This window comes from Ceratotherium simum, chromosome 3 (genome assembly GCF_057802395.1).
Source record: "Ceratotherium simum simum isolate JZ-2026a chromosome 3, ASM5780239v1, whole genome shotgun sequence".
Taxonomy (NCBI): domain Eukaryota; kingdom Metazoa; phylum Chordata; class Mammalia; order Perissodactyla; family Rhinocerotidae; genus Ceratotherium; species Ceratotherium simum.
Genome location: NC_141902.1, coordinates 18,360,459 through 18,432,547, shown reverse-complemented (window position 1 = coordinate 18,432,547; position 72,089 = coordinate 18,360,459).

Sequence of the window (72,089 nt, the reverse complement as noted above, 5' to 3'; positions counted from 1 at the left end):
TGACAATGATATTGAGAGGAAACTCTTCCTATTTACCAACTAATTGACCTCAGTGGGCAAGAAAATGGGCATCATATTTGTTCAACTCTTTTCGACTGCCAAGATTTACAAAGAATTCTTCAAATCTGGTCAGTGGATATGTTTTTCCATGAATTTCAGGGAGTTTTCTAGATAGCCATAACATTCCTCAAGCTACAGGTGTTAAGCTATAAAACACAGCACTGTTATTCCCTACTGGAACTTCCATCAATTTCAGTGTACGTTTTGATTGCAAGACTAGTTTTTCTCTTGTTCTTTCTTCCTTAAGGTCCTTCTTAGAAAGCCCAGCTGACTTCCCTGCCTATCTCCTCTGATAGTCTTGCCTTCCCACTCAAAATGGGGTCTGCAGACCAACAAATCAGCATTGCCTGGGAGCTTGTTAGAAATGCAGAATTTGGGGCCCAAACCCTGACCTACTGAATCAGAATTTTAATAAATTTGAGAAGCACTGGTCTAGGGAAAGGCCTATTATGAGCCATGGCTCCCTTTCTTGCAAGAAAGGAAAGTTAAAGCAGTGTCCAGTTGTGCAGAATCAAAGACCGAGCAAAATAAATGCATGGTTTTGACTGTTTTACTCACTACCAACATTAACACAAAAGGTTTATCCAAAGGCCACTCCTTCATGTTTAGAAAGGTATACTGGATCCTGTGGAAAGCTGGATCCTTTAGCTATTTGTAACGTGATAATCATACCAAGAGATATTTTAGAGAGCCTGCTTTCTGCCCAGTGCTACACTCAATACAATGGAGGACTCACCAAAAGCACGTTCACCAAACTCTCATCATCAAGGGCCTTAGTCTTCCACGGCTACCACTATACTACAGTTCAGATACCCAATATTCCTAAAAACCTTTCAACTTTTCAAATACTTTTACATCTATGGTATTACCCCCCTAGCATCACATATTCAGGTAGATTTTTTTTTTTTTAACCTATTGGGAAACTGAAACAAATCTGTTTAGTGACTGCCTAAAGTCACCAATTGGCTAATGGCAAAGTTAGCACAGATGAGACCTCCTCCTAAACCTCTGCTTTGTATACCCGTGATACTCACAGTTTACTCACTCAACTGTTAGTGAACATCTCTAAAGCAGTGCTGGCTTATATCCTGACACCAGTGTATTAATGGGATCTACTGCATTGAACACTTCTGTGCATGTCACTTAGCAGTGGAAATACACAAAGAGGGATTCTCAGATTTTACTAGACAATATGATACGATGAAAGAAGCACTGCATGGTGAGCCAGAAAACCTCTGAAATAACTCTTATAGGGAAGTGATTTTCCAATCCTCTAAGAAATGAGAACAATACCCAGAGGGAAAGGATCAGAGCCAAAGCACTTCCTTCGTGTTCTAAACAGCAGAATCTCCGTCATGGATGACATAATTGGGTGTTTGCTCATTATCCTAAGGCTCTGATTTGGGCTGGTTTGGGCTTAAATGGGGAAAGAGAGATGAGAAACTGAAGTAGCCCGCTGTTCCAGGACACACAGCCCAGAGACCTGGCACCATGGAGACATGTGCAGCCTTTCTATGGAAGGAAGACAGCCTAGCATGAAGGTAGGAGCTTTATCTTTGGTAGGAATCGTGCCTGTACTGACAGGGTATTGGAAACCATTCCCCTTGAATAAAGTACTGTATATGTCTCCATAACTGTACTTTCCTCACTTATAGAAGACAGAGAAGCAAGTTATATAAGGATTTAAACCCCACTAGCCCAAGAAACAGTACTAATCTAAATCTAAAAGACTGGAAGCTTGAGTTGTTTTCTGTAGAGTCCATTTCCTTACAAGCAAAGGGGGGAAGTGAGAAAAAGGGACCTGTGTCAGCCAAATTAAATTTTGGCTAAACATTAGTTTCTTTTTCATTAGGATCAGAAATCTATTTTAACTTATTTATGTCTTTAAGGATTTCCCCCTTAATAAAAATTGATTTGGAAAAAAAAGGCTAACCTCTCCTCAGCTAATTTAAAAGAAAATTTTTCCACCTCTTGTCAGAATAAGTTAACTTCCCCTCCGGCCAGCCATGATAGTGGGACAGCATTGGCCACCCCAGATCCCACTCCCAGAAAACTGCCGATTACCTGTGGGAAGGAGCCAGGAGCAAAAGGTTCAAGGATAGCTTAGATTTGGGTAGTAGGATGGAGTTTTCTATGCCTACCCCCTTTATTCCTTCGCTAATGGGAAAGAGGATCTTTGGTAGTTTGAAGAGGCTAAATTGTAAACTTTTTCTCCTGTCCTGAATTCCAAACCACTTAAAAGACAAATGAGGTGTAGGACAGAGATAACTATCAGCATTTTGACCAAAGCTCAGAGTGAAATATGCGGTGCCAAACACTCTCAGGCCTTCCACCACGTGGGAGTCTACCGCTGTCAAACTGAGAGCACAAAGGAGCATATCCCAAAGCGAGCTTCCATACCTCACTCCGGGGAAAAGGGAGAGAGGAAGGGGCAGAGCAGGGATTGCGCATCCCTCTGTCAAATCACCACGCTGGATTCAGTGCACCAGCACCAGGAGGAAGTGAATTAAGAGACGTCAAGAGTATTGCATTAATAGAGGTCCCTCCACATTGAAGGAAACATGAGGAAAGAAGAACAAATGTTCCCCCACTCAACTCTGCTCAGCTTTTCATTCTCTAAACCACTGGGGTAACTGTTAAGCCAGTGATAGACTAGAAATGGACTAACCCCAGGGGAGGAGATCAGTAGCACACTACCAGGACAAGACCAACTTCCATTTTCAAGAGACCACTCCCCAAAAGCAATCATTGCTCCATTTTGGACTTTCTTAGGTCAGCATAGAAGGTCATCTCTGAGGAGCCTCACTTTTCAAGATTCCAAGAGATTACTAAGACATACAAAACTATAACAGCACTGGCCCCATCTTCAATGAAATTTGGAATAGAAAATAATCCCATCCCAAGCAGTTCTTCTAGGCAAAATTATATTCACAGACAAAGGACTTAAGTGTTTCCAAAAGCCAGGGCAGAGACTCAGTGGTATCTGAGGGAGGGCAGATAGATGAAGAAAATCTTGGTTTCTCCTTAGCTAGGATGCCAGTCATCTATGGCAAATTTCATTGTCTGCAACTTTAAAAATCCATGTAATTTTGCGGGGACGGGAGTATGCTAATGGCATCTAAGGCATGCTGGGCAGGGATGCTGTTAAACCACCTACAATGCACAGGACAGCCCCCACAACAGACAATTATTTGGCCCAAGGTGTCAATAGTGACAAGGTTGAGAAACTTTGCATTAGGTTATGAAATCTGTTTCAAAGAGAAGTTTTGCCCCTCATCCTCACACTAGTTTCAGTTGGACAAACACCTCGTCGGAAGATTCTTGAACTGCTGGTGCTGTTAAGGTTTTAAAAACTTAGACCCCTAATATTCTGGGGCGGATCAGTACCCATGTCACAGGCTCCCTGTGATGCTGTCTTTCCTTAGCTTTTGAACGTTCCCAGTTTTGAATAACTTTTCTTTCTTCTTCATCTGCAGTAGTTGCACATGCCTCTTATGTCCCATCGTACAATTCCCTTCGGGAAACTCAGGCGAGTTTCCAATAGTTTAAAACACTTTGATCCTTTCCTTCCTGAATTCATAAAGACTGGAACTGTGTGTTGAAATTAAGAGACAAATTTCCTTTCTTCTATTTTTTTTCTTTGCTTTGTGGCCTAGACCTATTTTTATTCTAACGTGTTACTAAAATTTTGTATTGAGGGATCTTCTATAATGAGAAAAATGAAATCAGTAGGTTCTGAGTTTGTCAAAATTACCCACTGGCCATGCCATCCACCCTTACTTTGAATTTCCAATAACAGTGCACATTTTTCTGGCTTTCTCCTCTCAATTCTGTTCAGATTTTTGTAACATTTAGTATAACTGGCAGGTGTAGTAGTACCCCAATTTCTCTCACTACAGACTCTCTGTGATATCAAGTGAATTTCTTATAGTTTCCTGGAGTTTGGCTCCCTTTGGTAGAGTCTATTTCAGTCTGCTCTCTAAAATCTTGCCAGTCTTCTTCTGTTGGGTATCTCTGGACCTTGTCACCATTTCTGATTTAGTAACAACTAATAGCTACTAAAATATATATCCCTTTTTGATAATGCTCTGCTTAAAGGCAGTTGGACATAGTTGCCTACCTACAGTCAGTACTGGCCTTCAATATCTCATTTTCTTCATCTCTGTCCAGCCAAAGATCTCAATCTTTTCCTTACATAAATGCCTCTCTTCTAGCTTGTTATACTTCTGCTATTCCTATTCTGACAGTAAGGCTGAAGCACAATTGGGAAACCACTGCAGTTTGTCTTTTATGGTCCCTAGAGATTGTGTTCCATGCTAAGCCTCTTTAATTGCCTTTAGGTTCACAACAACTTCAATGAGCTGTTTCTTTGCTTTATCCCAAGAAGATGGCTTTTTATTGTTTCTAAAAATACTCCGATTCTCCTTGTGGTTTATTTTTTTATTAAATTCTACCATGCTACTATGGTCCAATCCACAATTTTGGTCTCTGAATTCTAACACCATGGTCAGACCTTATATCTTTAACCATTCAAAACCAACTTGAGACCTTGTAGTAAGGGATAGTTCCTGAAACTTTGGACAAACCACATGAATTTAAAGTTGTCCCTTCCAGTTTCCTCCCTTTGCTCCAAATACGTCATATAAAAGAATGAGATTAAGGGCAGCTTCTCTATGCTGCCTGAGGCCTGGCACAAAGAAGTCAAAGCTAGAAGTCCACATACTAGTGCACTCTAAAACAAGGAACTTAGTTGCAGTTGAAAGTCCTAGCCCACAGATTTTGCAGAAAAACATAGTAAAATAGGTAAGGCTTGTTCTGCCTCCAAATGTCTAAAAGGCATGTTTACACACTCTTTTTCCTATAATCACATTTTTACCTTAGTTGTACTTGCTTACCATGGTTTCCATGGCCTATCAGCCAAATTAAAAACTCCATTGTTAGGGTATCACACAATCCTAAAGCCTCCTGATCAAGGCCCTAGCAGAAGTTTTAATCTCAAGGCACTATTTTGCTCCCTAAATGCCAGTCTTTGTCAATCTCTCAATGTTTTCAGCCAATGCACCAGGTCCTAATATTTCACTGAATTGATCTTACCTCCCAGAATCACAGGCCTTCCTTTACAACATGGAGATTGAATCAAGAATGGACGCCCTAAGAGAAGGGCAGGAGAAAGAGACTGAGCTAGCATGCCAGTCTGCTCCCAGACACACTAATTAGAATTCATTCTTTTCTCACTGGTGAGAAATGAGTGGGGGCCGGCCCGGTGGTGTAGCAGTTAAGTTCGCTCACTCCACTTTGGAGGCCCAGGGTTTGCCAGTTCGGATCCTGGGCGCGGACCTACACACTGCTCATCAAGCTATGCTGAGGTGGCGTCCCACATAGAAGAACTAGAAGGACGTACAACTAGGACATACAACTATGCACTAGGGCTTTGGATAGAAAAAAGGAAGAAGATTGGCAACAGATGTTAGCTCAGGGCCAATCTTCCTCAAAAAAAAGAAATTCTTTAAAAAAAAAAGAGAAATGAGTGAAGGGACAGAAAGAGGCTAGTATTGTTATGCTAGCCTTTGTATGTGAAGAAAACATCATGAATAGGGATAAGTTTTTCCCCCAAACAGTAAGTACTGTTTCGTGAGACTTTAGTCTCAGTTTGATATTTGTATCTGCATGCACAGTATCACAATGTAAAATATATTTTCCTGCTGTGGCCTGTGGTCAAAAATATCTGAAAAACACTAGCTTACAGGGCCTCTTCCTCTTAATGTCCCTCTGGCTCATCAAATCACGGAAAAATATTTTATTTTCTTACTCCCACAAAACCTCCTCCTGTAATATAAGAAGATAACCATTCACCCATTTCTGGAGAAATGGTGAAGTCTTCTTCGTTTTCTCACAGCATTAATGCCTGCTCCCCTGCAAAACCTTCTATGACTATATCATGTTCCTTTCTAGGGGCTCCTATATGTACATACTTTTTTCTTTAATATGTCTAAAGTTATTAAGTATCCAAGTTATTAAGTATCAGCTAACTTATGTGCACATCCACACCCCCACCCCCGCATCCCCATATCAGAAGCTTCTGGAACAGCAAAGAGTGTTTCTCTTTCATATATGTTTTTCCAAGGCTCAACAGATATTAAATTCTACATAAATATATATTGACTGAATAAATGAATGAACATTTGAAGGACAGTATACAAATCCATAGCCAACTATTACCTAAAATGGTCCCAGGAAATAAAATTTTTTTTCCCAGTAAACCTCCATTTATTCAAAATAATTGAAAATCAGAATACTCAGATAAATTGATTATTTCAGTTAAATAAGTTATTATTGATGTTCCCAAGATTTACCAATCTTAAAAAATTTTTCCTACTTGACTCTATAATTATATTGAATACAAGTTCTTCTTTCTCTGATGGTTAACTAATTAATTCAACTCACCGGTACTGACATTATTATCAGCCGCTGCATGCACGGCACTGTGACAGATGTTATGAAGCAAAGAGAGCTAAACAATATCCTCCTCTGAAGAACCTATTGTCCTACAGCTTAGTGAAATGGCTCTTGTCTGACTTTGTTAAGTAAGATTCCAGTTAAAAATTTTTTCCTTTGTATAGATTCTAGATAATGGGTGTTTGGTGTACATTTTTGCCTCAAGGAGTAAATGGAATCAGCAAGAAACCCTAACTCTCCCAAATGAGGAATATCCTTTATCCCTACAGCCCTGATCTTGAACCTTTGCCCCAGCCATCAGATTCTTGAAGATACAATGCTTAGAAAGGTGAACAACCAAATTCAGTGTACTTGTTTATAACATCAGAATACTCAATATCCATAATGCCACATTACATGTCCCTGTAACTTCCAGACACTTTCTTCATTTCACAATTTCCAAAGCCTGTGATATCACACTCTTGGATTCACCCTGTGGGAAACCCACATCTTCCAATTCTCTCCTTTCTTTCTCTACCTCATTCCATATCTATGGTTAACACCTATTAACAATAAAATTGCTATGTTCATTTCACTTTTACTTTCAAAAACTCATCTGAAAGTTTGAATGAAGTCTATAGAAGAAGTGATGAGAGTCAGAGAGAAATAAGCAGTCATCTGAGAAGTAAAGAGTGGTGAATCCCTGCTATCTGCCTCAACATTTGGGAAAATGTTGGTCTTAGTGGCCCTGCATTGCACTTTACAGTGAATGTTCTGATAAGAGCGTATTTAATAAATAAGACACACACCTCCAGAAGCTGTTATTAACTCTTTTGGGCCTTTAGGGTATGAGTCAGCAAGTTAACATGGTTCCTACACAGCATGACACTCTTGAGAAATAGGAAGAATCATGAAGCTTCCAACAGTGACTAACAAATTTAGAGTCATTTAGAACTCTAACAACTGAACTGAAATACCACCCTAGAATGTGGTGTCAATTTATCTTCCTTTTGAATTCAAATAGTTTAAATCTGATTGATTCCACAGCATTCATACCTAGGGAAAATCTTTTATCCATGCCTCCAGAGAAGAAAGGGTAGATTAAGATCCATTTTCAAGTCCAATCTTCTTAGAGAGAGCTAATGTTAGTCATCAGCTTTGCATAAGAACCTGTTTTTCTCATAATATCACTATCACGTAACTAGGTTTAATGTGCCTTTCTCTCTCCCAAACACACACACACACACACACACATACACACACTGGAGGAAGCCTATAACTAAGGATTTTCCCCCTCCTTTTTCCTGATTGAGAGACAAAGTGGGTTTGTTTAAACAAGGATAAATTCTTGAGATACATATAACATAGTGGTTATACGGAGCCTTTGACGTCACTCTGTCAGTGTTCATATTCCGGTTCTGCAGCATGATAATATGGTGGAATATGTTTTGTAGATACCATTACCCTATAACCTTCTCCTTAGCTTACCGAGTCAGAGGCTTTCGTTGTCCATAGTGGCAAGAATGAAAAATAAAAGTTCAGATTTTGAATTTCTAATTTTTATAAAATTCTTAGCAAAGATGATCCTTTAAACTTCTAATGGTCAGAATCTTTGAAGAACTTTGTTTGAAAATTAATTATTTGAAAATCAAGTCCCAAATTTGATTTTAAGAGCTTTAAGAGCTCTTTAAAGAACTCTTTTAAGAGCACTTTAAGAGCTTGGGTCTAAGCTCTTAAAGGAAAAGTGCTTAAAGATTTTGCCAGAAACAATGCTTGGAAAGAAAATATATAAAGACCTAGACTCTCCTGCAAGACAGAGAGAATTAGAGAGGCCAGGTTGGTCAGGAAATACAGAAATGGAGAGAGTGCTATCTAGGAGGATGTGAGAGGATTTAGGGGGACAGGGCTGTAATGAGGGTCCACAAAAGAGGTACCACATGGAAAGAAGCAGATTCAGTATTGGGAAATTTCCTAGCCTCTGCCTGAAGAGACAGCCCTCCATTGCCCCTGCAGGAAGTTGAGTTCAAGCAAGCCAGTACTTACATACCACTATTTGTTGAGCTTGGGCTTCCCACAGCATGGTGGCTTCAGGGTAGTCAGACTCTTTACGTGGCATTTAAGGGCTTTAAAAGACCAAGATAGAAACCACCAGTATTCTAAAAGGCTAGGCCTGGATCTAGCATATCATCACTACTGACATAGTCTATCAATCAAGTAGTCACAGCCCAGCTCAGATTTAAGGGAAGGAGAAATAGGTTCTTCTTCTTGACAAGAGGAATATCAAAAATTTCAACCATCTTTACTCCACCACACCTCCCTAAGGAGGCGATGCTTGAGCTGAGAGATGAATATTAAGAAGGGAGACTTGGAAATTTTTGAAGGCATATGTTCCTAAAAAATAGCATAATATGTGTAAAAGCCCTTGGATGAGAAAGTATCATTTTCGAGGAACAGGGAGAAAGAATGTGTGGCTGCAGCATAGTGAATAAGAGAGTTATGAGATGAAATCGATAAAAAGGAAATTAATTTAATTTTTATTTTTGAAAAGTATTACTTGCACATACTTTAAAAACCCAAGTTGTAATTTGCCCCAACACTCTTAACTCCTGATTATTTTAACTCTTTTAACTGTTTCTTTACCTTCATTCCAAAATAAGTTTATACTGAAAATTCTTGAAATATCTGTTTTTGACATTTTCCTTTACTCCCTATTATGAAAAATGAAGACAACAGCTTTAAGCCATACACCTACATATATTCCTCATCTTCCCCAAATAATGATATAACAATAATTTAGTTAAATTAGTATTTAGTTTTCACTATTATATAAATACTATTTAAAACTGATTTACATGGTATACTTGCTTTATGTCTGCTTTCTTTACAGATTTTTGTTTTTACTTGAGTTATTAATTGCCTTATTGTTTTATTTGCTTATTTTTCAAAGTATTGATCCTAATTTGTGCCCAAATTTTTTGACAGAAGTATCAAATTCTTCTCATTAAAATAGAATACATTAGGTAATACATCTTTCTTCCTTTTTATGTTTTCAAACTTTTTTGGAGATGTACCTACTGAAGCTCTCTGTCCTTTCACTCCATTCAGACTGGTTGTAACCTAGATGTGCTTCACAGTAGTCAGTATGGAACTTATCTTCACCATTTATTTGAAAGTTTTCTGTACCATACTCTCGTACTGAGTACTTTGTTTCTTCCTTTCTTGTTTCATTGTCACATTGTCATATTCTTAAGTTGTTTTCCGAGAGAGGGTGCATAGAAGGTAAAGAATTTTTTTTTAACTCTTCCACTTAATTAACAATTTGTCCAGGATCAGAATTCAAGAATAGATTTATTTTTTCTTAGAATTTGGAAAATATTACTTACTTTTTTTTGTGCTTTCAATATTGTTGTAGAGAATGTCAGGGTCATTAGAGAAGGTCAATTTGTATGTGACTTTTTCTTTCTCTCTGGAAACTTTTCACATTATTTTTTTATCCTTAGTATTTTGAAATGTTTGATATATTCTGAGTGGACTCTTTCTATCTGGAAATTCAAGACTTTGGGGAAGTTTGGGGGAGTTTTCTTGTATTATTCCTCTGATAATTTCTTCCTCTAAATTCCTTCTGTATTGTCTTTCTGTAATTTCTGTTAAGCAGAAATTCAAATCTTTTTGTTCTGGGAAATTTTGTTATATTATTTTTGTTTATTTTTAAATAATTTCATCTTATCTTTTTTCTGTATTTTCTTTCTAGAATTTCTATTAATTGGATTTGGTTCTCAGACGTCTTGACTTTTTTTCTCTCTTATTTCCCATTTCTTTGTCTTTTTGCTCTACTCACTGGGCTATACTACCATTTAATCTTCAGTCCTTCAATTAGATTGTTTAATTTTTGCTATCTGTGGTAGGCAGAATAATACTCCTCCCCCCAAAAAGATATCCACATTCTAACCCCTGAACCTGTGAATGCGTTATGTTGCATGGCAAGGAATTAAATTTGCAAATGGACTTAAGGTTGTTAATTAGCTGACTTTAAGATAGGGAGATTATCCTGGATTATCTGGGTGAGCTCAATGTAATCAAAGGGGGCCTTTAAACCTGGAAGAGGGAATTAGAGTCAGAGTGATGCAATGTGATAAAGTCCAGCCATCGCTGGACTTGAAGATGGAAGAGAGCCACAAGCCAAGAAGTGCAGTCAGCAGCTAGAAGCTGGAAAAGTCAAGAAAAGAAATTCTCCACTGAAGCCTCCAGAAAGGAATTTTGCCCTGCCGATACCTCGATTTTAGCCCACAGAGACATCAGACTTTCAGAACTGGAAGATCATAAATTTGTGTTGTTTTCAGCCACTAAATTTGTGGTAATTTGTTACAGCAGCAATAGAAAACTAACACACTCTCATATTTTCAACTTTGAAGACCTTTGCCTTATTCCTGAATATTACCTTTTTGTAGTATCCTAGTCTTATTTCATGGAATAATTTATTTTCTCTTTGAGGATATTAGATATGAAGTGTGATGTTTTCTTCTGATACACGTATTATTTCCGTTTTTTCTGAAATTCTTTCTTTTATTCTTTTTTATTCTTGTCTTTGTCTTTTATATTAGAGCCTTTCCTCAAAAGTCCCTGACTATGAATTTATATTTAAGAGTGAGGCACTAAAATGATGATTGGAAACTCTTTTTGCCTGGACAGGCTTCTTGTCCAGTGGGCATTACCATAGTTGAACATCCGGGAACCTGGCCGTTTCATTGGAGGATTCCCAAATGCCGACATCTGCAGTGCTTTATCTTTGGTCAATTACTCGGGAGGTTTGACCCATCTTCTGCTTGAAGTATATTATGCCAGTGGCCAATATTCTGCCAGAAGTGGACAAAGAGGATTACGAATCTTTTTCCTCAAGATGCAAACTGTTTGATATCTAAGGAGTCAATTAACAACACCTTTGTTGCCTTAAAACCCTGTCCAGGCTTTAAAGCATCTGGAAGTCCAAATATCATCTTTCTCGCTCATTTGGTTAGAAGAAGATGACTTAGATGTGAGGCCCAAATGAGCTTGCTCAAATTCCATGCCCTTGTATAGACCATGGTCAGCATACCTGAGGGAACTTTCAGGCTTACAGAGCTGACTGACTTACCCAGGATCACTGCCTCACACTGAGAAAGAAGAAAAAAGATTGATGAATTAGACCCACCCAGTCATGAAACACTGATCAATAGTTATAATTCAATAATCAGGTAATTCTCTCCTCAGATAGGGAAAGATGCCAAGAATGTTACTCTAGGGAAGTCCTTCCACATGTAACCTGAAAAGTAGGAGTCCCCCCAACCCCAGTACAGATTTTCACTTAATCTACCGCATGCATCAACTATACCTTGGATCCAGAATCTCTTTGGTTCAACCTTTCCATAAAAGGTGTCTTCTGCTGGGATGAGGGAACCTGAGGACCTAAGTATTCATTATATACATTTTAAAGCAAGCTTCCCATTTTCAGCCCTACCCTGCCCCAGACTATTGAACATTTTATCTGCCTGTAATCCTGAACCTGGGAGCTCAAAACTGTTAGGCATTTTTTTAATCCTCTTCCTTTTCCCCCATGTATGTAACTAGATTTCTACCTTCTCACTCTTCTAGGTTATTTAGCACCAATCTATCTGTGTCTCATCTTCCAGAATTTTATTGACATCTGTCTGCTGTCATATCTTTTCCCTTTGGTGTGTCCTTGAGGTTTTATGCCTTTTAAAATGTGTTTACTGACATGTTGAGCAATTTATTTTCAAGAAAAAGGGTGTCTTCAATCAATCATGTACAATGGCAATTCCTTTGTGCTCTTCTATGTTTTCCAAGCTTTACACAATTAATATATATTCTTTTGTAATCATAAAAAACATAATGTTATTTTTAAAGAACTCAGAAAATTGTAGTCTATTGAAATTTTTATCTCCACTTATTCTAAATGATTTATTTTATTTATTTACAACCTTCTTTTTCTAAAAATGATTTCAGGCATCTCTCATCTATATAAATGGTCCAATTATTCCCTTTAATAATTTTTTAAAAAGTTGTATTTATTAAAAGGCAAGTACTGTTGCATAGGTGTTAATAAATTATTAGCACTTTATACATAACACATATTGCACAACAACTAGTTTACAAATTTAAAAGATGTAACAACTGAGCAAACTATATAGTGAGAAGACTAATGTATGTTGAGTACAAATATATACACATCATTATCAATGCTTTATAGATGAGAAATTGAGGATAAACATGCTTAGGTAACTTACTCAAGGTTTGTTATTCTAAAACCCATATACTTTCCATTATGCCACTTACTTCTATAAGCCATTTTTTTTCCATAGGTGGTTATCTGGATATTCAACCAGAATTAACTATAGAAAAGTGTTACCACTGTTTCATGTCTAAGTTTTCTATCAGTAAAATGGGAAACTAAAACATCTGTGTTCTTTCTTTTTTTCTTGGCTCTCAGAATCAATATGAGGATGGAGGCACTATTAATAAAACATTAAAAAAATCAAAAGGTGCTCTAGAATAACAATTTAGCATAATTTACCATAATGAATTGTTCCCAGGCTAGGGTGCACCACCGCTTGGGCCCAGTCCAACATCAGGAAGCCAGCAGACCTAGCTTGCTGGTGAAAAAACCCCATCCTGCAGTTTACTGATGTGCTTTAGGATTCAGCAGCTTCACTGTTCTCTCAGCCTCTGTTATTATTAATGCTTAATTTTAATGGATGAAGGGAGGATTTTGGTGTGGGTGGCTTGCTTCTTCTTTTTGTTGTTGTTAAATGTAGCAACAAACAACAAATCAAAGGAAGAAGAACACAAAGAAAATGGGTCGTGAATAAAGAAAAAGGTCAGGACTCTATTATTTAGTGCAATTTCTGGGGAACTATTAACTACCCCATGACTGGCAGATTTAACAGTACCTTCTGCTCTCTTTTGCCAGCAACTATGCAATTATTCCAGGTGTTGTAGTGGAATGACTCTATCGTATTTTATAGGATTAATCAGCACGTAAATGTTGGCAGGCTTCAGACTCAGATCCGGACTTCAGGTGCAGAACCACTTAGAACAGATGGAAAGAAACACTTCTTCGTTTATTTTTAAAAGGGATTTATAAATTGGCCATTCCTTTGCCGTGAGATCGAGTTCATTTCATGACATTTGCCAAGAACAATCTCTTTTTAAAGTGTACAAAAAATCATCAGTGTATTAAGAGGTAAAAATCATCCCAGAATTCATAATACGCATGAATATTACAATTCCGTATTTCTTTTTTGAAATCTGCAGAAATATTTTAAACATTATTTCTGTTGGTTATAACTCCATAGTACACCATAAACAGTAAGTAAAAAAGACAAGTATGGGTTCTATTACTCCATCTGGCAAATATTTCTTTAGCAGTGTCAAAGAGAGTCTCAAGAGGGATTTGGGACACTGTATGAAGCTCATTGTGTGATTTATATAACCATTTGGCATAAACTCTTCTACTCATGAACTTCCAATGGCTCCTAATTGCCTACAGCAGTGGTTTTCAAATATTTGTTCTTGACAAAAGCAATTTAAGCACTCTATCAGAAACAGTGGCTCACTATAGCAGGACCATTCAGTGCACCTTAGCAATAAGGCATTGAAAGGGCAATGGAGTTTTTTGAAGAAGAAGAAGACTGGCCCTGCGCTAACATCTGTTGCCAATCTTCCTCTTTTTCTTTCTTTCTACCCAAAGCCCCAGTGCATAGTTGTAGAGTTGTAGCTCTTCTATGTGGAACACTACCTCAGCATGGCTTGATGGGCGGTGAGTAAGTCCGAGCCCAGGATCCGAACCGGGGAACCCGGGGCCATGGAAGCGGAATGTGCAACCTTAACTGCTGCGCCACTGGGCCGGCCCCCAGGGCAATGGAGTTTTGAGAAGCTCTCCTAGAAGTTTTGCTACCCGCTTTCACCTTCAACCCTAACTGAGAAGCACTGGCCCTGAGTATGGAGTTCAAACTTCTCAGTTTGCTCTTCAAGACTCTTTGATTGGATCTCGAGTCAAGATGGCGGCGTAGGCAGACTCGGAACTCACCTCCTCCCGTGGACACAGCCAATTTACAACTACTCGTGGAAAAATTACCACTGAGACAGAACTGAAAACTGGATGAGAGGAACTCCTGCAACAACGGACAATCCTAACTGAGGTGGAAGAGGCAGAGACTCCCTTCTGGAGAGAAAAACACTGCCTTCACAAGCCGCCAGCTTCACGGCCGCCGGGAGCAGCTCACAGGTACGCAGCCTCCCTGGAGGCGCGGGGCCCTGAGCCGGGGAGCGCCCCCGCTGTGGGCATTTTGTGGACCCAGCACAATCGAGACCAGCGGCATAATATCTGACTGTGCCTGCTACTAAAACATTGGGGAGCACCCCCAGAAAACCCGGTTCACAAAGAAACTAAAACCGTCTCTTAAAGGGCCCACACGCAAACTCACCCATTTCAGAAAGCATCCTAAAATCACCAGAAAGAAAGGTGCACAGTGCTGTGGTGAAAAGAGACTCACCTAATAGGCCCTGAGTGCATCTCGGTGAGGGGTGAGACCTTGCCAGGGCCTGGGACATTGGTGGCGGCCATTGTTGTGGCCTGGTGTGGGCGTGTTGACACAGACGCCATTGGATTTCTCCCTGAGGCCTGCTAGCCCAGGTCTGCCCCACCTGCTAGAGCACCGATTTAATCCAGCTCAGCCAGGGCAAGCAGCCCACCCTAGAGACTGGCCCCACCCAACAACAAGCCCTCAGGCAACTTGTGGGCCTGCATAGATTGGTGACTGGATTCTCTGCAGCCTGGCAACTGAGCCGACTTGAGCGGGGCAGGGCATGCACAAGGAGCGGGTGGAGAGTGTGGGGTGGTGGCGGAGTGTGTGGGGCTCCCGCCGTGGAGAGACTAGGTCCACTTGGGGAGGTCGGGGTGTGCACACGGGTCAGGACTGTGTTGACTGTGTGTGTGGACCTGTGGGCAGGACTGTGTTGACTGTGTGTGTGGACCTGTGGGCGGCAGTGCTTCTCAGCTGCAGAAGACTTGTGCTTCTCAAAGACCCACATAGGGGGTTTGCCCCACCTTCCAAAGCCTGAAACAATTGGGTGCTCCTGTGCCTGAGGCCAGCCCCACCCAGCTGCAATCTTCAGAGAGCTGACAAGAGACCTAATAGGCTAGAGGCTTACAGCAATTGTAAGGCCCTGAGCCTAACAACATGCCATGCTGGGGGTCTACATGCTTAAAAGAAATACTGCAACACAAATGTGGTATTAGAACTTGCAGCCAACTGTGCTGGGGCTCCCCACACCTGATAAAGAGACTGAAGGGCCCACAACAACTACAAGCAGCTGAGCATTACAACAGCTGGCCAGGAGCATAACTCGGCCTCCTTGGGTGCCTACAGGGAGAGCAAACAGGCCACAACAGAAGGACACACGTAGCCCACATAGGGGTCACCCCTGGAACATTGAGAACTGAGGGAAGCACACTGGAAGCCTCCTAAGGCATCACTTACATAAGGTCACCTATCCAAGAGCAGGAGACGTAGCTGACCTACCTAATACGTAGACACAAGCACAGGGAAAGAGGCAAAATGAGGAAGCAAAAGAATACATTCCAAGTAAGGGAACAGAACAAAACCCCAGAAAAGGAACTAAGTGAAACAGAAATGAGCAACCTACCTGACAGAGAGTTCAAACTAAGAGTGTTAAGGATGCTCACTGATCTGGGGAGAAGAATAGATGAACTCAGTGAGAATGTCAACAAAGAAATGGAAGCTATACAACAGAACCAATCAGAATTGAAGACTACAATACTTGAAATGAAAAATTCATTAGAGGGACTCAAAAGCAGAGTAGAGGATACAGAAGAACGGATCTGTGAGCTGGACGAAAGACTAGAAGAATTACCCAAGGTGAACAGGTAAAAGAGAAAAGAATTAAAAAGAGTGAGGACAGTCTAAGGGACCTCTGGGACAACATCAAGCGCACTAACATCCGTGTTATAGGTGTCTCGGAAGGAGTAGAGCGAGACAAGGGGGTAGAGAATCTATTTCAAGAAATAATAGATGAAAACTTCCCTAACCTAAGGAAGGAAACAGACATCCAGGTACAGGAAGCACAGAGAGCCCCAAACAAGATAAACCCAAAGAGGCCCACACCAAGACACATCATAATCAAAATGTCCAGAATTAAAGATAAAGAGAGAATCCTAAAAGCCGCAAGAGAATGTCAAGTTACATACAAAGGAAACCCCATAAGGCTATCAGCTGACTTCTCAGCAGAAACCTTACAGGCTAGAAGAGAATGGCACGATATAATTAAAGTGCTAAAAGGAAAAAACTTACAGCCAAGAATACTCTACCCAGCAAGGTTATCATTCAAAATGGAAGGAGAGATCAAAATTTTCCCACACAAGCAAAAATTAAAGGAGTTTGTCACCAAGAAACCAGTGCTACAAGAAATGTTAAAGGGACTGATTTAAGGGGAAAAGAGAAGACCACAAATAGGAAAAATTATCTATTTCCATGATAAGACCATAATGGATACAAATGCACAAAAAAAGGTTAGATATGATATCAAAAACATAAAAGGAGGGAGGAGGGGAGTTAAAGAGTACAGCTTTCAGACAGAGGTGAAACTAAAGTGACCATCAATTCTGTATAGAAGAAGAAAGGAACAGAGAAGGACTACTAAAACACTGAGAAAAAAAAAAAAGTTAAAAAATGGCAGTAAGTACATACTTATCAATAGCTACTTTAAACGTCAATGGACTAAATGCTCCAATTAAAAGGCATAGGGTGGCTGACTGGATTAAAAAAACAAGACCCATATATATGCTGCATACAAGAGACACACTTCAGACCTAAAGACACTCACAAACTGAAAGTGAAGGGATGGAAAAAGATACTCCACGCAAATGTCAATGAAAAGAAAGCTGGGGTAGCAGTACTCATATCAGACAAAATAGACTTTAAAGATTTTATTTATTTATTTTTCCCCAAAGCCCCAGTAGATAGTTGTATGTCATAGCTGCACATCCTTCTAGTTGCTGCATGTGGGACGCGGCCTCAGCATGGCCGGAGAAGCAGCGCGTCAGTGCGAGCCCGGGATCCGAACCCGGGTCGCCAGCAGTGGAGCGCGCTCACTTAACCACCAAGCCACGGGGCCGGCCCAGACAAAATAGACTTTAAAACAAAAACTGTAAAAAGAGACAAAGAAGGGCATTACATAATGATCAAGGGAACAATCCAACAAGAGGATATAACACTTGTAAATATCTACACACCCAATGTAGGTGCACCTAAATATATAAAGCAATTGTTAACAGACATAAAAACAGAAATAGACAGTAACACAATAATAGTAGGGGACTTTAACACTCCACTTACACCAACGGATAGAGCATCCAAACAGAAGATCAATAAGGAAACATTGACCTTAAACGACACACTAGCACAGATGGACCTAGTAGGTATATACAGAGCATTCCATCCAAAACCGAAGAATACACGTTCTTTTCAAAGGCACATGGAACATTCTCCAGGATTGATCACATATTAGGCCACAAAACAAGTCTCCATAAATTTAAGAAGATTGAAATAATACCAAGCATCTTTTCTGACCACAACAGTATGAAACTAGAAATCAACTATAGGAAGAAAATCAGAAAAGCCACAAACACGTGGAGATTAAACAAAATGCTACTGAACAACGACTGGGTCAACGAACAAATCAAAGAAGAAATCAAAAAATACCTGGAGACAAATGAAAATGAAAATACGACATGCCAGAATTTATGGGATACAGCAAAAGCGGTTCTAAGAGGGAAGTTTATAGCGATACAGGCCTATCTCAACAAACAAGAAAAATCTCAAATAAACAATCTAACAGTGCACCTAAAGGAACTGGAAAAAGAAGAACAAACAAAGCCCAAAATCAGTAGAAGAAGGGAAATCATAAAAATCAGAGCAGAAATAAATGAAATAGAGACCAAAAAAAATAGAAAAAATTAATAAAACCAAGAGCTGGTTCTTTGAAAAGATCAACAAAATTGACAAACCTTTAGCTAGACTCACCAAGAAAAAAAGAGAGAAGGCACAAATAAGTAAAATCAGAAATGAAAGAGGAGAGGTTACAACAGACACCTCAGAAATGTAAAAGATTATAAGAGAATACTATGAAAAGCTATATGCCAACCAATTCGACAATCTGGAAGAAATGGATAAATTCTTAGAATCATACAACCTTCCAAAACTGGATCAAGAAGAAGTAGAGAATTTGAATAGACCAATCACCAGTAAGGAGATCGAAACAGTAATCACAAACCTCCCCAAAAATAAAAGTCCAGGACCAGACGGCTTCCCTGGTGAATTCTACCAAACATTCAAAGAAGACTTAATATCTATCCTTCTCAAACTCTTCCAAAAAATTGAGGAGGGGGGGAAGCTCCCTAACTCATTCTACGAAGCTGACGTTACCCTGATACCAAAACCAGACAAGGACAACACAAAAAAAAGAAAATTACAAGCCAATATCACTGATGAACATCGATGCAAAAATCCTCAACAAAATACTAGCAAATCGCATACAACAATACGTTAAAAAGATTAAACACCATGATCAAGTGGGATTTATTCCAGGTATGCAGGGATGGTTTAACATTCGCAAATCAATCAACGTAATACACCACATTAATAAAATGAAGAATAAAAATCACATGATCATCTCAATAGAAGCAGAGAAAGCATTTGACAAGATACAGCATCCATTTATGATAAAAACTCTGAATAAAATGGGTATAGATGGAAAGTACCTCAACATAATAAAGGCCATATATGACAAACCCACAGCTAATATCATCCTCAATTGTGAAAAACTGAAAGCTATCCCTCTAAGAACAGGAACCAGACAAGGATGCCCACTGTCACCACTCCCATTTAACATAGTACTGGAAGTCCTAGCCAGAGCAATCAGGCAAGAGAAAGAAATAAAAGGGATCCAAATTTGAAAGGAAGAAGTGAAACTGTCACTATTTGCAGATGACATGATTGTATATATAGAAAACCCTAAAGAATCCACCAGAAAACTTTTAGAAGTAATAAACGAATATGGTAAAGTTGCAGGATACAAAATCAACATACAAAAATCAGTTACATTTCTGTACACTAACAACAAAGTAGCGGAAAGAGAAATTAAGAATACCATCCCATTTACAATTGCAACAAAAAGAATAAAATATCTAGGAATAAACTTAACCAAAGAGGTGAAAGATCTGTACACCGAAAACTATAAAACATTTCTGAAAGAAATTGAAGAAGACACAAAGAAATGGAAAGCTATTCCATGCTCTTGGATGGGAAGGATTAACATAGTTAAGATGTCCATACGTCCTAAAGCCATCTATAGATTCAATGCAATCCCTATCAAAGTTCCAACAACATTTTTCACAGAAATAGAACAAGGAATCCTAAAATTTATATGGAACAACAAAAGACCCCGAATAGCTAAAGGAATCCTGAGAAAAAAGAACAAAGCTGGAGGTATCACACTCCCTGATTTCAAAATATACTACAAAGCTATAGTAACCAAAACAGCATGGTACTGGCACAAAAACAGACATACAGATCAATGGAATAGAATCAAAAGCCCAGAAATAAACCCACACATCTCTGGACAGCTAATCTTTGACAAAGGAGCCAAGAACATACAATGGGGAAAGGAAAGTCTCTTCAACAAATGGTGTTGGGAAAACTGGATAGCCATATGCAAAAAAATGAAAGTAGACCCTTACCTTAACACCATACACAAAAATTAACTCCAAATGGATTAAGGCTTGAATGTAAGACCTGAAACTGTGAAACTTCTAGAAGAAAACATAGGCAGTACGCTCTTCGACACCGGTCTTAGCAACATCTTTTCAAACACCATGTCCGACCGGGCAAGAGAAACAATAGAAAAAATAAACAAATGGGACTACATCAAACTAAAAAGCTTCTGCACTGCAAAGGAAACCATCAACAAAATGAAAAGACAACCTAACAATTGGGAGAAGATATTTGCAAACCGTACATCTGATAAGGGCTTAATCTCCAAAATATATAGAGAACTCATGCATCTCAACAACAAAAAAACTACCAACCCAGTTAAAAAATGGGCAAAAGACCTGAACAGACATTTCTCCAAAGAAGATATACAGACGGCCAACAGACACATGAAAAGATGCTCAAAATCACTAACTATCAGGGAAATGCAAATCAAAACTACAATGAGATATCACCTCACGCCCGTCAGAATGGCTATAATTAACAAGACAGGAAACAACATGTGTTGGAGAGGATGTGGAGAGAAGGGAGCTCTCATACACTGCTGGTGGGAGTGCAAACTGGTCCAGCCACTATGGAAAACAGTATGGAGATTCCTCAAAAAATCAAGGATAGAACTACCATATGATCCAGCTATTCCACTGTTGGGTATTTATCCAAAGAACTTGAAAACACCAATTTGTAAAGGTACATGCACCCCTGTGTTCATTGCAGCATTATTCACAATAGCCAAGACTTGGAAGCAACCTAAGTGCCCATCAAGGGAGGAATGGATAAAGAAGCTGTGGTATATATACACAATGGAATACTACTCAGCCATAAGAAATGATGAAATCCAGCCATTTGTGACAACATGGATGGACATTGAGGGTATAATGCAAAGTGAAATAAGTCAGAGGGAGAAGGTCAAATACTGTATGATTTCCTTCATTAAGTAATAGATAATAACAACAATAAACAAACACATAGGGACAGAGATTGGATTGGTGGTTACCAGAGGGGAAGGGGGGAGGGAGGAGGGTGAAAGGGATAATTCGGTACATGTGTGTGGTGATGGGTTGTAATTAGTATTTGGGTGGTGAACATGATGTAATCTATGCAGAAATAGAAGTATAATGATGTACACCTGAAATTTTTACAATGTTATAAACCAATGTTACTGCAATAAACAAAAAATTAAAAAAAAAAAAAAGACTCTTTGATTGTAGTTTAACCTATCTACTCAGTCTTACCTCTGTCCTCTTCTCTAATATGAATTCCAATCAGACAGGCTTCTCATTTATTTATTCCTGCCCCTAGAATTTTTCTGTTTGTTTCCCTTCCAAACCTTATCAATTTTCAAGGGCTGGTTCAATCCCACCTTCTCTAAGATACTTTTCCTAGCTTCTCCCAAACAACCGTGTTCTCTTTATATAGTCCTTGTTTGTATCCCTCATTTGATCACCAAGATGGGCAGATCTAGGACTCACTTAAAATGGACATTGTATGTTCTGTAAATACTGAGCTTACAGTCTGCCCTGACCAATTGATTTAGTTGCTCTATCATATTTATGTGAAATGCCTTTCCCACTGGACTTCACTATCTTGGAAGAAGTTGTTGCTATATATGACATTTTGGTTTAACTCTCCATGAAATTTAGAGATAAGATGCAGTGCTAAAATGGCTAGCTTAGTCTAACCGAGGCCGTTGTGCTTTTTCAACTGAAGAAATTCATTGTATTTTATTAAAAGATCATTAAAATTTCAGCAAATTTATCACATAATCCCAGGCTTTCATATACCCAATGTTAGTCATTAGGACAAATAATTTATTCAGCAAATCAATTCTAAAGACATTTATGTTGAGTATGTACTATATTATATGAAATATACTGAGGAATAATGAGTTTCTACCTTGAAGGACAAACTAGCAGGTGAAGTTAGAAGTAAACTCAGATAGCTTGGAATTCCTTTATTCTGTGGGAACAAGGAGTCTAATAAGTTTTTTGAACAAAAGACAAACAAATGTAATCTGACTTGAATTTGAGGCTATAGTTCTTGTTTTATTGTTACTGTGTTGCCAGTACAATAAGGGAAAGAGTGTCTCTCCTGTAGCACAATATCACAAATGTCTCCCACATAAGATAAATTTTTTAACTGAACTCATCTATGTGATGGGAACAACAAGCTCAAATACTAAGGCAAGCAGAGAAGCAGAGAATGAGCCCAGGAAGTAGGAATAATAGAAAACACATTAAAAATTTATCAAACTGTGAATTCTAGTTTCCCATTTTTAACTAAAAATCAAGATCCGATTTAGAAAAGAAACGACAGCAACACAGAGGGTAGACTGGAGCCTGAGAAATTGGATCAAAAAGACACAGTAATGCAGAAAGTGATGAATAGAGCATGAACTAGGCCTTGGCAATGCAGTGGGAAGAAGGTGATGGATATGAGAGGAACTTTGGAGCAGGACACAGGAGGCCTTGGCAATTGCCTGGGCTATGAAGAGTGACAGAGAGAACTGGGTCTGGGTGACGGGAAGGCACTGCTGTCGTGAACCAAGACAGGAAAAGTAAATTGTCTTCTTCACCTGTCTAGAAAGTAAATACATTGATACAAATTGGTTATTGAGTTATTTTAAACTATAACTTAAGAGATAATCTCAGGTGTGTTGAAATGTGTTTAGAATTATGATCATCTCATTCTAGGACTAATAACATATGGACTTGAATTATTATTACTTAAATGCTTCTTGTGAATCTGGCTCATTTAGATTGTGTCTGGAGGCAATGACTATCTCTTTGACAGGAACAACTCACTGATTCAGAACTCAGCTTTTTGGCAGTCAATAATCAGGAAAGAAACCCAAAAAAGGCCTTTGGACCACCATAATAGATGCCAGGCACAAAAAGCACTAGAAGCACAAAAGACCCAGAATACCCAACACAATATTGAAGAAGAATAAAATCAGAGGACTGACACTACCCAACTTCAAGACTTACAATAATCAAGACAGTGTGTACTGGCAAAAGAATAGACAAATAGATTAATGGAATAAAACAGAGAGCCCCAAAATAGACCCACATCAATATAGTCAAGTGATCTTTGACAAAGGAGCAAAGACAATACAATAGAGAAGAGATAGTCTTTTCAACAAATGGAGCTAGAACTAGACATCCGCATGCAAAAAAAAAAAAAAATGTATCTACACACAAATGTTGCACCCTCCACAAAAATTAATTCAAAATGGATCAGAGATCTAAATGTGAAACACAAAACTATAAAACTCCTTGAAAAAAACGTAGGAAAAAACGTAGATGACTACGGGTATGACAATAACTTTTTAGATACGATGCCAAAGGCAGGATCCATGAAAGAAAGAATCAATAAGCTATTGATTCTTCACTAAAACTAAAAATTTCTACTCTGGGGAAGACACTGTCAAGAGAATGGGAAGACAAGACACCAACTGGGAGAAAAGATTTACAAAAGACACATCTGATAAAGAATTGTAATCTGAAATATCAAAGAACACTTAAAACTCAAAAACAAAAAAACAATATGTGGGGGCCAGCCCTGAGGCTTAGCGGTTGGGTACGAGCACTCCACTACTGGCAGCCCAGGTTGGGATCCCAGGCACGCACCGACGCACCACTTCTCCAGCCATGCTGAGGCGGTGTCCCACATATAGCAACTAGAAGGATGTGCAACTATGACATACAACTATCTACTGGGGTCCTGGGGAGAAAAAGGGAAAAAAAGGAGGAGGATTGGCAATAGATGTTAGCTCAGGGCCGGTCTTCCTCAGCAAAAAGAGGAGGATTGGCATGGATGTTAGCTCAGGGCTGATCTTCCTCACAAAAAAAAAAAAAAAAAGAACCAACACGATTAGAAAATGGGCCAAAGACCTTAACAGACATTTCAACAAAGATAGACAGATAGCAAATAAGTATATGAAAAGGTGCTCCACATCGTATGTCATCAGGGAAATGCAAATTAAAACGAGATACCACTACACACATATTTGAATGGCCAAAATTCAGAACACTGACATCATCAAATGCTGGCAGTGACGTGGAGCAACAAGAAGTCTCATTCATTGCTGGTGGGAATGCAAAACGGTACAGCCACTTTGCAAGACAGTTTTGCAGTTTCTTACAAAACTAAACATGCTCTTATTATAATCCAGCAATTGTGCTCCTTGGTGTTTACCCAAAAATGTTGAAAACTTATTTATTTCCACACACAAACATGCACATGGACATTTGGAGCAGCTTTATTCATAATTGCAAAACTTGGAAGCAACCAAAATGTCCTTCCAGTAGGTGAATGGATAAATAAACAGTGGTACATGCAGACAATGGAATATTATTCTGTGCTAAAAAGAAATGAGCTATCGAGTCATGAAAAGACATGGAAGAAACTTAAATGCATATTACTACGTGAAAGAAGCCAATCTGAAAAGTTTACGTATTAAATGATTCCATCTATATGATATTATAGAAAAGATAAATTATGGAAACAGAAGATCAGCGATTGTCAGGGGTTGGGGAGACTAAGGGTTGAATAGGCAGAGCACAGAGGATTTTTAGGGCAGTGGAAATACTCTGCATGATACTACAAGGGTGGATACATGTCATTATACATTTGTCCAAACTCATAGAATGTACAATACCAAGAGTGAACTAATGTAAACTATGACTTTGGGTGATTAGTATTTGTCCATGTAGAGTCATCAGTTGTAGCAACTGCACCACTCTGGTGAGGTCAGTGATAACGCGGAAGTCTCTGCGTGTGTGGACACAGGAGATACATACGGGAAATCTCTGAACCTGAAGCACAATTTTGCTGTGAACCTAAAATTTCTTTAAAAATAATAAAGTCTATTTTTAAAAAAAGCACTAGAAGCTTCTGCATTTTACTCAGCATTAATTTCCTTTACAGGTACCATGAGAGTTCATAGGAACAATTATGGATGGATGTTTATATCTGTCAGGGAAGATAAGGTTACACTATTAAAAAAATCTCAGTGGCTTAAGACAACAAAAATGTATTTCTCACTCACACCGCATGTCCACTGCGAGTTGACAGGGTGACTCTGCTTCTCATAGTCACTCAAGACCCAGTAGACGAGCATTTCACCTAGACACAGGCTTTCTGGATCATCACAGTAGGGGAAAAAATATGGTGAATTGCATACAAACTTTTAAAACGTCCACCTGGAAGTGACACTTGTGACTTCTGCTCACATTTCTGCGGTCAAAGCAAGTTGATGACTACACTTAGTTCAGTGGATTAGGGAAGTATAATCCTACCATGTGTCTGGAAAAGAGAAGATCAGGAAATACTCAAGTAGATAACATTTCAGCTGGTATGAGATAATGCTGTAGAAGCATTATTAAACTGAATGCACTACACACATGCAAAGTTTTAATATTATTGTACTACAAATTATCGTATCACCTAAGAACACTTGCAGTAACTGACATTTAGTTGTTCTGCACGTGGATAATAGCTTCCCTGTTAGACACCTCTACTACGTGGAATGATAACCACTTCCTAAGGAGTGACCCCCAAGCCTGTGTTAGATGCTAAAGAAGCTATTATAGTGCCCTGTGTTTACTTCTCTGTAGCACTGCCCATGCTGCTTTGTAACTGGCATCTCCAGGCAAGGACTGAGTCAAAGGCTTCTTTAGCCAATGGTTGGCCAATCCCCAGAGTCCCCTTAGTCAGACCACACTTTAAAGGCTGTTTGGTAGCCAAGTGGCCCCAAAGACTACACACTAGGCTTCGGAGCCCTTGGGCTGCACACTCTACTCTTGGAGACTGAAATAACTCTTGAGATTCAGGCTAATTTTTGAATAATCCCTGCCTCTGAGATGGGCTACAAAGATATGATGCCATACTTGCTTACACATTTTAAGTCTTAAAATGAGTCTTAGCTGCTACAATATAAAGAGTAAATCAGTTAAATGATTCTAGTTAAAACAGCTAAACTATTTATACTCCTATTAGTTCTCTTACTGTGTTCTATGAGTTTTAAATATCTTGGTAAAGGTGACAACATAAAATTTCAATGCTTGGGCAATGTATTTTTGAAGGACATGTTTTTCAGGTTTTTGTTTTAAGTGTATCTATATACCAATTTAAAATTCACTTAGAATAATTACAGTCATACACTCCCTATCAGCTACATTTTAAAGTACTGGTTCTATACTTTTAAGAAGAGATACGATGGTTTTAACATTAAACAAAACCTTCCTGCCTCATTTAAGCAGCACTTACATTGCTATATCAGACTGATCTAGGCATGGCAACAAATCCAGGATTTGATTGAACTTGAAAAGACACATAAAAATCCCACAGGACACCAGAAAAATTTCCAAAGCCTTTCTAATTTCAATAGAAATTAAATTACTCATTTCTTCTTCTTGGGGCTTTTCTATCTTTAGACTGCAAAGTCCTAGTTAATTCTTGGAGAGTAACTCCCAGTTAATTTGTTAACTAACTGTAGCCCACAGGTAAAGTCCTTCATAACAAGCACATAAAAAACAAGGGTGGTACATATCAGAGAGTCAGAAGAGTAGGGTTTTGTTAATCTTTCACCAGAAATAGTATTCCTTAATGCATACTTTTTCTGATCTTTTAAGTCTAACGGTCACTATGAAATAGCTGATTGTGTCCCTTTTGGACCTTGGGAGACGAAGGTGAAGAGTGACCAGGCCCTCAATTTAACTTGGCATCAAGCACACAGCCCTGACCTAGTCTGACCCTTCCTTACCACTTCCTCCAGTTCTTTAACTCCCCTTCTACCTTTTCCCAAACCGGCCAAATTTCCCAAAAGGAAATAAAAAGACTTGTTTATGTATTTAGAAAAGTGGAAAATGTGCCTCTTCTTCCTTTCCTTTCCAGGGCTGGGAAAAACATCACCAACTTTCCAGTAGAAACCTGGTATTTAGGTTTCTAGCCATGGTCCAATATAGTCTCCTTCCTTCATTAGATGGAAGTCTGAGCCCCTTTGAGACCCCACAAATACCATTTGAAAAAGGCTTTTCATTAACACAACCATGACCACTCCGGAAAATTATCCTGCATAAAGTTGTCATCACATGCATCAGAGGGACAGACATCAGATTTCTCATAGACTTTTCCCCTACGTCAATCCAGTTTCATACTTGTTTCCTCACAGACCTCAACAAAACTCTTATATTTAAACTTTTCTAAACTGGGAGGAAGATATATTCGTACAAAAAGCAATGAAGGGTCTCCAGCTGCAGACAGAGGCCATCCCCCTCTGAGTGAGCAGCCATCCAGCTGAGAGCTGGTACCACCTGACTCAAGGCAATCTGAATTATTTCTGCTTCCTGGTGCTAGTTGACCATAGGATGAGACCAGATTTCCTTCTGCTTCTATTTGTTTGCTCAGCTGAACCTTCCACCCAGTATGCACCTCTCCTCTTTATTCTATGTAGCCAATCTACCTAGTCAGCGTAAAAATCCAACCTGAAGTCTTTTCTGATTGGCTAATCAAGGACAGGGACCATGCCCTCTATTTCTTCTTATCCCCCAGTGGCACCTAACATACTACTGTGTACACAGGAGGTGATTTAGAATTGCTTTTAAAATATGCAAAAGGGCAGGGGGGCAAAATTTAACCAGTCCCTTACTTTCCAGCGATGTTGCACACGTCTAATAGTTTCTGTAAACCATTAGCTTATATCTCAAGAACAAATTGTGATCATTTTAAAATAGAGAATGACAACTCTGCCAGAAAAGCCTAAACCAAATTTGAGATTGAATTACATATTTCTTATACTCATTGCTACATCCTCCTCATATCTTGGGCCTTCACACATCTTCTAAGATTTTAGAATACTTTTGGCAATATCAGTACATATGACATTTCTTACCAACCATAACCTGTACATCAGGAGATAATTCTGGAAATCTTCCTTGTAAAGCTCTTTAAGCAAAAAATAGCATTCCTTTTGTGGAATCCCAGAATGTTAATAAATGTTGCATATAAAAAGGGCACCATGATCATGTTAAGTTTGGTAAACTTGGGGTAAATAAAGTTAAACAAGTTACATTATTGCAGAAGTTTGTAGAATTTATAGTATGTTAAAGTGCAGTGCGAATCACCAAGAGGGGGATATAATATACAGCATATCCCAACATCTCACAGTACTATTCAAGAAGCATCTTTGAGGACCAAGAAAATGCACCTTTAGGGGTTAGAGTGTCTCTCTGTCCAGTGTACTTTTTAGGAGAGCCAATGCGGTCATAGTCCAAATTTTATTGCATACCAAAACAGTTACTGCAAAAATCGTCTTCACCTGGAGGAATTTTCCAGTCTCCCTGGATAACATGACTGCTTTAACCTTAAAAATTCATTGAGAATTAATGATCAACTCTAATTACTTGAATAACATGAAGTTTCAGAGATCGAAAAAAATTTCTGGTGAACAGAGTATTCAATTCTCTCTTCCTCAGCATCTCCCTCATCCACCTGTTCTTTAATTCTCTTCAAATTAAAGTCGGAGGGAAGAATAAGCCATGCAAATTGCCTTGTATAGTCCTAACAAAGATAAATATGGACAAAGAGTTTAGAGGCTGGCTCGTTTGAAGTTTATGGCATAGGTTCATGGACCCCAAAGTCTCAAACTTTGTGTGAGAATTGGAATTTTTGCATTTTTAAAGTTCTACCTCCTTCAGATTTTTACTCTTATTTTCCCAAAGTGAATTAGACTTTTTTTGTATATACATAGCAAGTCATAAGATGAACCTTTTATTTCCTCCAAATCAGACTACATTGTCTAAGAGTTCCAATATTTTTAAGAAAAAAAAAAATATAGAATAAAAGAAACTCCTTCCCTTTTGACGTAATCTAAGAGGGAGGTGAAATATATATTATTGCACATGTTGGTAAGAATTTCTCATCACCAAATCAGTAAAAATATTTATGAAAACAACCTTAGAGGAATATTCTTTAAACTTTCAAGTCACAGTATCCTGGGTTGATGCATCAAAAGCCTGTTGGAAACAAAAGTTTGGATTCAAAGCAGCATGTGGATACCTGTTTTTCTCAGCAAAATAATTCAGCCATTGTAATTATTTTTAACAGAATTGGGCTTCACACTGTGGGATAATGAGCTGGAAAATGTATTTGTTTTAAATAAAGGCATTTTCACACTACAAGAACACACAAACATCTATGAAACCCAAATGCGCCCGTCCAGAGTGCCTGGTAAAAGAGCCAATTTGATGTTATTTCCAACTGTGTAGAAATAATTTGCTACAAATTCAGGCTACAATGCAAACAGGTGCTTCTTGAAAGAAACCCTATGAGTCTGGAATTGCCAAGGGCTGGGACAGCTGGGAAACATGAAGATGTTCTCTTTTAAATGGAACCTAAGCCTCTGGGGCCTATTTGGGTCCTGACTCCAAGCATTACCTTGAGGTTGGTCATCCATGATCGTAGGACCAGTTGGCCCCTCAAATTACCCTTTAGATTTCACCAGAGCTGCGAATTTCTAGTAGCAATACTAAGAAATCATGTTACACTGAGAACGTGTGAGAAAGTGATTCCCAAACAAGCCCCAGGAAGGCAGATAAGGGATGTCAGATGCAATAACCTTCACCCTGAACTCCAGCAACACCCTTTGAATCAAATAAAGAGACAAAGACAAAACCAAGGGAGTGAAGGGTAGAATGGACAGCTAGAAAAATACAGATGGAGCAGTTACAAAGAGAAGGGAAAGGGTGGAGGGATCATAACACTGGATCAACGAATTAAATTATGCAGCAGGAACAAATGGTAAAAAGAATGCAGTTCAAGGAAAGGAATTAGAAATTATCTTAGGCTTTGAAGAGAAATATTCAGGAATGCAAAAATAATCTAAGTGTATGTTTACACCAGAATTATGTACAAGCGGGTGCTTAATAAATCCTGCTCGGTGTTGATGACTCTTGCTTGGATCTTAATTCATTTCCAGTACTCATCCATACGTCTGCCTAGAGTTTATTGTTAGATTTTATTGGGTTGTCAGTGAGTTTGATGATTTCAAACCTGCTTTCTTGCAGATTTGGTTTTAAGACTCTGCTCCAACAATTCCAACGTGTGGGGGTGTTTTTTTCCCATACCTCCAAGCAATTCTCAGACACCAGATGGGTGTCCTACAATTCAGCTCAGTTCTGACACTAGCTACCTGGAGGCAATGTCAGATCCCACAGGTTAAGGGCTCAGTCCTACAAGAGTGCCCCCCCAGTACCCGCCCCCTTAGATGTCAATCACAGTCCAGGTCATCGTCTGTGCTTCTGACCCACCAGCCATATAGATTGGGTCCTCCTTGGATTTGATTAATTTGCTATAGTAGCTCACAGAACTCAGAGAAACATTTTAATTACTAGATTACCAGTTTATCATAAAAGGATGTAACTCAAAAACAGCCAGATGGCAGAGATGCACGGGGCAAGGTATGGGGGAAGGGGAGTGGAGCTTCTATGCCCTCTCCAGGTGCATCACTCTCCACACACCTGGGAAGCTCTTAGAACCCTGTCCTTTTTGGGGTTTTATGAAGGCTTCATTACATAGGCATGATTGATTAAATCGTCAGCTATTGGTGATTGAACTCAATCTCCAGCCCCTTTCCCCTGCCCAGAGTGGGGTTGGGAGGGACGGAAAGTTCTAACCCTCTAATCACCTGGTTGGTTCCCAGACAACCAGCCCTCATCCTTAGGTGACCTAGGGGCATTCCAAAAGTCATCTCATTAACATAACAAAAGACACTTTATCGCTCTCATCACTTAGGAAATTCCAAGAAGCTCTGTGACAGGAATAGGATCGAGGACCAAATATATATTTCTTATTTTAGATCACAGTATCGCAGATTTCCTTCTCCTAATCCTCTAAAACACCCCTTTGCCACCAAAAATGGGTACCCCAACAGAGGAATCTACTCTGAAGTTCAAAAGGAATTCACCAGTACAAATAGAACTCCTCTAGAACGCATCAATGTGTCCTGACCTGATTCTCAGCAAGGAGTTTCCAGGTAATAAACAGAGAAACCCAAGAATGCATTTCAAAATATCCCTGACTTCCAAAATCCACTTACCACTGAAAAGGCAAAATTGTTTGTCAGCTGTTAGCATAGGCTGAGAGTCATATTTTCAGCGTGGCATTCACAGGACTAATTTATATACTGCCCAAGTGTTGAAACAAATGTAATTAAGTCAACTTTAAGTGCCATATACTGTGAGACCTTTCTCTTTTATTTTACATCGTGCCAAACATATAAAAATGACTTGGTTATACAAAAATGACTTTTACTAAATTAGTTTAATTTAAAATTCTGATAGCTGGACTTACACATATGAAGAATTGATGTTGCTGCTCTCTCTGGGGTTTCCTGACCATCTTGGGGAAAGAAGTCATGTTTGTAAAACACAGCACAGGCGTATTTGGAAATGTAAAATATAGTATTTTAATTTTATTACCACTCAAATAAAAAGAGTTCCCAGGATGGGATTATCCTCATACTAACTTGTCCTTGAGAAAAGTGCATTAACTTTTGCAGACCACGAAAAACTAGTTGTCAACTACTGAGCTCTAGTTATTTATAATCCCAACTCCTTCCAAGGAGGGTGGGTCCCATTACATGCAGGGCCTGTAGTTTTACTGAGCCCCATGTTGGGTGTGGATTTGAAAATTTGGTGTGGTGGGTTGATTAGAGATGAATTGCTCTGCATAGTAGAATGGAGAGGAACTTAAGATTCCTGGTGGAAAATCAAGGAAGGAGAGAGGAGTCAGGATTCTGAATACTACAGGAAGCTTCAATACAACTAAAGAGGAGAAATAGAGAAAATTAATGAAAAGTAACTATTAGGTTTTCCCAATGGGTTGAGGAATTTGAATTCTGAAATTCACTTCCTAACAAGTTGTGTGATTTCACTTTGAATAAGAAAAGAGGGTTTTCACTATTTTGTGTATTCTGTTATTTAAAGAAAAACATTGCATATGTTCTTTAATACTTACAATATTTATTTTTAAAAGATTTTTTTTGTCAAAATAAGGGATCACAAACTTTTCCAAACACAGAAATGTCTTGTACCTTCCAAAGAATGAAAGGCCTTGTACCTTACAACAAGAATCATCATTTCTTTGTATTTACCTCTCAGAGAATGAGGCACACGGTGAACTCTCCTGCCTCAATCAGCAGCCAGAATTTGTCCTTGGCAAACAAAAAATCTGAAAAAAATGATTTCTGCTCACAATATTACAGTGGATTACATTTTAAGTAAGAAAACTTTCAGATATATTATTCTGTCTTTACAGCATGGTTCTGACATATGCATAAATAAATGAACATTCTTGTTTATGTATTTCTATAAAGCCTCTAGGTGTCTAGAGGGAAGGTAGACTCATCCTGTAAGCCCCCTGTCGGGGGAAGAGGGAGAATCTCCCTCTGCCCTTTTCCTTAAGGTTCTTATGGCTGGCCAAATAATCAACAAGACAGGTTAGCAGGAGAAAATAATACCACGTTTAATAACATGTATACATGGGAGAAACTCAGAAATGAGCAACTCGTCCCTCTGTCTAAGCTGCTTGCTTAAGTATTGCAGCTAAAGGTGAGGAGCGTGTTGGGGGTGGGTAGTGGCCTGGGACTTCAGAGGGCAGGAGGACAATTCTTTTCGGGGTCATCTATAGATAATGTGGTCAGGGAGAGACAGAGTTTTTGATAAAAGAGGCTTGGTGCCTTTGCTATTGTAACCTCTATCCTACATTATCTTTATAGCCATCATGATAGAAGATCTGTTCCAGGAAGGAGCCACCATGTCAAATTCTTTAGGCAGTTAGTGGGGGAGGTCAAATGTCCTTCAGAGAAAACAATCAAGGTAAAGAGATGTATTTCAGGGTGGCCAAATCTTGATCTCCCACACCCGCAAAAGGGGAAAATGATTCAGCCACTTAGTCTTTTAACCCACTTTGAAGCTGTACCTCAGTTTCTTATTGCATCAAATTGGAATAATGCCTACCTCTAAGATACTCATAGGGATATTATGAGGATAGGAGATAAAGAGAACATTTGAGGTTCTATTCATTCACTAAAGGAATAACTTGCTAATTGCTCTTCCTTTTATACATTTTTTATTTTTTAATTATAGAGGTAATATTACAAAAGTCTTAGCAGAGAGGTATGAATTTTACAAAAAATGAAAATCTTGTTTTACCTCTCACTTACCCACCAAACTCTGTTCCCCTCTCCAAAAGTAATTATTTTTAATTACTAGAGATTTTTGTCTCTACCTTTTTGTTGTTAATTTCTAATTTTATTGCATTGTGATGTGGCCTGAACTATTTCTGTTTTTCAGAACATGTTGAAATGGGGGGGGAGCTCTATTAATTATTGATCTTTTTTTTTTTTGGCCTATTTTTCATGAAGGTTTGAAAAGGATCTGTATTTTCTATATGCAGATTACAAAGATAGAAGCAGAGATAGAGATACATTAGATCAAGCTTGCTGGTTGTTATTGAATATTACTTACTTTTATCTACTTTTGGTCCAGTTGATCTTTCGAATTCTGAGAGAAGTGTGTTGTTTCCAACTGCGATTTCAGATAAGTTACTTTCTCTTTGTATTTTTAACAATTTTTCTTCATGGTTATTGTATCTTCTCAGTGAGCTGTTCATATTTTAACATAAAGTAATAATTTTGTTTACCAAATATTTTTGGCCTTAAATCTACTTTTTGATATATTGCCATTTCTGCTTTAGTTTTGTTGGATTGTTTTGCATATCATTTTTTTTAAATTTTCAACCTTTGTGTACCGTTTTGCTTTAGTGTTGTCTCTAAACCATACCTAAATATTGTTTTTTATCCAATCTGAAAATCTTCATCCTTTAATAGATACATTCATCCATTAACAAACACCTTATTAATAACTATAATTAAATAATATTAAAAAATATTACCCATTATAAATATCATTACAAATATCACAACTAATGGCATATTTGTCCCTATTCCTACTGCGTAGTATATGTTTTCTATTGACTATGCTTTCTTATTCTCTCTTTTTCCCTCTGTCCTGTTGGACTTTTTGAGTTATTAATGCTGTATTTTATTCCTTTTCTTACAATTGGAGGTTACAGAGCCTATTTATATAATTCGGTAATTACTCTTATGTTTTTGTTGCACATATTTATACTTATATTTTTCAAACATATCTGAAATTAGTTAGTACCTATATTCTGTTTCTGTACAATGGAAAAACCTTAGCATTCTCTAACTTTCCTTGACCCATCACGTAATTATCCAAAATTTACTTGTAAATTAATTTATTTGTATTGTGCATTGGCAATTACTTAACAACTGAAAGTTTTACTGGATTTTGCTCACCAGAATTTCTTGTAGCCTGTATCTTCCTCTTTCTGTAATATATCCTTGAGGTTCTATGGACTGTATGAAGCCTTATGCCTGAAAGTGTTTTAATTTTGCCCTCGCATTTGAATTATAGTTAGGCTGTGCCTAGACTTCTAAATTAAAAATTACTTCCACTCAGGGAATATTAAAAAAGAAGGAAATTCTGTCACATGCTACAACATGGGTGAACCTCGAGGACATGCTAAGTGAAATAAGCCCGTCACAAAAAGACAAATACTGTATGATTCCACTTATATGAGGTAGCTAAAGTAGTCAGTCACAGAAACAGAAAGTAAAAAGGTTGTTACTGAGGGCTGGAGGATAAAGGGAGGAGGAATTTATGTTTAATAGGTATAGAGTTTCAGTTTTTAAGATGAAAAAGTTCTAGAGATCTGTTGCACAGCAATGTGAATATACTTATAAGTACTGAACTGCACACATTAAAATGGTTACCATGGTAAATTTAATGTTATGCATTTTTTACCACAGTAAAAAAGTTATTTTCACTCACTAGTTTGAAGATATTGCTCAATTTTCTTCCTACATTCGGGGGGTTAATCAGAAAAAAGTCTGACGCTAATCTGTTTCTCATTCCTTAGTAATTAACAGTCAATTCCTTTCGCAAAGCTATTAGAATTTTTGCTTTATCCTTAGTATTCTAATCTTACCATGTTGTATCTAGGTAGGTGTCTTTTTTTACTCACCGTGTTCAGCACTTGCTGGCTCTTTCAATATGAGGAATGAGATCTTTCTCCAGTTCTTCTTTTACTGATTTGAGTATTCCATTCCCTCCTTCTAGAACTTCCTTGGACCCTCAATTGATTCCTTTATATCTCTCAACTCTTCTCTTTCAGATACCATGTCTTTAGAATTTTGGTCTCTATCATGAACAATGTTCTCATCTTTATTTTCCAGACCATTAATTTGTTCTTTATATATGCCATTTTATGGTTCAGCCTATCTTTGGATTTTATTTTGCAATGATACTTTTAATTTCCACACATTGTTTTTTATTCTTAAATTGTTCTCTTTTTATAGCAGCCTATTCTTGACTTATGAATGCCTCTTGAATATCTCTAAGGATACTGAGAATAATTTTTCAAATTATTTTTTTTATGTTCTCCAACTTATTTCTTTATCTTTTAAATCTCATGTCACTGGATTTTACTACCCACTACTCCGTTATTATTGTTGTAATTATTGTCCTCCAGGTCATCCACTCTCATTTCTTGAAGAGTTTAAACATCTGGTTCATTGTCACTCTATCCAACAATCTTATTGCTTTATAGCTTGGCAATTTCCATATCTACCTGGATAGACTTCTCTCCTCTAATGATCTTATACTCCACCTTACCTCAGCCATTAATGCCAATGGTCATGCCTCAGACCTTGCTAACAATTTCACTCCCTCCATGATCTTGATTTCACATATCCCATTCTCAAACTACCATATTTGTACTCTCTACTACCCCAACTCAAACAATACCTTCATCCAACCTAGATCTCCAATCCATTAATCCCACCATATTTTCACTTTCCTTCACTCCTGTGAAAGTTTATCTTCCCTCAATAATCACCTTAAATTTCAGGGTCAATCATTACATTAACTCCCTTGCATCTGCTTTCAATTCCCTAGTCTCACTATCACTTCATTATAGTCATTTGACCAAATTACAAGCCTGTATAAATCCAATTTTCTGACTACTTCAAACCTATACCTAGGCGATTAACATGGCTGAATGATCTCCCTGTAAATTTAAATGGGTCCTTAATGGTGCCCAGCAATCATACTATAGTTACCTAGTCCATTTGTTCTCCTTCTCACAGATAACTATCTCATTCCTTTCAAATATTTCAACACATCCTCACTCTCAGCTGATGATTTTATTTCTTATTTCACTGAGAAAATTGAAGCAATCATAAAAGACTTCCATACATTCTCTTCCAGCCTACTAGCAGATTTCTACCATCAGACGTTCCCAATTACCAATACCTGTACCATGTTCTCTGCTTTCCTACCTTTTACTACAAATAAACTACCCACACTCTTATTTAAAGCCATACCTCCTCTTGGACAGCAAATCCAATCTTTTACGGACATAATACCAGTTCTCTCCCCTCTCTCTTCTTTATTATCAATTTTTTTCCCACTATGCCTTTATCATTAGCAGACAAACATATATTTATGTCTCCCATCTTTCAAAACAAACATGCTTTTCTTCATGAATCTGTTATGTAGCAAAAAATAACTAATACAGTGGCAATATGTTCTACGTAAATAAATCCTCCAAACTTACTGCTGCAAATATTAACTTTCATTATTTTAACAATTTTAATGGATTACTTGGGAATTGGGGGAAAATGGAAGGAAATTTCAAACATGAAGTGTTTACTTTCAAAAAACTTAAAAGTGAGAATGACATGAACACCAAAACAGGGCTTTGAACTCACTGTTCTTAAAACAGTGAGAGCAGCCAGCCTGGTGGGTAAGAATCAATGCAGTCAGCTGATTCAGGGAATCTTGTGAAGAGCATGAAAGCCTGGGGTTAAAATCCCAGACTTCATTTACAGTGAGATAGAAGCCATTCTGAACTTTTCCAAATGGAAACTGGTATATCAAAATGCCTGACAGGAAAGGTAACCTCAAGTTCAAGTGGGGACAGATTGCTGATTGCAGAGTTCAGAAGATATTACTGAAGCAACGGAATAACTAAGGATCCCATGACTGGACGAGAGCAGTAGAAAGAAAGGAAAAGTCTTAACCTGTGGAGGAAGAGGGTAGAAAGGACAATCAATACATTCTGTTTAAGCTTTTGAGATACATTTAATACAATCTCTTTGTATTGATTATGTTACTTTATGGCTTAAGATCTGGATCTGCTTGGCTCAATTTGCCTTTCTATTTCCTGAGGAATTTCCAGAATATTCCTCCAGAATTTGCGAGTTTTGAGAAGGCTCCAGTTCTCAGAGTCACCCATGGCTTTCAGCTCCTGTCTCTGCTTGGTTGATTCAGTTTGTCGTCTCACTCTTCCACTTGCATGGTCTCTGTTAATACCATGTGGACACAGACCTGGAACTTAGCCCCTTTCCTTGGTTTCCTGTCCTCCTAAAATGCATTAAACATTTTATTCCCTTGTATCAGGCTTTTGAGTGTTATGTAGTAGGCTTTACCAAAGTTTTGGGAGAGGCGGCGATAGTTTATACCATAAACAATGTAACATTCAACAATAGATATCCCTGTTCTTTCAAAAGTCACTCAGCTAATTTTATCGACTCGGGCTCCAGGTTCTTGACATATTACCTTGCTTCTTTTTCTCTCATCTCTTTCACCTCCTCTCGCTCTTGTTCCATTCCAAGCAATTTACCAAGGTATTTTCCTAAGCAAAAATTGATCTCTTCTTCAGAGGAATTTTGGTGCCAGCTGCTAAGATAATTGGTTTTCACTTTACTTTACTTGATTGGCTGATTGGCATAAGAAATCAATTACAGACTTGTGTTGGAGATCATTACAGATATTGATATTGAAGAGGTAACATGAATCAAAGGTTGAGAATTTTTATGGCCAGAATGGAAGATGGGACATAATATTATGTAGTAAGGACACTGCATGATACTAAATAACAGGAATAAATTCAAAAGCAAATATGTACACTGGACATCATTGAAAGTAACTAGGGCACCAATTCTTTGCTTTAAAATTTGCCAATAAATAATTAAACATTATTTTGCCTTTCCTGTATGAATTGTATTTCAGGATAACCAAATAGTCATATTTGATGAGCAAAAGGTTTTTCTTTGCTTGTTTGTTTTTAACAGAATTCCAGCTAATGAATGTGAAATGAATGATAGAATTTTAAAATTACCATTCTGTAATTGCTAATGAAATAATTGAATCATGCAACAATCACCAATACATGAAACCACTAGAAGAAAGGTTGATAGCAAACTTAAAATGGAAAGTTCAACTTATCACTATCTGAATCCTCTGATCAATCTTAGTATCACTAAAAGTGGGACAAACAGCCATTGCATGCCTTCTGAGTTGAAGTATATAGGCCAGCATATACACAACACTTATTTTCATGATTGTGTTTGGGGAGGCATGAATTATTTCAAACTCTGTACTTATTATAAAATCATAAGTGTGCTGATTTAGGTTTATTTTACTTTCTGGGTGAGTTCAAAATTGTTACTTTCATTCCAAAATTACAAGTATCTTTTATGTTATAGGCAATGTGCTAGGTTTTGTGGATCTAAAGGTAAAAGGATCCAAACCCATCCTAAAGAAGTTTACAATCACATGAATGAACAAACTCTCCCAACCAACAACAGAAGAGGTAAATGCAGCAGTGGAGGATATACAAGTTGCCACCCGTACCCCAGGGGCTAACAGGGCAGGCTTCAGAGAGGTGTGGAAGTCAGAGACCGGATGTAAATGATGAGCATCTCACCAAGCTGACAATGAAGAAAATGTCATCACCCAAGGAATAACAGTACTAAAAACAAGAGCAGTGAGAAAATTCAGGAAATGTCCAGTGGTCTGCTTTGCCTAAAATAAAGGGTGTATGATGTGGTGATAAGGAGGTGGCTTTTCAGGAGATAAGACTTGAAAATTATGCAGGGCGAAGGGGTAGTTTATGATGTACTTTGTACATTATATTAAAGATTTTAAATTGTATATGATAGACGTTGGGTTGCCACTGCCTTTTTTTAAGCAGAAGAGTGACAGATTATATTTGCTTATGAGAGAGATCACCTGGAAGTCTTATGAAAGATGAGTAGAAGAAGGACACAGCTGGAGGCAAGGGTGGTTAGGTGACTGCTGCAACTGTGATGATGAGAAAGCAAGGCAAAAAGCTCGGGGCCAAACATGAAGGGATGGATGGGACACTTAGAAGAGAGACAAGCTAAAGTTCGAATTTTAAACATAGATGGTGGACTGTGCCCATTCAGTGTGTATCAGCTAAAAGAAATGTGCAGACAAAACATCTGTCCCAGAGCTTTCTCATGTATCTGGTATGTTCCAATTAAGCAATAAGGATTCCTAGAACATTATTGAAATGTCATAGTCTAGAAATGTCATTATTTCACAACAAAAAGGAGAATTGGAGTCTAGCAGGTTCTTCTCTTGTCTCAGAACCAAACTTTGTTTCAGAGTTTATTTATACATAGAATAAGAATTGGGTTATTCACACTCATGTAGCAAGAGGAAAGTAGAGAAGAAGGAAACCTGATGACAAGAGATGTGGTGACATATGTTGGGACGAGCCCTGCATTCTAATGACATCTTTTAATAGTGCACTTTTATAGCAGCACACTTGTACCAGCTGTTGAGAGATTTTACTTACATCCATTTTAGCCTGTGCATTTAGATGGCACATACCACCAAGTGTCCTATCTTTAGAATACTATTTGGGCCTGTAAGTTATACAATATTCTGAAGTACATTATCTTCAACATCAAGAGCAAAGACCAATGGATGGAAACTATTTCTTGCAGCCAGTGATTTAGTAAGTCTCTACCCAGCTCTTGAATTGAATGCAGCACTGAAATCCAGATAATATAACAAAACCATGCCTGATTCTCAGACATGTGAGCTTAGGGAACATGCAATCTAATAAAAAGACAACTCACGCATCTGCATTTCCTATAGGTGGCTTGACAATAAACATGGATATATTTTCCCCCAACTCTTTACCTATTCCTATCCAAAAATACATTTTAAAATGTTTTTTCTTATTTCTTCCTAACACATTTCTTTGTGGCCCTGTAGAACTAAGGGGTAAGTGAGGAGAATGCGAGTTAGGCAGGAAAGACTAGCAGTGAAAGTGCCGAGGGAGGTGGAAAAATAAAGAGAAAAGACTATGTGTCTCTCCTTGAACAAATAAGGGTGCTTACAGGCCAATGCCCACAAGTTCAACATCTATATAGAAAAATTTCCAAAGAAGAGACTAATCAATGAGTCACTACACTGGAAAATATTTGTGGAAAGTCAGCCAGAATAAATAAAATGCCTATTACCTTAAAAGGAGACAAATGAAATGGAATTCGAAGTACTTGCTCTGTGTGGTAAGCCTCCAGGAGAGCATGAAAGAAAAAGGTTTGGGGGCCACAGAGGCCTGGATTTCAAACTTCCAGTCTTCCTCTTACCAGCAGGGTGATTTTAAGCAAGTCATTTAGTCCTCTAAGCCCTGGGTGTTTCATCTTTTACATGGATATAAGAATACCTAACTCAGGGCTGCGGAGAGAACTAGATTATATAATGTTTAGGAAGCGTTTTGTGTGTCACTAGTGTACTACTAAATGGTCACTGTTAGGCAATAGGTGCTGGTGCTGACTTAGTCTCCCCTGTAAACTCAATAAGACATGAGCAAGCTGTCTTTGCAGGAGCTGTTCTAGGACAGAAACCCAAATGGAAAAGGCCATAAATGTCTATGATTGGATTAAAACATGAAAACAAAGAGAAAGTTTATGCTTAGGATAAAAAAGAGAAGCATGACATCTGGTTAGTAAAAGCAAAGTCAGTATTGTTTTGTGAGGATAAACGCTCATTATTCCTCTAAAGCTGTATGAAAAAGGTGTTTTGCCCAGTTGTTCTGGACAATGTCAGATATTGATATGGATGGTTTCTCCATCATGACCTGCTAGACATTTCTGGAGAAGTTAAACTACCCAAGCCATTTTCACCCATCTGTCTTTTTCCCTTACTCAATAAATATGTTAGGTGAATGAATGGATCAATCAATCAATCAATCAATGGATCAATCAACTAATCAATCAATTCCTACATTAGGAACCCAAAGCACCGCCCCCTCTTAATGCATAGAATGAAGTACAGTGTTACTTTATCAATAAAACTACTGGACAAAGAAAGTCACACCTATTAGGCATGGCATTTTTCAACAAGCTACTCTGAATTAAATGAGTTCTATTTTACTTTGGCCTGTTATTCAAATAAGCCATGAACATATGCTGCAAAGTGCCCAAAAGGCAAGTAACTTTCACTCTGTGTCTAATGGTTACCATTCATTTTCTAAAGCTATGCCAACAGCAGAGATAATCACCCAGCCCTTGGTGACTTGGAAGCCCTCCAGGAATCAATTTGCATTAGCAAAGCGTTGCCTCAGGTAGTCTGCTTCTTCTCAAGAAGATATTGCCCTGATTAGCAATCCACTTCCCCATTTCTTTTGGTATAAATCTGATCCCAACTTTCACATTTCTTTTACTCCCTCCCCCAAAACACATAAAATGACTCTATCTGAAACATGATGAAATGTTGTTAGAAGACTCTTCACAATGCCAAATTTGGTTACATTGAATGTCAAGTCACAGTACGTCAGGATGGGAAAAGCATTGTTAGGCATGCCATCCTGTCCCCTCCCACCCGTGTTTTAATGAGGCCACTATCTAATGCGCTGATGATCTAAAAGATCTCAAAATAGCTCCCTGTAGTCCAGAATTAATCAAGACACTGTCATTTTGTGAGCAGGTGGCCTCCATGTTTGATCACCAAATACATTCCTAAACTCAGGCTCCCTTCTGCCTAACACTAATCCTAAATGGTAGTACTAGAAACCAACTCTGCCACTTACTAGCTGGGTCAATGTAGCAAAGCTATTTGGCCTCTTTTTGCCTCAGTTTCTTCATTTATAAAACAGAGATAATAAGACCGCCTACCTCTGAGGGTTGTGGTGAGGATTAAATGAGTTGATACTTACAAAACCTTATAACAGGACTTGGCACATAGTAAGAATTCTAGAGGAAAACAGCTGTGAGGAATTTTGGGTTCTATCTAGTTGGAGAGCCACATTTGGTTGTAGGGCTACTGCCACTCACGCTTAATGAATTCTTTGGCTCTGAAGTTCAGCTTACTTGGAAAGATGTATGAATCAAACCATGTCATCTGCAGCCTAAAAAGAATGTGGTAGGGTGGAGAGCGACATGTATTTCGAGCAGAATCTGTAAGTATTTATTATCTGCCAGGAAGTTGTATGCCACCAGGGAGCACTGACATTCTTTCTCTTCATTGATGCTGGCAGAGCTTGAACTTTCAAACCGCTGGCCATTTTGTACCTTGGTATTGATGTCACAGCCCAGAGCTGTGAAACTATTTATTGTTGAAGGTGGGTTTGCACGAGCCTTAGGTATGGTTCCCAAAGCCTCGCAACTGGCTACACGAGAGTCATTTGCAGTTCTTGCTCAACATATAGATCCTAAGCCCCATTTCTCTCTTGGGAACTACCAGGACAGAGTTATCTCTGTCCCACCAAAAATGAACGATGAAGCATTTAACACAAGACTGGATGCTGTTGACAGGAGTCGTGAAATTTTGAGGGAAGCCAGCTTTACAATGAAGCCAATACTGTAGAAAATCAAATGCAGAGATAGAAACAACTCATGTCCCAGGTGACATCACTTAGCAACTGGATCAAGTCACACCTGAAGCTCACCTTACCATTGAACATTTTAGATACGTGAACCAAAAGATTTCCTCTATTGTTGAAGCTGGTTTGAGTTGCATTTTCTAGTCTTTGAAGCCAAAAGCATCTTTACTGATTCATAGCCCATAACAAATAGTTCAAAGCTTCATAATGTTGGTCTTGCTCTAAACATCACAGTCAACCCAAAAGCCCTTATAGTGAAGAATATTAGCACATGTTATCATTTTTTTATTGATGTCATAATCGTTTATAATATTGTGAAATTTCAGTTGTACATTATTATTTGTCAGTCACCATATAAAGGCGCCCCTTCACCCCTTGTGCCCACCGCCCAATCCCTTTTCCCCTGGTAACCACCAAACTGTTCTCTCTGTCCATGTATTTGTTTATCTTCCACATATGAGTGAAGTCATATAGTGTTTGTCTTTCTCTGTCTGGCTTATTTCGCTTAACATAATACCCTCCAGGTCCATCCATGTTGTTGCAAATGGGACGATTTTGTCTTTTTTTATGGCTGAGTAGTATCTCATTGTATATCTATACCACGTCTTCTTTGTCCAATCATCTGTTGCTGGACACTTGGGTTGCTTCCATGTCTTGGCTATAGTGAATAATGCTGCAATGAACATAGGGGTGCATAAGCCTCTTTGGATAGTTGATTTCAAGTTCTTTGGATAAATACTCAGTAGTGGGAGAGCTGGATCATAAGGTACTTCTATTTTTAATTTTTTGAGGAATCTCCATACTGTTTTCCATAGAGGCTGCACCAGTTTGCATTCCCACCAGTCGTGAATGAGGGTTCTCTTTTCACCACAACCTCTCCAAGATTTGTTATTTTTTGTCTTGGTGATTGTAGCCATTCTAACGGGTGTAAGGTGATATCTTAGTGTAGTTTTGATTTGCATTTCCCTGATGATTAGTGATGTTGAACATCTTTTCATGTGCCTATTGTATCTGTATATCTTCCTTGGAAAAATGTCTGTTCATATCCTGTGCCCATTTTTTGATCGGGTTATTTGTTTTTTTGTTGTTCAGTTGTATGAGTTCTTTATATATTATGGAGATTAACCCCTTGTTGGATATATGATTTGCAAATATTTTCTCCCAGCTGGTGGGTTGTCTTTTCATTTTGATCTTGGTTTCCTTTGCCTTGCAGAATCTCTTTAGTCTGATGAAGTCCCACTTGTTTTTCTTTTATTTCCCTTCTCCGAGTAGACAGGGAATTCAAAAAGATCCCTCTAAGGCTGATGTCAAAGAGAGTACTGCCTATATTTTCTTCTAGGAGTTTTATAGTTTCACATCTTACCTTCAAGTCTTTGATCCATTTTGTGTTAATTTTTGTGTATGGAGAAAGATAATGGTCTACTTTCACTCTTTTGCATGTGGCTGTCCAATTTTCCAAGCACCATTTATTGAAGAGACTTTCCTTTCTCCATTGTATGTTCTTAGCTCCTTTGTCGAAGATTAGCTGTCCAGCCCATCTTATTCTTATAATTCATACTGAGGTCTGCAACTCTGATCTTTCCAACGCCTTAGGTTAGGGTTGTCTATTGCCTCCTCAGAGACAGTTAGGGTACCACATTTAGTTTTCCTGCTACCTTACTGGTTACTCCTTCTTGGGCTTCTTTGCCAGTTCTTCCTCTTCCTCTCATGACCCCCAAGGTTCAGTCCATAGATCAATTCTCCCCTCTATCATCACTCACTTCCTCAGTGATCTCATTCAGCCCCATTTACATGCTGATGACTCCTAAATGTATAACTCCAATCTAGATTGCTTTCCTGAACTCCACACTCATACATCAAATTGCCTACTTGACATACATGCTTGGATGTCTAATAGACACCTCAAACTCAATGATACAAAACTACTGAACATCTGATCTCCTTCTCCCCTCCACTCCTGGAAATATGCTCCATTTGAAGCCTTCTCCATCTCAGTTGATTGCAATTCCAGCTTTCAAGTTGCTCAGGTCAAAACTTTGGAGGCATCCTAGACTTCTATCTTTTTCTCATACTCTACACTTAGTGAAGTGAGTTCTGTATGTCCTACCTTCAAAATCAATACAGAATTCACTTCTCACTACCTCCACCGCCACCACCCTGAAATGAGCCAATGGGGAATCCTCTAGCTAAAGTTGCCAGTCAGAGGAGTCATGTATCTTCCAGGAACTGGCCTATCAGGAATAGACTTACTTTAGTTATTGTGCTGTACTTTTTTGTTGTCTGGAAATAACCTGTCCAAAAGGTGGTGTTGGGGAGAAAGTAGCAAAGGATTTTAGAATGTGTAGCTGAGGCAGTCAATTATGCTCCCTGCATCCAGAGACTGGAGAGGTGCATTTTTTATGGCCACCACACCATTTTTCTTTTTGTCTTTTCATTTGTTCTAGCGTTATAGACTTATTGTCATCTATATACCTTACCTGGTTTATTACCTTGATCATACATTAGCCTCAGAGGCCTATTGACCTGGATGAGAACTTCCTTCTCTGGTCTCCAGCCTGGCCAAACCTCGCTCTGTGACCAGTGAACATGAGGGTGAAGTTGAAAGGAATAAGGCTTAGCTCTCTTCTACACATGAGGAAATAGGGGCCCAGTGTCAGGGGAAGAACACTGAACTAGATGTTAGTAAACCTGCCTCCTTTCTTACCTACCTGGTCTAGTTCAGATAAATAATTTAACCTATATAAGCCCCAGTTTCCTCACCTGTAAAATTAGGGTAATAATATCTTTTTGTAAAATAATAATAATAAAATGACATTTACCTAAACAAATGGATTGCTACCAAGATCAAAACAGCTGCTATAATAAAATGAAAAATGTTACACAGATGTAAAAAAGAACTATTCAAAAATGCTGTATAAATAGAAGAAAGGACTCTTTTGTTCTAATGATAGAGTTAAAAAATATTTTTAGAATTCATGTCTTCATTCTTAATTTTGCTCCCCAAATTACTTAGTATCTTGTATTTTTATTTAAGCATATCTGAGAGAAGATGTCAAAATCATATGTTCATATTTATCTGTTTCACTTTGGAGAAGAATTCCATTATGGGTATACCAAGGTATATGTGTACCACATGTTTTTCTAAACTAAATTTAAACTGAAAAAGTTTGCTTACCATTAAATTTTGCAAAGAATAAATAAATGGTCACTATTGTTATTTCTAAATGATCACCACCAAAGCCTATCAGTTGTTTTCAACTGTAGTATGCACATGTGCAAGAACGCATGTGCGTGTGAATTTCCGTTTGTCCAGGAAAGCAGAACATCTGCTGTTTGTAAGACAGAAAATCAGCCAGAACTCTGACTTTTGAGATCAGCCATATAGTCCTTGTGGTTTGTGGGTTTTAATTCTTTAACACAAATTGCAACTGTTCATATTTGGTGCCGTATATCAAAATATATATTTATGTGATCAAATATGATCGTTGAGACATTTTTGAACTTTAATAAGGCACTGAGTGGATTCTCAAGATTTTGTATGCGGGAGACACAATTCTAAATGACTAGAAAATGGTCCCCAAACTAGATATTGACAGAATTCAGATTTCCGACCTCTCTCTCCAGTTAGTTTTATCTCATAACTTGGTAGTTAAATCATCCATTAGAAAATATGAGAAGCATATTTTCTAGAAAATCAAGAGATACTTTATTTTCTAATTATTTATTTATAACTTGCCTTGTTCCAAAAAGTAATATGTGATGACTCTGAGAGGATCACTCTGCTTATGCCCTCAGATTAGTATATTTGGCATTTACAGCGGATAATATTATAGCCTATGTGCAAGTTATTTTGAAAGGAGAGGTGAAATAATTTGTGTTTTAAAGGAATTTATGTTACAAAATAATTCACCTCAAACAAATTGAAATTTTGATTATTTACACAAAAATTTCTTTATACATAATTATCCAGAAATTGGTCAGACGCAGAATTAGAATTCTACTCTCGGAAAATATATCTATTAGTCAGGGCTTAATTAGGAAAACTGAAGCCACCCTAGGTATTTTGATTAGATAGAAATTCAATACAGAGAATCACACACTTCACAACTATTGAAAGGGCTGGGGGAGTGAAGGTGGAAATGTTGTTTTCAGAAATTCTAGAAGTGACGTGATCACAGGGAAGCTGGAGCCCATGACCTGAGCTGTCTGCAACAAAAATGAGGGATTCTTAGGAGAAGATCTGAAGTCAAAGAAAACCATCACTGATTCTCATGCTTAACTACTCATAGCTCTCTACTGAGCTGAGCACAAACCAACACAGAAGGGAATTGAAAGGTGGTTACGGGTGCACTTTTAGCCACTTTGCTTAGGAAATCAAACGGTAATGCTAACAGATAAAATTACGCATTTTCTAGGACTATGGCCTCACTTGCCATGGATGCTTTTTGAAGTTCTGCATCCCATGGAAAACTGTACAACTTGATGTGACCTTGGCAACAAATGAGCTTGTATTGTACTAAGCGGAAAATCCTGTCTTAATCAGATCTGAGCCAGATGATCTTGTTGTCTCATCATGATCATTTGGATTCAATTTATTCGCCTCCTGTCAACATGTGCTCAATATTTCCAAAGCTAGCTTATGTCAACCTCACTTCAGGATCCTTTCTCACTTCAGGATCTGTTTTTCCCACATTTCATGATCCCTTTAATATCTCTATAGCTGGACCTTTTTGCCTTACTCCAAGCTTGACTTTGCTGTCTGTTCCCATGTGCATGAGGATAAAAAAAAAATGCTGATGGCTCAATATTTTGTGTATGCCGTGCAAATTTATGTGTGACAAATCCATCAGGGACTGCAGGCAGGGGATGTGATAAAAATTCTCATTCCTTGAATCTACTAAAGCGGAAAAAGTACCAGAATGTGGCAAATAAGAGAAGCCGCAATAGTTAATTATCACGACACACAGCTCATCTGTAATTAATCCTTTTCTTCAGCAGGATTCTGCAACTGTAGCATAAAAAAAAAAACAGGTCAGATGATGCTTTAATTAAGGCTGTACAGTGTTGCTGCTTCTACAGCAACAAGAACTGTTTTTTGTCTATAGGTGTGTGTGAAGCACTACAAATATTTTCTTAACATCTTTAGAGAGTGCTGTTTAAGCATCTTTGCTAGCATTATGTCTGGAGACAGAATGATTACAATTCAAAGGAGTTTTTCCGTTCTCCTCACACCCATCTTAGGAGCCACTAAAACAATCTAAATGTCATGCCAGTGGGAGGAGACACTCTCACCAAGGGGCTAGAAATGAAACATGGGGTGCCATTGCAATTGGGAATGGCACTGTCTTGAAATTTACAACCCTCTTAAATAGCTACTCAGGCTCAGATCAAGGGCCTGTGGTGTATGCTCACTTGACAAGATCTGACTGGTAGTGAATCCACACTAGAATACTACTAGAATATTGATCCCCAGCTGCGAAATGCAGTGGTAGAAGTATATTGTGAGAAGGTAATACAAAAGGAAAATTTTACAGTCACCCTATTGTGTCTGCAATTCTTTTACAAATTATTACATACAGTAAGCCTGGCAGTATGCCCTAGCTAGATAGCATAACAAAAAAAAAAAAGGCTTGTCTTATGTTTACAAAGATATCACTATTGTCAAAGCAGAGAATTGTACTGCGATGGACAGCTAGTGCTCACCATTATCCGTGTTCTTTTCTTTGGTGAATAGTCGGTCACATTTCCAGACCCACTGCAATTAGACAGGGTCATGTGACTTGTTCTCACAATAAAACCTGAGAAGAAGCAATATGTGTCACCTCCATACCAAGGCAGTTTAAAATGCTTGTGCCTTCCATGTTCTCTTTCTTCGTTACTTGGCTGATTTGAGAGGATACCATGGAGTACTTCAAGGCCCTAGAAGACATGAGAAGCTTCTGTGGAAGACCCGCATCCACTCCACCGACTTGCATTAGACTGTGACTTGCACAAGTAATAAGTCTTCATTGTGTTAAGTCACTGAGATTTGGGAGTTTTTGTTATAGCACTACACCTTGGCTAACTGATACATATACTGGATTATTACATGTATTTGTATTAATCCCCTAGTTCCTTCTGTGATTAGTAGTATGTATTTGCAAGACACTTGGCTACATACCAGGATCTGCTGTGACTTTTGTGGCATAATTTGTGTGAATACCCTTTTTCTCTGCACTATGGCAAGCTAATTACATTGGTCTTAAACACCTTAGGTTTCCCTTGACCAGGTAATCAATTTGAAGAATCTAACCAAAAAGTGACCAAGACCTGTCATTCAGCAGTCTATTTCTAAATCCTAGGAAAAATACCTAACTCAGCCCTGTAAACTTCAATACATTTACAGGTAAACTATGCTGCTCCATCCAGGATTATGAAGCAGCCAGAAAAAGTCCTCCTTTGTTTGGAGAGCTCGGGAGATGGTTGTTGTGGGCCTGTCACCCTATATTGCCTACAGACGGTGGGCAGTCATTCTCCCAAGAAAAACTGAATTGTAAATTGCATAAATTATAAAATGCATATGACTCCTACCTGCTTTCTTTGGTGGGATGATGTATCTATAAATCATAAACCACTTGACAAGCAATGAGAGAGGAATTCTTTGTAAATTATGCTCAGTATAGCCTATAAGCAAAGGAATTGGCCTTCTGCTTGCCCCAAGAATATGATACTCTTCTCCTTAGTGGAGATCTCTGAGGTTCTGGTGAATGACTCTCTGAGATGGTATTTTTGAAGCTCTCAAACAGGTCTGAATACTTCTGTACACACAAATACATTGTAAATATCAACTTTCTGGAGAGGCAAGGGTGAGGGGTAAGGCACTGGAGGGATGGGAAGGATGAGGAATAGACATTAAAGCCTTGATCTTTTCCATTTTATCTCCAAAAAAACTGAATTTAGCTAAGGTAATCCTTACCAGATTAGTTCCATTTTTGTACCGTTTATGGTACATGGTGATCACCTCCTCGATGCTGTTACTTTCCTTCAAAAGCATTTGGAGCCCTGGGATATAGAAATTTTCGCCAGCCTCTTTTAGTTCTTTGCCTCAGATCTCATAATAACAGGGAGGCTGCTCTGAGAATCATCAGAGAAGCAGAAACCGCAAGAAGTCCTTCTCCTCTCTACCCACTCCACCCCTCTAGGCCCTGCACCTGGGCAGAAGTTGATGCAGGCATATGACAACTAGCTTCCTCACTGAAAGTAAACGATGTTATGTTTCTTAGAAGACTTACTGCATCAATTTAAAATCAGAGCCATTTTGGGGCTGGCTCCGTGGCGTAGTGTTTAAGAGCATGCACTCCGCTCGCTGCTAGTGGCCCGGGTTCGGATCCCAGGCGCACACCAATGCACCGTTTGTCAGGCCGTGCTGTGGTGGCATCCCATATAAAGCAGAGGAAGATGGGCACAGATGTTAGCCCAGGGACAGTCTTCCTCAGCAAAAAGAGGAGGATTGGCGTGGATGTTAGTGCAGAGCTGATCTTCTTCACACAAAAAAAATAATAAAATAAAATCAGAGCGATTTTACCATTCATCCCTTGGTGGGTATGTGATCTGCTTAGTAAGCACAAAACAGCAAGGGCCCTGAGACTTTGCCTCTTAGCCTTTGATCCCCCTCTTAATGGACTCTGAAAGAGTAACATAAGTGGGATGCACAAACTAGAAGGGAAAGCCCTGTTGTTAGTGTTACACTGTTTCAGGCCCTGGAAATTGACTTATTTAACTTTCTGTGAATGTATGTAAGGTCATCAATGTTTTGGCAAAGCCCACATTTCTGCCATGCTGTGCCATATGGGAAATGTGCCCACAGCACTCAGGCTGTCTGCTGTTGGTAAACAGAAGCTATATTATAGCACTTTCTATAGTGTGTGGACTGGCCCGTGGTACTCCAGTGTTAGGACAGTGTGATGTTAGTAGCTGCTGAAATGGAGGCGTGGGAGCCGTAAGGAATGTTTTCTCAGTTGTCATCATGACAGAGACTAGCAGAACTGGTCCACTTGTGACATACACACCTCTTCCCAACTCCTCCTCTTATCCCCCACCCCGAATTACTTTTAGCAAAGAAGGAAGGAAGCACTGAACTGGTTCCACCAATTATATAGTCTTGATTTTCTTTTTTCCTTCTCCTTTTTGTTATTAACAATAATAAAGCAAGTTCCTAAACTTGGAATTAGTTATGCAAATATTTTGTGCTTCTTTGTTTAAAAATTCTCAGCAGCTGCTACTAGGATGGCAGCATATAAGTAGTATCAGGTGTGTATTATTATACCCAGCTGAACAGCTGCAGTATTTACATTTGCTATAATTCCATATGTTTACATAACACTTACCTCCCTATAATGATAGTAGTTCTTGTGTCAAGTTTTCATGAGGTTCTCTCCCAGAGCCCTTGCCAATAGTAATAAAGAATGCATGGGTAATTGAAAAACCACAGAGACCTCAAAAATCTCATTCTAGTCAATGATTTCTCAAATTCACTTTCATCAAAGAATGGACCAAGAGACCAGGTGATCTTTTCTCTGTCTGTCCATTGCCTGATGGGGAGACTTGGAGCTATAAAATAAGTAAAGTGGTAGAGAAAGAAGAAAAAGCAAGCGATCCAAATGCAGTAGTCCACATTTTAGATAATTACTCCCTAGATGATAAAATCACCAATGTCATCCACCAATCAATAAACATTTTCATTGTAGAATACACTACAGAAAAAATATGGCATGGACCCTGCACACTTAGAGCTGAATATCTGGTTGGAGAGATGTTATTAACATGGAAGAAGTTATTTCGGAACATGTAACTTTAATGGCAGTCAAAATTCACAAAGGTGAGAGATGGTTGTGTGCCAGCATAGACATTTAAGTTAGGAGTTTGAAGGGTAATTTTTATGTTAGTATAAAGAAAATAGTGAGTTAGAGTGCCTGCAAGTCTCCCTCTAAGTCATGTGATTACTCCATGGAACCATAAGTCTAGAGCCTAGAATTTAAAGTCCCCACAGTGGACATAAGGAAATATTTCCTCAACTCAGAGAATATGCTATTTGGAGCCATCTTGTTACTATGTCTTAGCCTTATTTGGAAAACAAAGCAAGTTTTTTGGGAGGATGGCAAAAAGAAGGTTAAATTATGGCTTCTAAAGTAAGAAGAACAAAAGGAAAAGGCTTAGTCATCGTTTCTGCTCAATAAGCCAGGTAGAAAAAGTAGGTCCATTTGTTGGACGCCTGCTAAATGAGAGGCCACATGCTGAGAATTTTTCTTGAGATGCCTAGTTTTTTCCCTCATAATAACTATCTGAGATAGTTACATAGTTAGGATGTATCTAGGCCAGAATACCAGTCCCCAAAGCCTGAGCCCCTTCTAGAACCCCATGCTGTCTTGTCTGGACCACATATTGGTCTATCAACATTTGAGCTGCCTGGTAGAACTAAACAACAGAGTAAATTAACTGAGGGTACAGTTTCATCCAGCTTTCCTTTGGCCCAGCTGCAGATACTTGGAAATGCCAATAGTATAAATGAACAATTTGCCTAAAACCCATTTTATTATATATTAATATTATTCCCATTAAATTTATGAAGCTATAGCACATAAGGCTCATCATCCACACATATATGCACAGACACACACACACACACACTCATATACTCCGCACACACACCATCACTGCCACCTCCACCACACCACACTATACACCCACAATCCTTTGATTCTCACTCTTTTCCCTAAAACAGTTCAGCTCCAGGCACATTGCCAAAGATGAAGCTGATTATTTGGAAATTGAGGTAGTCTAGCTGAGTCACTTTAAGGGATCTGATGTCTTAGAAATTCTCTACTTAATTGGCCCCACTGACTTCTTAATTCTGTAGGTGGTGCCTACAAAGAAATGATCAGGTTTTCCATGGCTGTTTTACAAACACAAAATGATAAAATACAGGCAAACATCGCAAAGATCATAAGAACCTGGGACACTGGACCCACGCTGCAGGCCCCCCTCACTCCCACTCTGGTTGCTGTGTTCTCTCCTGGGCTTAGTTCCCATGCAAACATGTGATTTCCCTGGGCCTCTGGCAGGGTGAGGGGTAAGTCATCATGGGCCTTGAGAGAGGCCCATACTTGAAAGTAAGGGCAGGTATAGAAGGGTTTGGGGGGATTTGATAGGTGGGCCATCAACCAGTAGATTGTTACGTGCTGATCAGACCCAAGATCAAGCGAACTTGTACCTCAAACTTCAGACCAACCTGCCTGGACATTGACTGAGAATGTGGAATTGGGATCCTACCTCTCCTTTCTTCCCTAGAACCCCACAAAATAAAAAAATAATACACTCTGGTGCCTTTAGACTTTTGATCCTTTCAGCTCTGGTTTCAAAAAGTTTTCTTCGTTTATAAAAGCAAGTACTAAATCTAAGTGTGAGCTTCAGGCACAACCTTTTTTCAGCCTAATTAATTTGCACTGCCGGGTTTGATCTCACTCATTCTGTGTGAGACTCCCTCTGCCCCTCTCCTGAGGGCAGGTGCACACTCGCTCTCCCTCTTCCACTCTCAGGGGCTCACTTGCAGAGACGCTTTTGTCATCTGCTGGAATTTGAGGTTTAAAAGGGTCCCTGAGATTGAAAAAGGACACTTAGGGGCAGGAGAGAGAAGTTGCACACACCTTACTGGGGACGGGCTATAGGGATCCTGCATCCCTGAGCTGGGAGCACCAACACTTGGCCTGGATCTCTGGACCTCTCATCACTGACTTGGATCTCTAAGTCTCTGATCACGTGGAAAGTGGATATTTCCACCTTCTTGTGGCCATCCATAGAGGCTTAGGAGGAATCTGAATCATTTCCTGATGAGAATTATAACACTAACATAGGAGAGGGAAAACTAATATTTAAAATATTCTCACAATAAAATCAGAGTTTTCCTTTTGGTGTTTCCAGATTTCTGTTGACCTCTAACTTTAATTGTAAACTGAGTAAAAATTGTTTTAGAATTTCCTGCCCCTGAGTGATGAGTTTTTCCCTTTTTGTCATTCTACGTATTCTATGTGGGGGGAATGGGAGTTGGGGGGAGTGGTGGTGCTGATGCTGAGTGAAAATTAAGTGACCTAATGAATTGCTCTGTTAGTAATGTCTAAGGTCTCTGTCAGGTAATCTCCATTTTCATAGAAATTTTCTAGAGGCAATGCCTTATCCAAAATAAATGATTCCAAAGATTGTACTACAGTAGGGGAGAAATTTGGGGACTTTGTAGTGTACTTCAAATCCTACCATATAGATGGCAACATATTGCCTATGGATAAGCCAACTGTGTGCTTACGCACACAGAAACAGAGGAGGGAAAAAATTTCATTAATCTCCATGTTGAAAGCTTGTTAAAAAAAATCACTGAGTATTTAAATGATTCATTCCACTGAATGCTAAGTAAGAGGAAATCAACCTACGTTTTTATGGTCTTTGCTTTTGATTTACATCACAGGCTGTAAGTTTCAAGCCCTTCACACCCTAACTGAGGCTATACTTGGCGTTCGCTCATCTCCTGGGTAATGTGATCCAATTTAGGCAGCGGCTGTTTACAACTGGCCCTTTGTGACAAGCTAAAAAAGAGACGATGGACCTAGATCACTAAAACGGGCAATCAGCAGGCTCCGGGAATAAAGCAACACGGCCTCTTTGTTGGTTTGAAAGCCCACATTGAAATAGGGTGATTTCACCTGGTGCAGCAGCCCCCAAAAGATAGCATCTCTGCCTCCCTGCTCACGCTCAAGTGTCTGTAGATGGGATTAGACTGGAATGTGCCAACACAGAAAGGCATGACCACACAGAATTTACAGATTTCAATAGGTGAAATGTTGTGAGAAGCAAGTAAACTGATACTATGTGATGACAAGCACTACCCACCTAGACCTGATACTCTGGTTGGGGAAACATGACTCACTCACATGCAACAACTGGGGAACAACGCAAGAAAATCTAAAAACAAATAAGAGCATTGTGTGGCAATCGACTATACACTATTAGAGAAATTTAGGGACAGCTTTGATAAGTAGATAAGATTTGAGGTAAGTTCTGATCTTGAAAGTGGAGAGATCCTCTGGAAAGAGGCAGAAGGCCGGCTTGGGCTGGACCAAGTGAGGCCGATAGTTGAAGACGCTTTATTTTCAGTCATTCTATTCATTCAACAAATAAATAAGAGAGCACTACATATCAGGCAGTGTGCAAGGTGCTGAGCATACTGTATGGAGCAAAACATAGAAACCCAGGGGAAACAAAGAGGGAAATGAGAGAAATTTAGGTGTATGAAGTAAAGAAAAGATATCCAGAAAACACTCTTTCCTTCACCAGTAGAAGTCTCTATGCCCACTCTATAAAAAGAAGATTGCTACTGAAAAGAACATTTGTCCCAGTTGTAAACAAGCAACAGAACAATGAACCAAGGTGGAATTTTCTTCCTTAGCACCCTACATTTTTTTATTCCACAGTTAGCAGAACACTTCTTTATTTCTAAAGTTATTTACTAAGTAAATAATCACACAGCACTTGAATTCAAATCTTTGATCTAAATTTCAGACATTTCTGAGATAAAAATGTTTTCAAGAGGAGAAGAGCTTGAAATGGCATATAATATGAAGCATTTTGTTTATAAGTGTATGGTGTAGTGGAGAGAGTTCAAGAATCGGAGCCAAGGGGGCTGGCCCCATGGTCTAGTGGTTAAGCTCGGAGTGCTCCACTTCAGTGGCCCAGGTTTGGTTCCTGGGCATGGACCTATACCACTCAGTGGCGGCCACACTGTGGCAGCAACCCATATACAAAAAATAGGAAGATTGGCACAGATGTTAGCTCAGAGCGAATCTTCCTCAAGCAAGAATAAAAAAAGACGAAGTTTGGCAACAGATGTTAGCTCAAGGTGAATCTTCCTCAGCAAAAGAAAAAGAATTCAAGTCAAAAGACTAGCTTCACATTCCATTGGTACCACTTATTGGCTGTGATCTTGGGTAAATTACTAATTATTTCTGAACTTGAGCTTCCTCACCTTTAAAAAGATCCAAACAAGATATTGTGGGTCTGTGTGTCATGAACTACAAACCATTATACCAGTAGTAATTATTATTATTGTTTTCTTTGTAATAAAGAAGATGTATATTTTGTCATATCCTGTTTTGGGTTTTTCATCTTTTTGTTTTTTAAAGATCTCTTTCATTGCCCTGCACAATGCTTGGCACATAGTAGATAATAAATGTTTGATGACTGAAAGAAAAAATAAAAAGATAATGCTTCTGACCATCTTCTTTACTTTTAATTAAAGTTGACGTATACCATTATATTAGTTTCAGGTGTACAATATAATGATTTGATATTTGTATACATTGTGAAGTGATCACCAAAATAAGTCTAGTTGCCAACTGTCATCATACAAAGTTACTAGTTTTTTTTCTTGTAATGATAACTTTCAAGATCTACTCTCTTAGTAACTTTCTAACATGCAATACAATATTATTGACTATAGTCATCATGCTGTGCATTACATCCCCACAACTTATTTATTTTATAACTGGAAGTTTGTATCTCTAAATCTCCTTCACCTATTTCACCTGCCCCCTGACCCCTCCCCAGTCTAGTATCCACCAGTTCGTTTCCTATGAGTCTGTCTCCATTTAGGTTTGTTTGTTCATTTGTTTTGTTTTTTAGATTCCACACATAAATGAAATCATACAGTATTTGTCTTTGTCTGACTTATTTCACTTAGCATAATACCCTCAAGCTCCATCCACGTCGTTGCAAATGGCAAGATTTCATTATTTTTTATGGGTAAGTAGTATTCCATTGTATATGTGTGTGTGTATATACATATATATATACTACATCTTCTTTATCCATTCATCCATCCATGGACATTTAGGCTGTTTCCATACCTTGGCTATTGTAAATAATGCTGCAATGAACATAGGGATGCACATATCTTTTCAAATTAGTGTTTTCCTTTTCTTCTGATAAATACTTAAAGGTGGAATTGCTCTATCATGTGGTAGTTCTATTTTTAATTTTTTGAGGAACCTCCATACTGTTTTCCATAGTATGTTTTCCATAATGGCTGCACCAATTTACATTCTCACCAACAGTTCACGAGGGTTCCCTTTTCTCCACTTCCTCACCAACACTTGTTATTTCTTGTCTTTTTGATAATAGCCATTCTGACAGGTGTGAGATGATAGCTCATTGTGGTTTTGATTTGCGTTTCCCTGATGATTAGTGATGTTGAGGATCTTTTCATGTGCCTGTTGGCCATTTGTATGTCTTCTTTGGAAAAATATCTATTCAGATCCTCTGCCTAGTTTTTAATCAGACCATTTTTTTGGTTATTGAGTTGTATGAATTCTTTATATATTTTAGATATTATCCCCTTATCAGATATATGATTTGCAAATATCTTCTCCCGTTCAGTAGGTTGCCTTTTTATTTTGTTGATAGTATCCCTCACTGTGCAGAAGCTTTTTAGTTTGATGTAGTCCCAATTGTTCACTTTTGCTTTTGTTGCCATTGCCTTTGGGGTCAGATCCAAAAAACTGTTTCCAAGAGCAATGTCAAGAAGATTATTGCCTATGTTTTCTTTTAGGAGTTTTATGATTTCTGGTCTTACATTCAAGTCTGTAATCCTTTTTGAATTGATTTTTGTATATGGTGTAAGATAGTGGTCAAGTTTCATTCTTTTGCATGTGGCTGTCCAGTTTCCCTACCACCATTTACTGAAGAAACTGCCCTTTCTCCATTGTATATTCTTGCCTCCTTTGTCATAAGTAATTGACCATATATGCCTGAGTTTATATCTGGGCTCTCTGTTCTGTTCCATTGATCTATGTGTCTGTTTTTATGCCAATACTATATTGTTTTGATTACTCTAGCTTTGTAGTATAGTTTGAAATCAGGGAGCCTGATGCCTCCAGCTTTGTTCTTCTTTCTCAAGATTGCTTTGGATATTCAGGATCTTTTGTGGTTCTGTACAAATTTCATGATTGTTTGTTCTATTTCTGTGAAAAATGCCACTGGAATTTTCATAAGGATTGCACTGAACCTGTAGATTTCTTTGTGGTAATATGGACGTTTTAATAATATTGATTCTTCCAGTCCAAGAGCACAGAATATCTTTCCATTTATTTGTGTTTTCTTCAATTTCCTTCATCAATGTCTCATAGTTTTCAGCGTACAAGTCTTTCGCCTCCTTCGTTAAATTTATTCCTAGGCATTTAACTCTTTTTGATGCAATTGTAAATGGGATTGTTTTCTAGTTTCTCTTTCTGATACTTTGTTGTTAATGTATTAAAGTGCAACAGATTTTCGTATCTTGATTTTACACCCTGCAACTTTATTGAATTTGCTTATTAATTCTAACAGTTTTTTGGTGGAGTCTTTAGGGTTTTTTATAATATAAAATCATGCCCACAAATAGGAACAGTTTTACCTCTTCCTTTTTGATTTAGATGCCTTTTATTTCTTTTTCCCACTTAATTGCTCTGGTTAGGACTTCCAATACTAAGTTGAATAAAAATCATGAGAGTGGGCATCTCTAGCTTGTTCCTGATCTTAAAGGAAGAGCTTTCAGCTTTTCACTGTTGAATACGATGTTAGCTGTGGGCTTGTCATATACGGCCTTTATTATGTTTAGGTACATTTCCTTTATACCCATTTTGTTGAAAGTTTTTATCATAAATGGATGTTGAATTTTGTCAAAAGCTTTTTCTGCATTTATTGAGATAATCATATGATTTTTATCCTTCATTTTGTTAATGTGGTGTATCACATTGATTGATTTATGGATGTTGGACCATCCTTGCATCCCTGGAAAAAAAATCCCATTTGATCATGGTGTATGATCCTTTTAAAGTATCATTGAATTCGGTTTGCTAATATTTTGTTGAGGATTTTTGTATCTATATTCCTTAGGGATATTGGCCTGTAATTTTCTTTTTTTGTGTGGTGTCCTTGCCTGGCTTTGGTATCAGGGTAGTGCTGGCCTTGTAAAATGAGTTTGGAAGTGTTTCCTCCTTTTCTATTTTTTGGAAGAGTTTAAGAAGGATAGATATTAAATCTTTGAATGTTTGGTAGAATTCACCAGTTGTCCCTTTAGGTCTGTTAATATTTGTTTTATGTATTTAGGTGCTCCTATGTTGGGGGCATAAATATTTACAAATGTTTTATCTTCTTGTTGGATTGACCCCTTTACCATTATGTAATGCCCATCTTTGTCTTTTATTACAGTCTTTGTTTTAAAGTCTATTTTGTCTGATATAAGTATAGTTACCCCAGCTTTCTTTTGGTTTACATTTGCATGAAACGTCTTTTCCCACCCCTTCACTTTTAGTCTGTGTGTGTCCTCACATCTGAAGTGAGTCTCTAGTAGGCAGCATAGAGTTTGGTCTTGTTATTTTATCCATTCAGCTACTCTATGTCTTTTGATTGGAGAATTTAGTCCATTTACATTTAAAGTAATTATTGATAGGTATGTGCTTATTGCCATTTTTTTTTATTGTTTTCTGTCTGTTTTGTAGTTCTTCTCTGTTCCCTTCTTCTTCTCTTGGTCTCTTCTCCTGTGGTTTGATGATTTTCTGTAGCGTTATGCTTAGATTCCTTTCTCATTATCTTTTGTGTATCTACTATAGGTGTTTGCTTTGTAGTTACCACGAGGCTCACATATAAGAGCTTATATATATAACAGTTTATTCTAAGTTGACAGCAAGTTAAGTTTGAAGACATTCTAAAACTCTGCATTTTTACTCCCTTCCCCCATGTTTTATGTTTTTGATGTCACATTTTACATCTTTTGATTTTGTGTATCCCTTAACTAATTATTGCATAGTTATTTTCACTACTTTTGTCTTTTAACCTTCATACTAGCTTTACAAGTGATTAATCCACTATCTTTACTATATATTTACCTTTACCTTTACCAGTGAGATTTTTACTTTCATATGTTTTCTTGTTACTAATTAGTGCCCTTTCTTTTCAGCTTAAAGAAGTCCCTTTAACCTTTCTTCTAAGGCTGGTTTAGTGATGATGAACTCCTTTAACTTTTGCTTGTCTAGAAAACTCTATCCATCCTTCAATTCTGAATGATAACATTGCCAAGTAGAGTATTCTTCATTGGAAGTTTTTTCCTTTCAGCATTTTGAATATATCATGCTACTCCCTTCTGACCTGCAAAGTTTCTGCTGAGAAATCTGACAGTCTTATCAGGGTTCCCTTGTATGTAACAAGTTGTTTTCTCTTGCTGCTTTTAAGATTCTCTCTTTAACTTTTGACATTTTAATAATAACATGTCTCAGTGTGGGTCTCTTTGGGTTCATTGTATTTGGAACTCTCTGGACTTCCTGGATCTGGACGTCTGTTTGCTTCTCCAGGTTAGGGATGTTTTCAGCCATTATTTCTTTAGATAAGTTTTCTGCCCTTTTGCTTCTCTCTTCTCCTTCTGGTACCCTTATAATGCAAATATTATTCCACTTAATGTTGTCCCATAGGTCCCTTAAGCTATCTTCACTTTTTAAAATTCTTTTTTCTTTTTGCAGCTCTGTTTGGGTGAGTTCCACTGCCTTGCCTTCCAGATCACTGATTCTTTCTTTAGCTTCATCTAGTCTGCTGCTGAACCTCTCTAGGGTATTTTTCAGTTCAGTTATTGTATTCTTCAGCTCTGTGACTTCTATTTGGTACTTTCTTATATTTTCTACCTCTCTGTTGAAATTCTCACTGTGTTCATCCATTCTTCTGAGTTCACTGAGCATCTTTATGACCATTACTTTGAACTCTTTATCAGGTAAATTACGTATTTCCATTTCATCAGTGTTTTTTTCTAGGGTTTTATCTTGTTCTTTTGTTTGGAACATATTCCTCCATTTCCTCATTTTTGCTCGACTCTCTGCATTTGTTTCTATATATTAGGTGAAATAGTTATCTCTCCCAGTCTTGAAGTAGTGGCCTTGTGTAGCAGATGAACCTTGGGGTTTAACCTTGCCCTAGCTCTTGGCTGTCTCTTGAACTGTCTCTCCAATTGTTTCAGAACCATGGGGCCCAGAAACACAGTCCCACCTGACCACCAGATCCAGGTGCACAAGGAACATCTCATGTGGCTAAGCTCACCCACCAGCTTTGGCAGGGCCATAGGAGAGGCACAGGGGACAAGGCACTCACGCACCAGCACTAGCAGGTTAGAGTGAGAGTGCAAAAATGATGCACACCTGCACTAGTGCTAATAAGGTAAAAGGAAAAGACAAAAATGGCACCTATCTGTGCCTCCGCCCCTGGAGAGAGTCCCAACAGGCTTCTGCCCCTCCAGCAAATGCTTTAAGATTAGCAAATGAATCTCCTTCACAATGGTCTAGGCACTTTCCAAACTGCTACTCTGGTGCTGAGTCTTAGAGCAAGTGAGTTTGCGCAGGAGCCCTTTAAGAGCGAAATCTCCATTCCCTGCAGCCCTATGGTTCTCCTAAGCCCCGTTGTTTTTCAAAGCCAGATGTTTTGGGGACTCATCTCTCCAGTGCAGGTCCCAAGGGCTGGGGTACCTGATGTGGAGCACAAACCTCTCGCTCCTCCGGGAGAAGCTCTGTGCTTGTGAGATCCCTCCCGATTGTGGGTTGCCAAGCCAAGGGTGGGGTTTTTGGCAAGACTGCATCTGCGCCTCTCCTACTCATCTTGGTGTGGCTCTCTTATCCTTTACTGTGGAGTTGCTGTTTAGCTAGTTTTCAGGGTTTTTTTCAGAGGGAATTGTTGCATATGTAGCTGTAGATGTATTGTGTCCACGGAAGCAGATAAGTTCAGGATCTTCCTACACTGCCATCCCAAACCGCCTTCTCCACATCTGACCATCTTGATAGAACTTATGCTCTGAATTATTTTTCAGGAGTGCTAAAGAATATTTATTACAGCTGGCTGAGCGAGGTTTACCATGTACAGCCTTGGAACAGTGTTTGGTTTTTTCCTGTCTGCAGCAAGCCAACTGGCTCTTACTGGAATCAAATCCACACTCTTGGCATCTCAGACTACAGCTTGTTCTAACCAAGAAAATGAATCAGCCTAGATGACAGAGAAAAGATGACCGTGTGTACTAAGCCCAGTCCTGTAGGCTAGGATGTGTGCAGGCTTAAGAGGCCCATTTTCTAAATGATGAGCAAATCTAAGATAACGGAGAGGCATGATTTGTGTCCCTTTTAAGGTAAACAGATATAGTGAGCTCACACTTTCATCTTCCACCCATCCAAACAACGAGTTAAGGAACCACAGAACAGTGCTTCCTTCTAGAATCCCTTGTAATCAGACTTTCAACCACATTGTACCCCACACTTTCCTAGATTTTCACCTCTGTGTAATGCATACAGACATATGGGTAAAGCAACAACAACTCTCAAGGAAGCTATAACCACCCAGCATGTACATTTTGCAACTCCTTCAACTTGCTTCCCATCCTGCCCAGACCCTGCAAAAATCAGGTTTGAATGCCCGAGCTTGTCACCTGGTATACAAAAATGCAGCCTAACACTGTATTTATTAGCAACCCCTTTCCCTTATGTTTAATTTATTGTTACATTTTTTAAATGTACAAACAGTTATACCAGTTTTATACACAAAACCACAGGTACCGTTTTGTATCTGTCAAAATTCCAGCAGCCTGTGGAGAGAGACAGTTGAATAGATGTCCTATGCTGCCATCTAGTGCTTTTGTTAAGACATAAGTTTGTTCATTTTTCTGGAAATGAGGAAACAAAGGCAGCTCAAGGCACCCACATTCTGGAACAGCTACTGATATGCATTATTAAACAGATGCATTTATGACACTTGGACCATATTCCCTGGAACCAAGCATCTTAACTTGTTTTCACACAATGGCAGCTTACATCTCTGCTCTTGACTGGCAAAGCTCTGGCCTTCTACCCTGGAGGCACCTGGTTTAAATCCAAACTGACTGGGCAACAAAGTGCCCCCCTGAGCCTCTTTCTACAGCTCCCATCTGGCCAAGGTTCTGCTGGCATGTGTCATCCTCGAGGAGGGACGGTTTGATCTGAATGCCTTGCCTATTACTTCAGTTTTGGGAGAAGGTACAAAGGAATCAGACAGCTTTTTTTTTAATCATTTTCTTTAAAATTGACAAAACGGCAGCCATTTTCTTTTCAGGGGCCCAAAATGATGCTTCTGAATTTTCTCTTGCTCCTCAGCTCACACGATTTATATCACTAGTTAGATCCTAGATCTGCTTTTGAATCCCTCCCTTTATTTTTTCCTGGATCTCAAAAAAATCATTCCCCTCAGCTAATCAATCAGCCAGTCTCTCTAATGCACACATACTATACTAAAAACACTGTAGTAGGCACTGGTTAGTGGGTAGATAAAACAAAGAAAACAACCTTCCCATCTGTGTCTCTGATCATTTCGTGCCTCTGGCCTCTAAGAGGCTTTATCATCCCTCTCCTTCTACACTCTTTATCCCTTTCCTCTCTAATGCTTCTTTTTCTTTTTTTTCTTTTTTTGTGAGGAAGATCAGCCCTGAGCTAACATCTGTTGCTAATCCACCTCTTTTTGCTGAGGAAGACTGGCCCTGGGCTAACATCCCTGTCCATCTTCCTCTACTTTATATGGGATTTGGCCACAGCGTGGCTTGACAAGCGGTGCGTTGGTCCACGCCCAGGATTGAACCCCGGGCCACCAAAGCAGGTTGCTCAAACTTAACCGCTACGCCACTGGGCCGGCCCTAGTGCTTCTTTTTCTTGTCCTTTAACTGTGTACAAGCCCCTCTGCTGGTTATATTAAATATAGGGATGGGGCCAGCCCAGTGGCGTAGTGGTTGAGTTCACGCACTCCACTTCAGTGGCCTGGGGTTCGCAGGTTTGGATCCCAGGCACGGACCTATGCCACTCATCAAGCCATGCTGTGGCAGCGACCCACATACCAAACAGAGGAAGACTGGCATGGATGTTAGCTCAGGGGCAATCTTCCTCAAGCAAAAAGGGGAGGAAGATTGGCAATGGATGTTAGCTCATGGCCAATCTTCCTCACCAAAATAAATAAATAAATAAAATAAAATAAATATCAGGGTTTCACTTGATCCCTCTGTATTTTCCTGCTACCAGCAAATTTCCACTTTCTGTAGTTGTATCTTTTCATATTTTATTTCAGTGAAATGAAAAATTCACTGACTCAGTCCAAATATGGAATCAACTGCCTGACAAATTAGGGAGTGCACTTCCAACAAGGTGAAGGGAATATCTGTTAGGACTGCAGATCCTGAAAGTGATTCCTGAAATGGAGAAGTTACAACCGATGCCTCTAAGTTCCTTCCAACTTTGTCTTTTTTAAACTTAGTTCTATTATAATCTCCATTTCTTCTCCAGCCACTCCCTACTTAACGCTGCCTGTAAACTCATTACTTCCTAAAAAGGAAGTCAGCCTTTCTGGAAGGTCAAATTCTTGAATTCATTGCTTCATTTGGCATGCTGACTGCACCTCTTTCTTGAAGCACACTCCTCTCTCCTCTACTTTGCTTACTCCTTTTTTTAAAATACCTCATTGTTTTCAGTTTTTCACTGATTTCTTATCTTCTCTTACGGGGAATTTATCAAACTTGGATTTTGTCCATACATGTTTGTGACTTTACAAATTTATTTACTCACCCCTACTGGATCCTTATACAGTGCTTCACAATGGTGATGATGGTAATGATGATGATGATGGTGATAATGATGATTTGCTCATGTGATTTTAGTTACCACTTCTACAAAGACAGTTTCCAAATCCTCCCTTTCCATTGTGATTTTTCAAGCTCTTTCCAGACCCATACCACCATTTACCTTTGCAATAGAATAGTTCTTCTAGGTTGTGCCATCAACACTATGATAAGTAAACTATGGCCTCTGACTCTTACCCCAAACAGACATGCTTCCCAAGTCTGTCCACTGCTGTCAATGACAACAATATGTCCAATCTTCAACTCAGCTCAGTACCTTAGGTTCATCTTGGATTTATCCTTCTTTTACCCCTAATATTAAATCTTTTCTAAAAATTGCCAATTCGTTCTTCTTGATTTCTTTCAAATATGCATCTTCATTTCCACTTCTGCAGCCATTGCAAAATGAGCTTAAATCCTCACTGCCTTATATCTGGGTTGTAGAGTAACTTCAGGGTAACTCCTCTGACTTCTAATTCCACTCCTGTACCAGTTCACCTCACAGAGAAACTTGGGTAGTCTTTCGACCACTTTGCTATTATATAACTTACCTGTTAAAAGCCATAATAGCTTCTTATTGCCTCTCAATACCACATCAAATTTCTGTAGCTTCACATACTCAAGGCCCTTTGCCAGTTACAACCCATTTTCTTCAAACACATGCTCCCTGAACACATGTCCCAAGTTCCAGTCAAACTCGTCTCTTTGACATCCTCTATGCAGGAACATTTTGTGCACAACAGTCTTTCCCCTTGGAATGCTTCATTCACTCTTTCCAAAAACTAGGTCTTATTAACCTCTCAAAATATGCCCCTAATCACAATCTAAGTTGGATCACACCTGTATCTGATCTCTCCTCTACGCTGAGATCCTCTCTCAGCGGTATCAGTTTCAGGGAAATATAGATGCTCATTAAAAGCTTGAAGACAAGCCACGGCTTGATGGCCTCATCACCCCAGTATCTGGTCCCTGCTCTCTGACATAGGTGCACAGTGTTATGCCTCAGCAAGAAAGCTGCATGATGTCAGATTTGTGTGGTTTCTTGCTGAGGCTGGATGCTCACATAATTTTCAGAGTAAAGAGTGTCCTGGAATAGGCCCCTTTCATCATGCCCTAGATGAGTAATGAAGACAAAGAGGACAATCCAAGAACTTTTGTCATTGTGATTTGATGCACCCACTTTGACATAATCATGTTGATGTAGCTGTTTTGACATCAAAATGGCACTCCCAATGTATAAAATCACTGTTTTCTTTGTTGTGTCATTACTAATTAACATATGAAACTAACATCCCTGACTCGTACTATACCTTTAACTCACCATGATGCATAATTTTAAAACACTGAAAGTCAGAAGTTGAATATTATGTCAAAGCCATGTTTCCATGTTTTATCTTGGAAAGTTCCTGGCATCAAAATGGCTGTGCCAAAGCAGCCAGGTCTCAATTGGCACAATTGGCAACTTTGAGGTGAGCTGGTGATCATGGCATGAGAGCTGACAACAGAACTGGAGGGGAAGGCACTAGCATATTCATGGGTCTCAAACTGGTAGAACAGACACCCTAGAGAAATCATGGCCGGTAGGTATGGTTCCCAATGAAGAAATCATTAAGGGTAAACTTGTAAGTCACTGGTCCCTGTAGCAGGGAGTGTTCTTCATGAGCATAAAATGGATGGGTAATTGGGTTGGGCCCCTAAGCAAGTGCTTAAGTTGTCTAATGTTCCCGCATTTGTCACAGGCCAAAATCTGGAGATGAGTGTTTATTACTTCTTTCCTGCAGAGCTAAAAGCAAAGTTGTAATGGGAGAGAGCATGGCCTAGAAAGTCCCAGCAGTATGATCTTCAGTTTTATCAAGAGTGTGGTTTATATTTCTTCAGAGGAAAGTTCCTTGCAGACAGCTAGTTTATTTTTCACCCTGTGGTATTCCATCATTTCTGAATCTAGTGCAGTATTCTGTGCTCCATAATTGCTTAGTGTTAACTGTTCACACGTGAGTGATTTGGCCCTGGCAATTCAAAAAAGGTTGCTATAGTCTGAAGAGAGAGATCTCCTTTCTCTCTAATAGAAAAAACTGTATGAAGGAAGGGAGGGAACCTTGTGTATCCAAGGTTCTCGTTCATTTATTTGTTTACTCGTTTATTGTCTACCCCCCTGCACCCCACCCCTCACTAGAATGTAGGCTCCATGAGAGCCGGAACATTGCCTAGATTCATTGATGTTGCCCTCGTGCTTTGCACAGTGATTGGCACATAGGAGACACTCAGTAAATATTTATTAAAGAAATAATTACTTTTTTTGTTAGGAAAATAGGACAAACAGTTCCTTTGGACTAACAGTTCCAAAAAGGAGTGGTTTGGTCCATTCCAAAACAGCTTTGTGATTAGCTATGTTTTTCTCTGGGCCTTTTACTGCTCAGAATCGCTGCCAAGGAAGAAATGCTAAAGCTCCCATCTTTTAAATATGTAGATCCCTGACATTTGGTTGCTTCATGAATTTTGCATTGCATAATGACAAGTGTTTAATTTTATAAACTGCTCCTGTAATAGATCATTTTCAAGGAGAGGCATAATCTGGAAATGCAGTGTAAAGTGCTGTTGCCGAATTAGACAAATGTCTTCCACGAGCCAGCGATCCTTTCCGTAGTAAATGTTTTCAAGCATTGACGGATTGGAAGCCATGGAAATAGTCTCAACACCCAGCTGGCTGACTGAGTCAGAAATGAGACGGTCCATGGATCTTTCTCTCTTCCAGGCTGGTGTGTACCAACCCTCAGAATATCTCTGGAGTGAAGGAAACACAAACAACTGATTTGTTTCCTGAGGCCCAAATGGCCTCACTAGGCCTGATTTCTAATTCTGTCTCCATTGCCACAAAAATGGGAGAGAGGTATAAAAAAGAAGTCATTATTTCTGGGTTCTAAAAAAGGGAGTTTAGTGCTTTATGGTCTACCTTAAGCCTCTACACAATGCCATCAGGCCTCTAGATCAGCTAACGCTGGTTTGAGATTTTAAAAAGAAGAGAAGCCACACTAATGTGTCAAGTTGTGGATAATCCATGCTTCATGCCCCACATTTCTGTCACTGTTTATCCTTAGGAAATTCACTAACCCTCTCTGTTCCTTGGTTTCCTTGTCCAAAAAATATGCTCAATAGTGTTCCCTTTTTAACAGAATTCTCATTAAGAAAATTGAGATTAGTCTTCAAAAGTGAGTGGTTGTAAAAGCTATATGGCTGAAAGAAATAAGACTGGTTTCATAAATTATATACAAAGATTATTCATTACAAGTATTTCAAGCAAGATCATCCTTATTTTGAAAGCACTGTGTAAATTCAACAGGAATATTGAAAAGAAAATTTGGTGTGTCAAGGGTTAAGGATGCAAATTCATAAGAAACATGGGCCCAACATATTTAATATGGTTTAAAAAGAAAAGAGTTACACCAAAAGAGACTTACAGTCAGTTACCCACAGTCAATCCTCAGGGAAGTCTGTCAGTCAACAAGGCAGCCTATGTGCCAGACAGAACAAAGGACAAGCATCAGGAGACCTGAGTGTAGAGAACATTTATGGAGTGATTATTGCATCTCACGCAGGTAAATTTTATACAGGCTAAGAAACTTGCCCAAGGTCACACAGCTGGATTCAAACCCCGGAAGTCAGCTTCTAGTGCCACTCTCTTAACCATCATACCACACTGCCTTCTAGTAAAATAATTTCTGGCAAGTCACACTCAGTTCCCACACCTAAGTTTGGGTTGAACTAGATAACCTCTAAAGTCATTTCCAGATAGAACAAAATACCAGATTGGGCAAGCTATTCTGCTTCTGTGCTAGTCTAATGCCATGCACAGCACTGACAAGTGCTCCGTAAACGGAAGTGACCGGGAGTACTTTGGACTCACGCTTTTTGATGTCTTGTTGATTGTGTCAACAGCAAACTCATGCCCTCCAGGCTTTACTGACATTCCTTACTTCTGAGCAATCCTTCTTCTCTTGTATTGTTGATTCCCTGCCCCAATACCCATAGCAGCTGTTCCATATATTATTTACTCTCTTCCAGGAGCCAACCCCGTTGACATCCCCTCTCCATCCCTCACCTCCAGAAAATAATCTTTCTTCCAACTTTTCTGAGATTGGTATTTAAAGGGAAGTAGTATCTGTCTTTCGTTTCAAAAACCGTTCCTCTGCCTGCTCCATCTTGTGGAAACTTGTTCTATAATTTCTCCTTTCTTGTATGTTTTCCTTCTCGTAATCTTCTCCCTATTTGTGTAGGAACGTGCTCAAGTTAGGGGGCTGGAGCAGGCCCGGACATGAATTAACATTGTTGAAGCTCTCCTCTGTGCCAGACATTGTGTGAGACAATTTGCACATAATGTTTCATTTAGTCCTCACAGCAACCTCAAAAGGTTGATTTTATTATTGGCATGTTAACATGATGGAAAATAATGCTTAAAAACATCAAGTGACTAGGCCAAGGTCATGTAGAAAATAAATAGGTAGTGCCAGGATTTAAACTAAGTTTGACTCCTACTTGGATGTTCTTTCTACCGTGTCTCACTTGTTTCTTAACATAAATAAATAAACCCTTTCCTGCAACCCTGCTGTTCAAGCTTTCCTTTTTCTCTCATTGCCAAACTTGAGTTAAATATGGCAAGTATTTACTAAATACTAGTCATGTGCAAGTGACTGAGCTACATGCTTCCTCCCGAGGGAGGACAAAGATGAACAGCAAAACCCTCATCTGCCAGAAGCTTGCAACCGAAGAAGAGTATCAGATATGTAAATAACAGTTAAGTGAGGCAGAAAGAAGTGCTAAATAAAGTTATCAGAATCTTCTGAGAATACAGATAAAGAGCAATTAACTCTAACTAAGGAAGGGTCAGAGCAGAAAATTTCATAAAATATGAGTTTTTGAGTCCCCCTTGAAACATTTAAGCCACTTCCAATTGACCTGCAATTCTATTTTAGGAATGTGTCTTCTCCCCATCTCTGTCTTCCTGTTCTTTCATTCTCAACATACACTCCCACTGTAGCCTCAGAATTGGTCTCCCCAACTCCAGATTTGCCCACTCCAATCCAGCCTACAGAAGATCCTTCCTGCTAGGCTGTCTTTCATTATGCCCAATTCAAATTCATCACTCCCTGAAGAAATACCTTCTGTGGCTCCCTGCTGCCCGATGAGTAGGAATAAATTTATTAACTTGGTCCTTAACAATCATAGGCCCACTCTGTGGAGCTGTTATAAAGATCAAATGTGATAACATATGGGGGAAAAATGTGAAAACAGTAAAACATTCTGAAGACAACTGTTACATACCCTACACTTGGGCCAGTGTCTGTTCCCTGAACTTGCCCTTGGCCTTAGCTCATGTCACCCCTGTTCCTATAATGCTCTCCCTCCTCATTTCTAACTCTAAAATTCTATGCTGTATGTCACTCAAGGTCTGGTCATAAAAGGTACATTCTTCAGAAAATATTTTCTGACCTCTCAATGAAAATTTCCTCTGGCTTCTCTGAACATCCAGAAAGCTTTACTTTCAACTTCTCCAATGCATGTGTTACAACAAGTCTAGTATCATAGATAGTTGAATATATGTCAAAGCTTACCTGTTAAATTGTAAGGCAAAGACCACTCTATTCATGTTGTAAGGTTCGTGTGACTAGCACAGTGTTTTATGTAAAGTAGGTACTGAGATACTATTGAATGGAAGACTATAAAATGGGAGGTTATGTTAGTCTGTATTGAAATAATTTAACAGAAGCTAGGGGAGAAATTTTTCATATTTCCCTTGCTGGGGCTTAAAGGCAAGGCATGAGAATGCAGAACATACACACCTATACAAAATAGCACCATTGTGGTGGCCATCAGGGGAGAAGAAAAACCCAAATTGATCCAGCCCCAATCCTGTGTCTGCCCTTCCAATTCTTATTTTCCAGCACCAATGAGCCACTGGAAAACCTAAATGACAATCATTAGATTTGCCATCTTTCTCCCAGAAATTCAGAATTCAGAAATGGGGGCTATTTTGAAAATCAAAATGAGTAGCTGAAAGTCTCAACTAAAAGCACACATTTTTCTATTACTCTCCCTCAGTTCTCTCTCTCCCTCTGTGCTGTTTATCTCAAGTAACTAGGGGAGCTAGTTTAAGTGACATCTTGTTATAAACAGTTACGTCGAATGACGCTGCTAGAAGGCTGGGCCCAAGGAGATCTGGGACCATGGTCAAAACCAAGGGCCTCCTTTGTCTGGGGTAGTCCAGAGAACTCAGTCTCGTTGGCCTCTCCAAGTTGGCTGTGACTCAAAAATCAGGCAGGAAGCCAAAGAATCTCTGAGCTCTGACTCATGTAAACAGAGGACAGTGCCAAGGGCCTCCAGCCAGCCCCAGGTGTGCAGACTACAGACCTGCATTCACCTCTCACTGACCCTCAGCTGGCACGACATTATCTACGGGCTGCGCCATTACTACTGCCATGACTGCACGGTGTTTGGAGAGCAGGTGACTCTTCTCCCTGCTGTCTCTTGGAATTCTCCCAAGGACTGAAAAGTATGGCTGATCGGGCGAGGCAGTAGGATCCTCAATTCTAGCCAGACTTTCTAGATTGATCTCAGCTTTTATTACCTTATTGTCTTCTCTCAGAAAATTCAAAATGTTTCTCATATGTCCCAATCCCACTTACTCTACTTCCTGGGTAATCTCCAGCAAATCACTCATATCTATAAAATGTTCTATCCTTTACGTCTGCAGAAGCTGATAAGAGAATCAGGGATGGTGTGCAGTTCTCTTCTTTTTCTGTCCATATTTTTAAAGTAAAATTAGATCTTAAAGATGGACGAAACTTCACACCTTGGAACAGAGTCAATGCAAGGAAATAAAACTTTTGTCTAGGCTCCTTTTTGCTTACCTGGACTGTCTCCCATTTTCTATACGCCAAAAAAAATAAATAAATAATTCGCAATCAGCTTCTTGCCAGAACCCTAGTACAGGGCAGGAATTAGGATATGAGCAGTGCCAGAGCAACTTTCTGGGCCCATGTTTGCAATTTGGTGGTATTATTCTTGCCTTCCCAACAGGGCAACAATTGCATATATAGTATTATTGCAAAAGGCTTAAATGTTTGCCAAGCATGCAAGGGAGGAGCTGGAATCATTTCACTGAATCCTGGGTCAGTGATCCTAAAACTGATAGACCTGCCAACTACCTGAGATCCCTGCCCTCTAAAACGCCCTGACCTAGGTTGCTGGTCCCT